The sequence below is a fragment of the Cupressus sempervirens genome, chromosome 11 (assembly GCF_028749045.1).
Source record: "Cupressus sempervirens isolate cs-2001-9-10 chromosome 11, ASM2874904v1, whole genome shotgun sequence".
Taxonomy (NCBI): Eukaryota; Viridiplantae; Streptophyta; class Pinopsida; order Cupressales; family Cupressaceae; genus Cupressus; species Cupressus sempervirens.
The window spans coordinates 583,346,704-583,412,987 of NC_143128.1; the positions used below are offsets into that span (position 1 = coordinate 583,346,704).

General features: G+C 36.0%; 1 protein-coding gene across 1 annotated transcript; it reads left to right on the plus strand.

The window, feature by feature from the left end:
- The first annotated feature begins 5,618 nt into the window (after nt 1–5,618).
- On the plus strand, nt 5,619–57,448 carry LOC149530996 (3-oxo-5-alpha-steroid 4-dehydrogenase (DUF1295)). Its single transcript, XM_089810455.1, has 3 exons — nt 5,619–5,949; nt 6,053–6,316; nt 56,622–57,448. Exons 1-3 carry the CDS (start codon nt 5,728–5,730, stop codon nt 57,102–57,104), a joined length of 969 nt encoding a protein of 322 aa, XP_089666581.1. The 5' UTR covers nt 5,619–5,727; the 3' UTR covers nt 57,105–57,448.
- The last annotated feature ends 8,836 nt before the right edge of the window (nt 57,449–66,284 follow it).

Sequence of the window (66,284 nt, forward strand, 5' to 3'; positions counted from 1 at the left end):
AAATGTTCCCCCTACATTGGAGGATGTAGGAGTTTCTAGAGACTCCTTACCGTACTTCAATGTTCATGGTGTGAGAGCAATATTCCTAGATGACCACCCTATAGGTGATCAAGATCCATACCACAGAGTATTACAAGGAGAGGATGGAGATGAAGATGAGGATGAGGATGATGATGATAATAATGGTGAGCCTCCACTAGAGGGAGAGACAATGGAGGTTGAGGGTGAGGAGGATACACCAATAGTAGGTGGGAGAGCATAAGAGAGGATGCCCTCTCTTGTAGTAGCTAGACCACTATGGTTGCACACATCGCAGGATCATACTAAGACTCCTCCTCCTAGGACTAGGTAGGTAGAGTGTGGAGATTCCAGTCATCCACCACTAGCTACCCACCTTTAGGATATAGATCCCAAGTTCTAGGATGGAGATCCAAGTACAAAAATGTGATATAGAATGAATGCATAAGCAATGATACTAAATATATGACTAATGAAAAGTTGTATTTGTGAAATGAGTATGGAGGAGTGGAGATCCTTTATGAGAGATATCTAGATGGAGATGGCCATAGAAGCAAGGATTCCTTCCACTTCACAGATCCAGGACATGAGGAGATGAGGTTTTAGACACCATTCATACATCTTTACATGTGGAGCTACGGTTGATGTGAGAATAGTTGGATCAGTAGGGTTGTGAGCTACAGGAGTACCATTATAGATCACATAGTCAGTCAGATAGGAGTACCTCTAGGAGTCATACATTTGTATCCATGACTTAGAAGCAAACCCCTTCATCACATCATAGAGGGGAGAGATCCAGACCTCACCATCTTATGGATGAGATTCTATTGCACCATTTTGATATCATGCACATTTTGTATCTAGTGCCTACTTATGTATACCAAAATAGTTTGATGACATATATAATGAACATGTTTTGCTATTCTTTTTCCTTGACTAATTTTGTATAAATAATTACAAATGAAAAGAAAAGAAAACATGTGTAATGAACGAATGATTACACATAATAACTTTGTAAATGCATAATATTAATATGTTCCTTAAAAGACATGTCATTCATATTAGCAAGTTTATATGCCCCAGATCAACATACTTCTGGGATTATCTAAGGATCTAGCCAGTTAGAACTAACTTCCAATTCTCACTCGATAAGGCATTCATGTTCCTTTGATTCTCATAAAAAAATTAAATCTCCTAGTGAAAAAGAGCATTGAAGCACTCTACTATTATATCTTTTTTTACAGTCTTATGATAAGCCATGATGTGTTTGAGAGAATTGATTTGTTGTTCATCCAATATCTCAAGCTCTTGTAAATATTGTTCTCAAAAAGTGTCTTCGTCAATTATACCTTTGAAAGAAACTCTTAAAGAAGGAATTTCTAATTCTAAAGTTGTTGCCGCATCTGCCCCATAAACTAGGTTATAAGGACATGTCCCAACTGTAGTTTGAACACTTGTCCTATAAGCCTATAAAGTGTAGACTAACTAAGTGTGCTAATCCTTAGCATGCTTATCAACCATCTTCTGAAGGATCTATTCGATAACCCTATTAGAAGCTTCATCTTGTCCATTAGATTAAGGGAAGTAAGGAGAAAAAATGGTGATGAATACGATATTTCTCCAAAAGGCCTTAACTTTCTTGTTTTTAAATTGAGCTCCATTATCTGAGATGATAACCATAGGGATACCAAATCTAGTGATAATGTTTTGAAGAATGAATTCACAAATTAAATTTCCAGTGATAGAGAGGAGAGGTACAACTTCTACCCACTTAGTAAAGTAATCTGTAGCATTGAGGATAAAAGTATGTCCTTGAGAAGGAGGAGAGATCTTACCAATAAGATCAAAACCCCACACACTAAAAGGCCACAGTGGAACTTGATACCATAAAGCATACATAGGAGTATGAATAAGGTTGGTATGATGCTAACACTATGAACACTTTTGACAAAGAAAAATGAGTCTTTGTTCCATATTTTCCCAATAATGTCCCATACGAAGGAACTTGTTAACTAAGGACTTCCCACCAAAATGCCCCCCACAGGATCCAACATGAGATTCTTGCAAAGCTACATGGATTTCATTTTTAGTAAGGCATCTAAGGACAAGAGCATCGTAAGATCTTTTATAAAGAACATGAACAAGAAAGAAATAATGAGTCGCAAGCTTCCAAATTCTACTCCTATAATTTCTAGTTGTTGACTTAGGAAAAGAACCATCTTTAAGATATTGATAAATATATGAATACCAATCATCTAAATGTAAGTTAAGACAAGTTACATCTAGCAAGGTATCGTGTGAAATAACATGCTCAAACAAAGAGTAAATCATGAATTGAAAATCTAACACACCTTCCTCTAAAGTTATAAGGGATGTTGTACTAGCCATAGCATCAACATGTCAATTATCTCTTTGAGGTAGGTTCTATACAAAGAAAGAATAATATTTCCCAAGTATATCCAAAGTGAGATCATGATACTTAACCAATTTATCATGCTTCAAATGAACCAAATGCCCCTGGCAGGCACCAAACTATCTATAGGGTGCTCTCAACCCCGTAGCCCCCCCTAGTGAATCAAAGGACCTTTGGCTATCCTAATCCCTCTCAGCTTGATCAACTGCATCATTTCTCAATTAACTATCTTCTCCACTAATCCTACTGCCCCCCACCCCTAGGGAGGGAAGCTATAGACTTGCAGGGTGGCCCCGACATCAATTAAAAAATTGACCGAATTCAATTCATTGTGATTTTCTATAATTAATCAAATGATGAGTGGTTGACGATACATTTGTGTATGTATGTTATTACATATATATATTTCAAAAAATTTCTCATTACAATTGGGTACCCAAGCTATAAATTTTACTAAATGTCCCTTGTAAAGGAAATATGATTCTGAAATGAAATCATTCCTAATTTCTCTATTTTGACAATGTAAATACAACAAACACTTAGAAAAAGTAGAGATACTTACCTGTTCTTTGCAGAATGTTTTTAACCATTTTACCAAATTTTGAAGTTTATCTTGGGCTCCATTCTAGTATGCAAATACACCCAACTCTTGACATTCACTCCATCTATTCCCACTATATTCATCACTAATGATTTGAATATCTTTAAGCGTGTTTGGATTCAGAACACCTGTACTAGTTTTCTTGATAGGAAACACAAAGTTAGAATCTAAATGGTTATGATTAAGGTGCAAAGGCACCTTAATTTCAAGAATGAGGTTTAGAGTCATTAAATTATATGTTGAATTAATGTGTTCGATTTATGATATATTTGAGTCTTTTGAGTCAAGATGTAAAGGCTAGAGAAGCCATTTGTAATAAGTTGTCAAAATTGTAAAAGGAGGTCTTATTATGATCAATAATGTCAAAATGTTTATTTAATAGGTGAATGGATCTATTGGTATCCATCTAAAGTCATTTGAGTCATAATTCTGGTCTAGGTTGGGTTTGTATGAAAGTTGTAATGCAAAAATGCATAAAGTGCATAAAATGTTGTCAAAATGCACAAGGGTTAAAATAATGTAATGGGTTGCTTTGAAGGGTGGTTTGTAAGTTATAACCAACCAAAAAAGCTATAGAAATGGATGTATGGTTGAACCAAAGCATCAATTAAAGGAAGAGATACATTTTGAAATAAATTTGGTAATATTCTGAGTTGTTATTTTGATTGGTTTTTCAGTTTTAGTGTTGGTTCCAGGTCTTGTACGACCATGTATAGCCTAGAAACCATGTTAAATTTGTCTATGTGGATATGGTAGCGAATAAACTTCCTTTTGGCTTTGGTTTGGATTTATTTCATGTAGAAATGAAGAATTATGCAAGTTTTGGCAAAGCTTGTAAATTGCAGATTTGAGGATGCCCAACTACAGTCGGATTGAAATATTTGGTATAGACACATTTGGATGAAACATGAACTCAATTCATATTCATTGGAAAGATATATGAACTATCTTTCATTTCCAATTGGTTTGAGTTGTTTTTCATTCATATTTGTGCAAGTTATGTATAATTGAGTAAAGACTGGTTTTTAAGGATCTTCGCTGAAGTTGCAGACAAATATTTGATCTTATAAAATTATTTATGTATTGGATAAATTAATGTCTTACAGATTATGAAACTATATTTATATAGGATCAATCTGAAATTGGTTTGGTTTCATTTGGAGTCAATTTGAGCAAGTTATTTGATGCCCTAGGAAGGATTACCTGTTTTGTTTTTGGTTTATGACATAGAAAATGGGTCTTAATACAAAGACCATAACTTGTAATTGGTTTATTGGATGGCTACTAGATTTGGATATGAGTTAAAAATAATAATTTGAAACAAGTCCTCCAAAGGGTTTGGAATGAAGCATTAAGGATTGAAAGTTATGAATAAAGGAATCATAGATAGAAATTAGGATATGTAAATGGAGAAGAATTGATGTTTTTTTGTATTAAAACAGGTTGTGTTTTACCTTGCAAGATGCCTCTATGTAATGCAATTATTGAATTGATGATGAATGGATCAGAAAGATCTTATTGTTTCTTTGGTTTGTAAGATGCTCTGCATCACTATTCTTTGCAAATTTTCTATGGGGTGGAATATAGGCCTTTGGGTTTTTAGCTAGTTGATTAAGATTAAGGGGTTTCTTTTAAGATTTGAAACTACCACGGAACAATTCGAGCCAATAGGTAAACTATTTGCTACGAATTTTTTTGAAGGCTTATTTACCCTAAGGTTTGCACTTTGATCTTCTAATCTAAATTTAGATTTGCTTCAGTTAGTGAGGGGTTTTAGATATTAAGCATACTTAGTACATGAATAATGCTCTAATTATTTCTTGGCTCTTACTTCTGCTATATTTTCCCTATGAGTTTGATCTATTCTTGTTTCTATTGAAGGTTTTAGCCTATTCTTATGCCTACTTACCAAATGCCATCCAATTCCTAATTCTTCTGCTAGTTCCGCTATATTTCTTTGAGCTAATGCTTCCTTGTTTTTAAGGGTTTCTAGATTTATGATATTATGTAATTTGACCAAGGCTAAAAGCCTGCCATTAAGATTCTTCGCTACTGGATTTATTTTCTTTGGAAGAAAATTTTGATTGAAACCCTTTTTCGATCTATCTTCCCCTAATTGCTTTCCTTTCCCTTTTGGGTGACCTTCCTCGATATTGCCATGATTATTCGCCTTCGATTTCTATAAATTGGGGTAAATGCTTCTAATATCGCCATTTTGGGAGCCCTTCTGAGTCGAGTTTACTTGCTTGGATGACTACGATGGAGATAAATTTTGAAGAATTTCGTATCTGTTTACTGTTGGGATAGAACTTAATGCGTATTTCACTTTCAAAAAAATGGGATTTTTCTAGGTTCGATGTTGTGCTCTAAATTCATAGTAGAGCCATTTTTCCTTCCCGATATTATTTCTCAATTTAACACATTTTGATTCTCTTATGAAATAAAAATAAAAATAACTTTAAAATAGCTAATTTGATATATCAAACATCATTATAATACCTTCATTCATTCAGTTAGAAAAATAAAGAAAGATTGTACACTTATTTTGTGCTCCCTTTCTACTCCATTGTGGTAATGTAAATGGCTGTTTGTGATTGCTAATTATAAAATTGTATTATAGTACATCGGGTAGAAAACTATGTAAACGGAGATCTGCAGATTGTTATGTATAGTTCACGTCTAACACTCCAATTCAATGAGCAGGGAGATGGGAAGTGCGAGGAACGCTGCATTGGCTTTCATTGTTCCTTTGCCTTCTGTTTTGTTTCATATAGTATTCCTCAAACTTCACAAGCATTCTACTTCAGAGATCTGGAGATGGTGTTGGGCTCACCCCATTGCTCTTGCCAATGCGTTATTTTTGGTCAACGTGGATATACTCTTTTGGGTCATCAGCTTACTGCAAAACAGCACTTGGGTAACCGTTCTCTCTGATCATTGTCCAGTTCATCCCAGTAATTTGTTTTTACAGTTGGAGAATAGTTTATATTGTTTTAAATAACTCACAATTGGAATTGCAGTTGATAGACTTGTACTGGACTGTGTTGCCTGTGATGATGGCTCACTATTATTCTTCCCATCCCTATTCTCAAACAAATCTATGGAGATCAAGGATTGTTATTATTCTGACATGGGTGTGGAGCATTCGTCTCACACATAATTATTTTAGAAGAGAAGAATGGCAATGGGGCGCTAGAGAGGATTGGAGATTCGCTGACATGCGAAAGAAGTATCCCAACAACTGGTGGTGGATGTCCTTCTTTGTTGTATATGTGTCTCAGCAGGTGCAAATTCCCCTATTTTCTTAATATTTTAGAGATTGTACTAGCAACCATTTAATAGTTTGGAACTTTTTTTTAACACCCAGCTGTTTCACTGTCTCTATTACTACGAAATAGATCGTGCGATTATTGAAGCCGCTTATTATTGGTTTTCCTTTTCTTTTTCTGTTTATATTGGCGAACAAGATTAGACAAATACTAACTCCAGCTTGGGGGTACTAAAGAGTCTCAGAAAGTATCACATATAGAACAGAGTTGAACTGTTCTACCACCACACCTTCTACCTTCCTAATAACAGTCCTATAAATTATACAGCTTTTCAATCAGTAAAGCCATTAGAAGAGGTCCCTATTCCTAATTCAACATTAAAACCTGAACAAACAGAAGAATTAGCGTGTTACCCGTCCAAAACATTTACGGAACTTTTGGCAGCAGATTGAAGATTGATATTAATTCAGGAGTCGAGGCACTGGTGGAAGCCTATGAGAACATGTTGAATACGAAGTGCAGATAAATAATTAACAGGATTAGAAATAAAGAACGCAAGACGAAAACCAAATTGAAAACACGGAACACCAGATTTACGTGATTCACCGAATTGGCTACATCAAACAGTATCCATATTTTAATCTATGGGACTTTGAAAGAGAATGCCAACATTCTTGGGAATGGGGGTAATGAAATAATTTCATTGGACTTAAACTTATCCAAAATCTCCCACTTGAAGTCCAACCACCGCTGCAAGTTGCGAGATGTTCTCCCACTTCAATTTTATTTTCACATTTTGGCAATGCCTAGAGAAATCCTGCAAAAACTCTAGTTTCTCCCTCAAAACTATCTTAGTCGATGCATCAACTGGATTACCGTTTGCATGAATCTTTTCAACTTTCAGTTTGCCTTCTTCAAGAACACTCCTAATGAAGTGGTCTTGCAGGTCAAAATGTGATGCAAGAGGATTCAAGGTGTAAGAGAAATTTCGTATCACCCAAAAATATTGTCTAGTTTTCAGTAGGGACTATCTTTGAGCAGAATTACTATTTTTTGGTAAGTTTACTATTTTTAGTAAGTTGTTCATTTGAGTACGGATTGTTCCAATTGTTTTCGTGGAGGTCCATTTTGGATATATAAGTCTGCCTACAAAATTTCGTGGCCAGATCAAATCTAGTTTTGAAGATATTGAATTTTTTGTTGTAGTGAGATGGTACAAAAGTTTGAACTTAGTTTTGAAGGCTTCAAAGACTCCCAAAAGAGGGCCAAACTTTGATCAGGTGGCACTTTGTGACCTCAAGCTGTATAATGCTTTGAGAGGCTCTGAAAAGTGGTTATAGTAGCCAATCAGGTCCACAGTTAACATTATATGGCCTCCAGAAGTTGCGCTACTTTTGGAGAAAAAGTAAAATCTCTTCGTATCCTCCAATGAGTGCCGAAACCTGTTTGGGATATATTTTCGGAATTATATAAGGATGGTCGACCTCAAATGGGGGCTACAATTTCTAGAACTTTCTAGGGCAGTTCAACATCCCAATATAAAGAAGACAAGTAAGAGTTTCTAGGGGAAAATCTGATAGTGCATATAGTGGCTCTGGCTTACAGATTATTGTAATGAAAATGCTGATATGGCTGTAGCATGTTAATTTTCTGAGTATTATAATGTCTTTTCATTGAGAATAATAGATAGCAAGTGTTTCTATTCTTGCAATTTCCTGTTTATTTCTTTGTTGTGTTGTGTGTGTTTGGGTTGGTAAGAGGAGTACCCTTCATCAATATGCTTGGTTTGACTGTTAGATGTAGCATTCTTGGCCAAGTGAATAGTGTTATTGCTATCACAAAAGAGATTGAAAAAATGTTGTTTGCCTCCCAATTTGCTTTCAAATAATTGCTGCAATTATATCATTTCCATTGTGCCTTCAGTGAGAGCAATGTATTCAGCCTTACAAGTGGAGAGTGCAACCACTTGTTGCAATCTAGAAGCTCAACAGATCACCGCTCCACTAAATGTAAAAACATAATCTGTAGTTGATCATTGTTTGTTTGTTCCAAAACATCAGCCATATCAAAATCAACAAAACCTTGTAGTTGTGCAACTATTCATCCAAAGGTCTATATATATGCGTGTGTGTGTGTAAAATCTGTAGTGTCTTTTATATACCATAAGATCGACCAAACCACTTGCCAATGAGTCTTACCATGATTGCTTTTATATATATATATATAAAATCTGTAGTGTCTTTTAAATACCATAAGATCAACTAAACCACTTGCCAATGAGTGTTACCATGATTGCTTATAGATATGTTCGCCACTCCCATTTCGTGCGCAATGATAGGTTGAATGCATACCATGACATACACAAGACTCACAACAACTGATCAATACAAAATACTTTCATGCAGTCTTGGTCTTGTGTCTTGGGACACATCTTGGATGATAAATAAATGTAATCAGCAAGTGTTGTGCTTACAGCCTTAGCACTCGTCATGTTAAACCTGGTCAAAACCTTGTTAATGTATTTCTCTTGTGATAATTTGATCTCTCCTTTCCATTTATCCCTGATTATAGTCATACTAAGAGTCCTATTCACTAACTTGGAACCCTTCATGAAAAACTTGTGAGCTAATTGTTGCTTCAAATCATAAATAACACTCATGCTAGTGCTGTCCACCAGCATATCATCAACATATAACATCAATAAAACAAACTTGCCATTGTACAACAACTTACAGTAGACACAGATCAGATTCACATCTAGTGAATTGTTGTTTTGTTGGGTGGATATTTTGCAACCAACAATTTTGGGTAAAATCCAATTGCAAAATAGGATAACCAGCCACAACATGTGAGATAGAGTCTCTCCTACTATAAATTGAAGGCTCACCTTTGTCACCGTTCCTTGGATCAACTCAAGTTAAGCAAGAAGTTGAGAGATTTTGTAAGGGGTGTTACTAATATTCTTTCCTCTTAGCTTACAGGAAAGAATCCACTTATCCATGAAGCGAGTAGTAGACAAGAGGAAACCTCAAACGACACTTCTATTTAAAGTTGTAAACGGTGATACTGATAAACTAACACTAACTCAAAGGCTAGCTGAAAGCGTACTAGTTTGGCTCTAAGTCCCATTTTAATCTATTCTATAAGAATAACCTCTACCATTGGGGCACAAAGACTTCCAAAAGTAAGGAATTCTAACTATTTTTCATGAATTTGAGATGGTAATACAAGCTAAAGTGAAAGCTCCTAGTCTATTTATTGCCACAATTGCTCCTAGTCAAAGCTTCGGCTTCGATTGCTTTTTAACTCACTATGCTTTATTATTGAACACATAATAATAACATGAATCAAAGGCAATAGGCACAAAGTACAGTCAAAGCTTCTAATTTGCTCTATCACAATTGCTTCCAGTCAAAGCTTTGAATTCAATTGCTTCTTTTATTCAATTTTCTCCCAAATTCATGCTACATAATCAAAGTTATGCTTGCACAAGTGTGGCAGAGCTTTCTTGCATACAACAAAAGACGATTTTTACAATGAGGGGGCACTCCTTTATATAGTCAAAGGAGTTGAGAAAAAGGAAAAAAAAGTGGGAGCAATTCAACCAACTTTGACCCGGTCTAACTAACAAGAGAAATTATTGGATTACATGTTATTACACATGTAAATCGTATTACATGTAATTACACATGTAAATCATATTACATGTATTTACCCATTTTCATGTAATACATCCTCTTCAATTACAAATATGAAAGAAGAAGAAGAAGAAAGACAAAAGAAAAATGAAACAATCCTAGGGATTATTCTCAAGGACCATGTACTTGGTGATGTTATATGATCATAGGATCAGGAGTTCTTGTATTTTGTATCACTGCATTCACTTTGATAACCACGGTGTTGCGTCTATTGATAGCCTCTGACTCTCTTTGATAAATTTTTTGTTATCATTTGAAATCTTGATGTGATCAAGCTTTTTCTCGTTCAAGTTGTTGTGAATTCTCTTTTGTAGATTGACACATTTTGGAGTCTCCGACACTTTGAAAACCTTTTTGATGGTGTTTGGATGTAAACTTGGAATAACTTTCCATCAACACCTTTTAACTTTTTCTTTTTTTTTGAAACAAAGTGCTTGGTGCATTCCCACACAAACTCAGGTTCTCAGACAACCATTAAGAAAATGGAGACCAGATGAATAACCGCTTCTTTGAGAGCTAAAGCATGTCTTCTTGACAAGATATCTCTTTTTTTTTGTAGAAGTTTTGACATATCTTGAAGAGTGTGCCTCAACATGAACATGATAACATCTTCCAATGAGATTGAGTCCTTGAGAACTTTGGGATTTGAGTTACAATGATGCATCCATGAGGGGTGGGTATTCGAAGTATGGATTAGACACTTATGGGACACATATGATAGCTGGAAATGAACCGGAAAGTATATATATTTGGATGGAAAGGGCCAAAGTCAAACTTGGAAAGATGGATTGCAAGTGGGTAATGATGGGCTTTCATGGGTATGGCCAAGAATGCAAGTTGGGATGCATATTGATGTGTGTAAATGATAACTTTTGACTTTAAAAGTGTGACGTTCAATCAAAAATGGGTTCTCTAGATGTCATTACACATAAAGTGGACTACATGTAAAACGAACATGAATTTAGGTTCGGAAGATGGAAATGTGTTAAATGGGAACAAAGGATGAGATTGCATGTAAATGTGGACGGAGGATGAGATTACATGTAATCGCATGTGGAGAATGTGATGTAGTGTATCATGACATGAAAAGTAGAATTACTTGTAAATGCTCTTGAAGTGTAATTGCATATGAAAGGAATGGATGCAATGTGCCTTGGCATGTAATGGCCAATATGGAATGAATCGATGCACTTGCACGAAGAGTTGGAAGGGGGAGTGAAGTGAAATGTGCTCAAATTCTTGGGAAAAAACTTGCAACTTCTTCCAAATGAAGAAAAACGAAAAGCAAGCAAACAAACAACAAAAACAAGCACAAAAAAAACACGTGCTTTTGGTCTTAAACTCAAACATGCAAAGAGGCAAGTTACTTTAAAGTGCAAATTCAAATTTGGAGTTCGGGAAAAATCCAAAAGTATGGAAATGGGAATTTTCATCATTTTTAAAGCAAAATGCACTTTTCATGGCAATATATAGACAAGTGTGCAACTTCAAGCTAAAATATGCATGGAAATAGCAAGATAAGTAAGAATTGATGAGCAAGTTTGAAAATATCCACTTACTTGGAGATCAAAGAGCCAAAATAGCAAGAATCATAAACTTTGAATACCAATTCTCCTCCAAATCCGTATTCTCAAGCAATAATTTGACTTTTTCCATACTTACGTTCAATGAATATTAATGAGCAATGAAGGGTTGAATTTGTTATGAGAATGCCAAAAACGTGGTCTCCAAAGGCAATAACATGCATTAAAACTCAAAAACAACCCACATTGATCCAAAGGAATGGGCTGGAAATACCTTTTTTTTATGATTTTTTAACAAAAACGTGCCCTTTTCATGCAAAATTCTGGGTCGTTTTTGCAAAAATGTGGCCAAAAAATGCATGTTTTGAGTCATTTTTAAATTTAGGAATGCAAAAATGTCTTCCCCAAATGCAAAAAAATGACTTTAAAACACTTAAAAGTGGATAAAGAACCCAAATTTCTGGCGTTTTTAGCAAAAACATGATTCATATAAGGCATGAAATGAAACTTTTTTGACATCTAAAGGCAAAAATAAGATCTTCAATAGCATATATATGGATCAAAACCTCAAAACGACTTATATTAAAGCCAAAAAGTGATCAAAACTGCCCCAAATCTGGGCACAAGAACATGGCTCAAAAATGCCATGAAATGCACCATTTTTGCCATGAGATTCAATGCCGAGGGCATTATAATGCCAAGAGATGCAAAAACCACCCTCTTCTTGGGGGTTTCAAGCTATATCATGGGCAGATCTGCTCATTTTTAGTGAAAAATGTGTTCTTGGAGAGGAAAAACATGAAGTTTTTTGCCCTTCTTTCTTCAAATTCGGGTTCATCATTTGCAAATGCATGAAACATATGCAAAACACATTCTCCAAGTGTCATTACATGTTTTAAAATGCATGTAATTGATCTTTTCATGCATTTGGCACTCTAGAAGTGTCATTGCATATTTTAAAATCATGTTTCAAGGCAAAAACGGATTCTCCAAGTGCCATTACATATTTTAAAAACATGCAAAACTCACTCTAGGAGGGTCATTGCACACTCTAGGAGGGTGGTTGCATATTTTAAGTCAAAGGCATTTACATGCTTTTAGTTCAAAAGCTCACTCTCTAGATGCATTTGCATATTTATGCGCTAAAGGTTAAATTGCACAACTTAAGTGATTTAAATAAGCACATGTCAATTTAATTTTTGATGAAATATTACTTAAATGGGTCATAAATAACATTTACACTATCATATTTAAAATATAATGTGCAAATGACCCATTTAAGTAATATTTAAAATATAATGTGCAAATATCATCTTAAAAGTAATATTTACTAGAGCATTTGATTTAAAAATAAAAAATTAAATCAAACTATATAGTTAATGTAGTCACTTAAGTGAAAAATCAAAAAGCAACTCCACTTAAAAATATAACATAAAGTGCACTATAGTTACTTTAAGTGAAAAAATAAAATGATAAAGTAACTTAAAAACATAACATAAAGTGAATTTATGTTATATTTTTCAAAAAATGAATGTCAACTTTAAAAGATAACATGATATTTTAATTCGCGGAGTTGCACTTGGAGAGTCCATTTTTTGGGCACTAAAATGGTTATATCTTTTGATTGCCAACTCCTATTAAACCCTACGATAGACCGAATCGAAACAAAAACTGAAAGCAATGACTTGAGCATAACCAAAAGACCAAAAGCCAACAAGCACATGCTCAAAACGAGAAAAGGGACGCTTCAAAAATCAAGCATAGGCTCAACAAACAAAAAAACTAAAAAGACTTGACTAAAGAGCCTTCCGTAAAAGGATTCATTATATCAATTGGAATCGATTTGTTGATCAACATTATCCAATTAAATAACGATCTAAACTTTGAGAAAAACAAAACTAAGTTGAAATTTTTTCGTACTGTTACCTACATTTTGTGGTGACAAAATGCACAACAACATTTTCAACCATGAAAAATTCAAACTTGAGGTACCATCATTGTAGAGCTTGTTTGAACCTATACAAGGTTCTCCTCAATTTGTAATAAAAATTATCTTGCCTTTTTCTCAAAACCTTAAGGTTGCTACATATATAATTCCTCTTCTGTATTGCCATTGAGAAATGCAATTTTAACATCAAGTTGTTCTAACTCAGGATCATACACTACTGCCAATCCCAAAACTGCTTGAATGGTGGTCATCTTCACCATTGTTGAGAAAATCTTATTAAAGTCTATCCCCTTTTGTTGATCATGCCCATTCACCACTAATCCAGCCTAAAATTGTTTCTTCCCTTCCTCTTCTTCTTTCAATCTGTATACCCATACATTCTTCAATGTTCTTTGATTAGGTGGAAGCTTCACCAAATCCCCAATTGTGATTGGGCATCAAATCCATTTCCTCCTTCATGGTGTCCATCCACTTCTCACAATTTATGTTGTGGCAAGCATCTTTAAAGGTAGCTGGCTTCACTTGATCAGAAATTAGCAATTTGTGGATGTTATTATTAGGCTTGGATAAAGATTGACACTCCTTGGTGGAACTCCTTGATTGAGGAGTTGTCTCCTATGATTGGCCCTCTCTATTTGTTTGTACTATCTACAAATTTGTCCCCTTCATATTATTTCCAACATCACAGTACCATCAATATTTTTTTTGTTACATGGGGGTGGCCGTGCGACCTAACCTAGTGATTACCAATGGGCGATGCGAGCTAGGGCAAGACGAGTCCCCCATGGGTGAGATCAGCCGCCTGCAAGATGTCTCACCTCTTAAACCTGATAGAGATTTGAACCTGAGACCATGGGGAACTACTCACAACCTCAAGCCAACTCATTTACTTGTGCAGACTACAATACCATCAATATTACCAATATTATTATTGCAAATATCACCAACATTTCCAACATTACTTTGCTATATACCCTACATCCCTAATTGACCAAGGCAAGAGTTAATGTTTGCAAGTAATTATTCTCTAATCACTAGTAATTGCCTAATTGTGTTGTCAGGTGATTCCGAGTTGTTAGTACTTGTTAGTTAGTGAACAGGGTAAATACATTGCTTGTGTATTACCAATATTGCCTTCACCATTGTTTGGTAACTGAAGAGGGAGAGGAGGCAACTCTTTCATTTGCCACATGAGAGTAGCATTTTCCTCATGTCGTGGCAGAATGAAAATGGTGTCAGAAAGTTTTACACCAATGAGCCAAGGCAAAGATGGATGTGTGGGGACAAAACTAAAGATGGAGGGGACCACGTGACATCCACCTCCCCCACATTGCGTAAGGCATAAGCAGGTGGTGCAGACTGCGAGATAGTAATTTGTAGTGTTGCTAATGAACGTAGCAAGGGGAAAACATTGGAAAATTGTTTGGGATAAACTTTGTCATGCACAACACATTGTGGCCGTGAGGAGTCAAGTGGCTAGTGAGGAAATGATGGAGATGGTAAGGAAATAGATTGTGTGCGAGAATACATAGATAGTGAGATCATTATAATTGTTGGGACCCCCTCATATAAGTGTTGTGATTGATGAAATTCTCTTTTAGTTTTTGTGATAGTGGGAAGGAAAATTACTTGCATTGGATGCAAGTCTCCCACTTGATCTGGTGCTCCTTGGATAGACTGTCCCACCTGATTTGGTGCTCCTATATTCTGTCCTACCATCGGTGGCTGTAGATTTTGACCACCTTTCTTAATGTTTGATAAAGACAGATATTCCATTGCTTGTGTTCCCTACGGCTTGCAGACCTGGAAAATTCTTTTAATTTAATATGACATCCTTGCTGCAAACTAGTTGTTTGGCATTTGGATCCCACAATTCAAAACTATACCACTCCTCTCCATAGGCAACAAAGATACATCATTTTGATTTGGGATCCAGTTTTGTTCTCTTCTCCTTGGAAACATGACTAAATGCTTTGTATCCAAAGACCCATAGATGAGTGTAGGAAATTTTTCCCAACCATTTCTCCTTCAGAATGTCAAAATCAAATCAAGGTGAAGGGCCTCAATTAATCAAATTTAACATTATGTTAACTACCTCTGCCCAAAATTCCCTACCGAAACCTGCATTAGAGAGAATACTACAAGCTCTCTATAAAATATATCAATTCATCCCCTCAATTGCACCATTCTCTTGAGGGGTGAATGGAGCGATCTTAATACATTGGAAACCATCATCTGCACAAAAATTGTCAAACTCCAAAAGAGCCAACTCTCCACCATTATTCATTTGTTTATTCCTAGTTTGATTTTTGACAATGGCTTTGAAAACTTGATATTTGCTAAATATTTTTTATTTCCTAATTAACATAGAAACCCATACTTTGTGAGTGCAACCATCAAGAAAATGACAAAATAATTTGCTCCTGAACAAAGGCTACCTTTGTGGGACCAAACATGTTTGAGTGTACAAGCTCCAAAGGCTTTGTCTTCTTGTCCTCTCCAGTCTTTGGAAAATTGATCCACCTTTTTTCCCATAGGTACAATGCTCACACAACTTGAAATCAACTAACTGGAATTTGATCCCTTTGAGCAAGATTTCAAGTCCCTTGTTGCTCATATGCTTGAGCCTCTTGTGCCAAAGCTTTTTTCTGCTATCAATAAGCTCCATCGCAACTCCCAACTTCAACACAGCTCCCTAACACATATAGAGTTCCCAATTTTCTGCCTCTTGCAATCATTAAGGCTCCTTTGGCCACCTTCCAAATGTTTGAAGAAAAGGTGATGTTACATCCATGAGCATCAAGTTGTCCAATAGAAATCAGAGTCCTTTTGAAATTAGGATCATGTTTCACCACTTAATTATATTAAGAATGTGGGCAGAGAAAAGTGCAAGAATAATTAAACACAAATATTCCATGCTACTTCTTCATTTAACACACTTGCACATTTATAGGACTCTTTAAAGTCCTGTTTTTTAAGGAAAAAACATTCCTAAATACATTGAGGTTTTTTTACAATCTCTAATCAATAACCTCTTAAACAAACTATACGACTAATAATAATATAAAGTTGTTTAACATTTTAGGATTATGGTGACACTTATTTAGTACTCAAATGTACTCTTATTATGTTTTCCTATGTGAACACTAATTCCCAATTCCTCCCCTTAGTGTGAACATAGGGAGATTGTACATCATAATAGTTGATGACCACTCGCTTAGCTCACCAAACACTATAAGATAAGAGTAGGAACACACACATCTACTCATGGAACCACAAAATAGCGGCTAATATACCTATCCAATGTCTTACATCAGATTTGGATAGGGATAGATACATCTACCCAAAAACAAGGTTATGAATATGGACTCACTCTTCTACTCAAAACTATTATGATTGGGGATAAACACTTCCAAGCACATGCATCATCTTGTGAATGTGGAAAAACACATCCACTCACAAACAACCAACAATAGTGAGTGGGGACAAACACATCCAACTAATAAATGGGAATGGAACATTGTTTATTATTAGCCCCTCCACTCCCACAATGTGAAACACTACCAAAGTACACAACCAAGAACACTAAATATTAAATCATATCATGCTGCATATTAGAAAAATAAAATGTCACTAAAGATGATGAGTGGCCCCATCGTTGGTGATTAACAAGAGGTTGTTGAGTTTATTCCAGCCTCCTATGCCTTCAACCTCCAATTAATTTAATTTAGAGAACATATTCCTCCCCACTGTCTTCATGTGGAGGATCTTCGGCAGTGTTGTGACCTATTCACACATTGTCTATCAAAGATGGGACCCCGGTCTTTTGTCCACTTGGCTTGTTTGGTTTTGGCTTTCTTAATGGCTCTAGCAATAGTCTTTTAGGTTCTCTTCGGTTCTGATTAAGAAATGTTAAACTTGGTTGTCTTGATTGAAGTCTGGTTCTCTGTATTTAAGGTTTCAACTTTAGAATATTTTCAGATAGAGAATCATATATTTGAATGGGACGAACTTGTGTGTTATAAGAGGGAAGAATCAAATATGAGGAACCACAATAGAAAAAAGGTAAACCAATATGAAGGTGATCCTAGATGAGGATGATTGGGATCTTGAACTCAAGACAATCGCATTCAAAATATTCCTCGAGTATAAATATGTTTTCTCGTGGATGTACAAGGATTCGAAAAGAACACAATCGGAACTACGTGTCCACAGGATTCCTCTTGTATCGGGTGTATAAGCCAAATAAAAGAGAACATACCACATGATTAAAAACTACACCGCCAAAGTGCTTTAGATAGAAAAGGTATTGGAGGCAAGCATCATTTTCAAGGTACAAACAAGTAACTAGGTTTCTCCTATTGTCATCTCCCTAAAGAAAGAAGCAAAGAAGATTCATATTCATTTAGATTTTAGGTGCCTCAACACGGTTACCATTAAAAACCCCTTCCCGATCCCATTGGTGGAGAATATATTAGAAGAGGTGTGAGGGCATGAGATGTGCTCATTCATGTATGGATTTTCCAAATACAACCAAATCAGCATTGTTGAGGACATATTAAAAATCACATTTGTGGTCAAATGAGTGCACTTGTACAACCAGATGCCTTCTGGATTGTGCAACACCCTTTCCATATTCCAAAGTTAATACAAAACATAGTTGACAAAATGTGCTTTGGCAATTTTAAAGCCTTCTGGGTCAATTGGTCTATCTATAGTGGGAAAGAATCCCGCCTCATGGGACTAAAGGAATGGATAAAAAGATGTCGAAGAGCATGGTTGGCACTTAGTCTAAAGAATTGTCGGTTCATGGTACCGTAGGATAAATTACTTAGCCACTTAATATGGAATGAGGGGTTAAAGGTAGATGCAGACAAAGTGGGGGTCATTATTCAGATGGATACCTCAGAGGACGTGATAGGAGTTAAATCATTCTTGGGGCATGTAGGCTACTATCGAAGATTCATCGAAGGCTTTCAACAAATCTCTTACCCTCTTGATCGATTGATGCGGAAAAGGAAACCGTTTGTATGGGGTGTAGAGCAAGAAGCCTTCAAAGAACTTGAGTCTAGATTGATGTGTGCCCATCTTCGCATACCCCAACTAGAACAAGGAATTCTATGTACATGAAGATGCCTCAAAGTCTCAAACTATGCCATTGGCACCACCTTGGTAGAGGTAATCCTCGAGGAGTTAGATCACCCTGTTAAGAATATTAACCAAGATAAACCTACAGGTCTGACAGTATAGACCGTACTTCCTCTTAATAGTAATATATCTCTAATGTTGGCATTTAATGATATATATATCTCTCCTATAGGTGCCAAGTTAGGAAGGGTTATGTCCCTTGAGGGACATACCCTTTAGAAAGGATATATAATTAGGTTGTAAATGCAGATTATAGGACACACAGTTACGACAATCTGCTCCTATAAGCATTTTATATCCTGCAATTTATATCTGAGATGCTCTATCACAATAAAAGGTTAAATATTCAATATTGTATTTGCATTATAATAAGCACTAATTTCATCAATATTCATACTACTTAGAAGATCATTCTCAGCATATAAGACTGGATTAAAAGTCTAATTGAGAGATAAGGATTTAGTAGAAACTTTACATGGTATCAAAGCTCTAGTAATCAAACCTAGGTTCTGCTAAATTTCAATAATCAGATTTTGTACACGTCAAGCAACAATCTTCTATCTTTCATGGCTTACACAATCAAACTTGAGGACAGGTTTGATGGGAAAGAGCACTTTGAAGCCTGGAAGTTCAGAATCATGATGATTCTTGAAGAGAACAATGTAAAACAATTCATTGATGGAGCATCCAAACAACCCCCAGTTGAACCTCACAAATCTATCTAGAGCAGAGGAAATACCCCCAGTTGAACCTCACAAATCTATCTAGAGCAGAGGAAATAGAAAAGCTATTCAAATCATCTTGGATGGAGTTAAAAATGATATTGTAGCTATGCTTACAAAACATCAAACTGCCTTTGATATGATGAATGCATGACAAAATACCTATGAAGTAAACAATGCAACTAGGGTTCTTGCACTAAAAGGGCAATTGAATTACATTCAGATAAAGAAAGGAGAATCGATAAGTTCTTACTTCTTAAGAGTTGCCGGCATTAGAGATGAACTATCAAGCATAGGAACCATAATTAGTGACACAGAATTAACACTTATGGCTATAGATGGATTGTTGGATTCATGGGAGACATTCACACAAGGAACAAGTGCCAGAGATCAGCTCTCGGACTTCGACAAACTTAAGAATTATTGTCTTCAAGAGGAATCAAGAAAACTAAAGAAAGGAGGGAAACCAAAAGTAGAAGATGAAGAACTTCATGTTCTTAATACAAACTCCTATAAAGGCAAGAAAAAGCATTTCAAGAAGAAAAAGGGAAATCAAAAGAATGGAAAGCCCAAGAAAGATCTATCTAAAATAAAGTGTTTCAAATGTGAAAAATTTGGACACTATAGATCTAATTGTCCTAAAAATTCCAAACAACAGGCAAATTGTATAAATGTCATTAGAGAAGAAGATACTTATGATCCTGAGAACCGTGTTTTGCATTCCTCTCTATCAAATGAAATTTCAAAGAAAGCATGGGTAATTGATAGTGGATCTTCTAGACATATAACAAGATACAAAAAAACTCTAGATTCTTTATCAGAGAAGGTTAATGGTGAAGTTACCATTGGTGATAACTCAGCACACTCCGTTGAAGGAATTGGAAATTCTACTTTGAAACTAAAATCAGGAAATACTCTTTTTCTTAAAAGTGTACTCTATGTACCAAGGATTAAAAGAAACCTAATCTCAATTACAACACTTGAAGATGATGGACACAATGTTGCATTCGTGGATGGAAAAGTATTAACTTGGGTTAAGAACTCTTCCATCAAGAAAGCAAAGTGAATTTGTCAAAGAAAGGGATATTTGTATGAATTGAATACAAAATCTAGTCGATCCATTCAAGCCCTAGTCCACGAAGCTGAAGATTCAAATGAAATATGGCACAGAAGATAAGGGCATCTAAATTTTAAAACTTTATCAGCTATGGAAAAGATGGTTACTGGATTACCCAAATTAAATAAAGACCACCTTAATATTTGCAAAGGGTTTGCTCTAGGTAAAAGCACCAAAAGTCCCTTTCATGATAGTACTAGGAAAACGAATAATGTACTAGAATTAATTCATTCAGATTTATGTGAACCTCTGTCTGTTCCTTCTCTTGGAGGATTCTGGTATTATATTCTGTTCATAGATGACTTCTCTAGGAAAACATGGATTAACTTTTTAAAATGCAAGGAATTAGAAGAAATCCTACAAAGATTTAAAGAATTCAAAGCATTAATTGAAAATTTTTCAGGACATACAATTAAAGCCCTTAGAACTAATAACAGAGGAGAATATACCTCAGACTTGTTTAAAAGGTTTTGTAAAGAATTAGGGATTAAGAGGGAGTACACTGTTCCTTATAACCCAAAGAAAAACGGGGTAGTAGAAGAAAGAATAGGACAATTATAGAAGCTGCTAGGGCTATGATTTTTGACCAAAACCTAGAATATTATCTTTGGGCAGAAGCCTCTTGTACTATTGTATATATTCAAAACAGAAGTCCTCACTCCTATCTTAAAGATAAAACACTTGAAGAAGTATTTACTAAAGTAAAACCCAATATAAGTCATCTTAGAATTTTTGGATGTCCTATATATATCCATGTTCCAAAAGAAAAGAGAACCAAGTTAGAACCCTCTAGGAAGAAAGGTATTTTTGTAGAGTATAGTGAAACTTCTAAAGCATATAGGATTTTCATACTTCGACAAAAAACTATTGAACTTAGCAGAGATGTAATCTTTGAAGAAGATCTTGCATTCAAAAGAGCCATAAGTTCTGATGAACCTTCTCCTTTATCTAGTTCTGAAAGAAATAGTGAATATGGGTCACAGAGGGAGAACTTTGAAGAAATCGAAGATGAAATTCAAAATATAAACCTTGAAGAAAATTCAAAGAAAAGACCACTTTGGGCCATTAAAATAGTTAAGTAGCTCAAGACTTTGTTGCACCTTCCGGAACAATCAGAGAAAGCAAAAGACCTAAAAGATTCTCTGATTATACAACTAACATAATTGGTTTATCCAAAACAGAGCCAACCAATCCATCTGATGCTATTAAACATAAAGCTTGAAAAGAAGCTATGACAGAAGAATACCAATCTATCATGAAAAATGATGTTTGGGAAATTGTTCCAAGACCTAAAGGAAAATCTATTATTTCTTCGAAGTGAATATTTAAAATAAAGCATGCTGCTAATGGTAGTATTGAGAAGTATAAAGCCAGATTTGTAGCCAGAGGATTTTCTCAGAAAGAAGGGATTGATTATGAAGAAATCTTTGCTCCTGTTGCCAGGTATACCTCCATAAGAGTAGTCTTAACAATTGCCGCATCAAAGGGATGGAAGGTACATTAGATCGATGTGAAAACAACATTCCTAAATGGAAAGATTTCAGAAGAAATATATTTGGAGCAACCTGAAGGATTTGAAACTCATGATCCTAACGCTTTTGTTTGCAGGCTCAAGAAAGCTCTCTATGGGCTTAAACAAGCTTCCAGGGCCTGGTATGAAAGAGTTGATAAGTATCTCACTAGCTTAGAATTCTCCAAGAATAAAGCTGATCCAAATTTATATTATAAAAGAGATAAAGATGATATGGTAATTCTGATAATGTATGTTGATGATCTACTAATAATAGGTGATGATCATCTCATAGATCAGTGCAAGAAAGATCTAATTAGAGAATTTGAGATGAAAGATTTGGGACTCCTTCACTACTTCCTAGGACTGGAAGTACGACAGAATTCTGACAGTATCATACTAAATCAAGGAAAGTATACATTAGATATTTTAAAGAAATTTGGAATGTGGAATTGCAAACCTATACCTTCTCCAATGGAGACTAATCTACATAAACTTAAGAAAACAGTTGCAGAATCACCATCCATAGATTCTACTCTCTACGGACAGATGATTGGGTCTCTTATATACTTAGTAAATACAAGACCAGATATTTGTTATGCAGTTAATGCCTTAAGTCGGTTTATGTGTGAACCGAAGGAGATTCACCTAGTTGCAGTTAAACACATTATGAGATACTTACAAGGCACTCTTAATCTCGGACTCAAATATGAGAAAGTTGCTTTAGACTTACATGGATTCATTGATTCAGATTGGGGTGGAAGTGTTAAAGACAGGAAAAGTACTTCAGGATGATGTTTCAGTTTGGGATCAGCAATGATATCTTGGATATGTAGAAAGCAGTCTTCGGTAGCACAAAGTTCCACAGAAGTCAAATACATTGCAGTAGTGATGGCCTCCCGAGAAGTAGTATGGCAGAGGAAGTTACTTGTGGGATGATTTGGGCAAGCTATGAATCCCACGATTATTCATTGTGATATTTAAAGTTCCATCAAGCTCTCAGTGAATCCAGTTTTCCATGATAGGTCCAAGCATATTGAAATTCCTTACCATTATGTAAGAGATATGGTAGACAGAAATTCTATAAAATTGGAATACATTTGCATTGCAGATCAGACAGCAGACATACTCACCAAACCTCTATCTAGAGTGAAGATAGAACACCTCAGGAGGAGACTTGGAATGGTTGAGTTGTAATCCATTTGTACTCTCTTGATTATTAATAAAATAATTTTATTTTGTTAGGCTATTGACTGTTATGGGCTCCACCATTTGTAGTCATTATTTTAAGAGGTGACGATCTCTGAAAATAATGAACACTTGTATAAAACATTATGAGAGGTGACGATCTCTTAGATAATGTGCTAAACAGTAGAGTTCTACTGTAAGATCTAGATGAGTTCAAGATCATATTGTGATGTTGACATTGCTATGTTCATGGGTCACAAATTGGATACAGGAAGAATCTTAGTATTCTCCGGGTTTATCCCGTATTCTGGTAGATCTTAAAACTCAAGATCATGTTGTGATATGGAAATACCAGTTTCTATGAAATCATAACTTGGATAAATGAAGAGATTACTCTTTAGATTTATCCTATATAATATCACTAGTGGCAGTGATGTGTCTTATCATAGGTTTAGTAATATGACTTTGTATCATGTGTTCTATGATACCACTTACTAAGAGGAGACAGATAGATATAGAGTATTAATTCTTGCTTATTCATCTGTATTGGTGTTGCTAGATATAATATCTCTTTGTAGGATTATCGAGTTAAGGAGGAGTGTTAAGAATATTAACCAAGCTAAACCTACAGGTCTGATAGCATAGACCGTACTTCCTCTTAATAGTAATATATCTCTAATGTTGGCATTTAATGATATATATATATATATATCAAGTTAGGAAGGGTTATGTCCCTTGAGGGACATACCCTTTAGAAAGGATATATAAGTAGGTTGTAAATGCAAATTATAGGACACATAGTTACAACAGTTTGCTCCTATAAGCATTTTATATCCTGCAATTTATATTTGAGATTCTCTATCACAATAAAAGGTTAAATATTCAATATTGTATCTACATTATAATAAGCACTAATTTCATCAATATTCATACTATTTAGAAGATCATTCTCAGCATATAAGACTGGATTAAAAGTCTGATTAAGAGATAAGGATTTAGCAGAAACTTTACACACCCCATCTTCTTTGCTAGCCACCTCCTATCAAAAGTTAAACATAACTACAATAGGACTAAGTGGGAGGCACTTGGCATGGTGTACTCTATACAAAAAAAATGGCACTATCTGTTGGCGACACCATCCACATTTTATGTGGACCATCAGGCACTCATATACTAGGTCAACAAGTCGATCATCCAAGGGAGGGTGAGTAGATGACACCTTATATTACAAGAATTCACCTTAAACATTGTGGTATGGTCTAGGAAGAGCCACATCATAGCAACCAACTCTCATAGATCAAATTGTTGGAGCTTCCTGAGGGAGTTAATGAAGATTTCCTTGATGCTTACCTATTTAAAATTGCAGTGTTCCCATCATGATACACAAGTATTAGCGAATACTTATCTACATCCACATTTTCATAAGGCATGCCACCAAGTGAGCAGAGGAAACTCACTTTGAACAGTAAGAGATTCCATCTCATCAACAAACTGCTATACAACATGGGACCAAATAAAGTTCTATGAAGGTGTGTAATGTGAGAGGAAATTCTTAGAGTATTGAAGGAGTCCCATGATAGGTTGACAAAGGGTCATGTAGGGCTGAATGCCCCTCATAGAAAGTGTTGCTAGTTGGATTATGGTTGTCGACTCTTCACATGGATGCTCAAGAATGGGTACTTGGATGAGATACTTACCAAAGGGCGAGCAATGCATTGAAGATGGAGCTCATGCCCCTATTTCCTGCACAACTGCAAGAATTGTTTGAAAGATGGGGTCTTGACTTCATTGAGCCATTGAAGGTGAATAGTACACATATATGCAAATACATTGTTGTGGCCATCAAATATTTGATGAAGTGAGCAGAATCAAGGGAACTCCCAAACAATACTGCACTTAATATAGCTAGATGCTTCTACGAGCATATCGTCACACGATTCGATATACCCATCTCCATCACAAGTGATAAAGTACACTCCTTTGCAATAGTGATGTACGAGTTGATGGAACTCTTGTTCTCAGAAGGACTTGGGCCTCCTTTTGTGATCTTTTCTAATTCTTTTTATCAATAAATCTTTTCTTGCTTTTATATTTTTCAGCAATAATTAGGCTACTATATACTTTACATATCCTTAGTCAAACTGTTCAGAATAAATCATAATCATTGCACAGATAACTCAAATGTTATTAAACACTTCATTTTCAATAATTTTGTGAACAAAAGACTTTAAGGCATTTGTATTCAAGGGGCTTGATCTTTTTTTTTTATCTGCATTCATTGAAGTAATGTGGCATATTCATATTCGGCTGTGTGATTTTGAATTTTAGGATTGATTGCAGGTTGACTCAAGTGCATAAACCTTTGAGGGATATGGAAGGAAACTATTCATCTCAGAAGAATCCTAATACTTACGAATAATATAAATTGTATCCCTTGCTTCTCTGGATTAAATAATCCACAAATGGTACAGATGGTGTCACTATTCAGGTTATTTGTATTGTGTAGATTAAAAAACACTAGAAATTCATATGTTTATCTTCTGACTAGTATATTCATCAATGGAGGTTCACAGAATGTTACAAGGCCAAAATATTATCATTATTACTTGAAAGAAAGAATGTTTTGAATCATTGCTAGTAGGAAATAAGCTACAAACATATCATTCAGATTATGCATGTAGTAAAGGCCCTACAATAATCGTTTGCTATATCCATGGTTGAGGAATGTGTGAAATGCAAAATAGAAATCAGAGAAATAAACGATGATTAATAGTCCATCACAAATTTACATAGGTAGCGCTTAACGAGGCAAAACAAGCAAAGCCTTGAAATCATTATTTCACCATGGTCAAAGTTGGATGATGACATTAGATGATTGTTGGTGTTGTTGACTAGGATGCTACCATCAACGTTTCAATTCTCAGCTCAAACCCTAATACAAAAAGGTCACTTTAAGGGACATGTCAATGAAATGAAATTCAACATTTTTTATCAATAGATTGTGGCTTGAATAGTTTGGGATTGTGTTGTAGAGCACATATGACTACGCATCACCATTCCTATTTCTTGATTTTCAATAACTTATTTTGGAAACCAATTCTTCATCTGGAAGATCATTGGGATTTTTTACAACATTTATTATTATTATTAATTGTCTTATTTGGAAACTAACGTCTGAATGGTGCTATGCCTCTATCACATGTATTGAATATATACAGGGAAATGGAGGATTTCTGCATATATGAAGTATGGATTTTCCAGTATGCTCACACAGTCAATGGTTCTCGAAAGCAGTAGCAAGTTGCTATGTAGGGAGAGTCAAAACTATGTTTCAAATTTGATGATTGATGAGTATGTGCGAATGAGATGCTCTTTAATAATGGCTGACATAGAAAATATCGATGAAAATGAATGAACCTGTCACAAGTCATTTGTTGTGTATATAGACTTTAGGATATTTAGTGCCAAGTTGTATGCAATTCCATTTACAATATCGAAAACCATATTCTCAGATATCCAAATGAAGGAGCACACGCAGGATAGGGAGGCTTTGCGCGCTTGAGAGATGTACACTGATGCAGCGGGGATGTACTTGATCATTTAAGGATATCATGGAAATATTCGAGCCATAGAGATCTTTGAACACACACAATTGTGCATATGAAAGCGTCAATAACTACGACCATCTTGTATCTTTCTCTGATAACGATATATATTTGTGCTCCAATCATCGTGATTTTTGTTTGTTTGTAGATAAACATAATCATCGTACTAGCTTTCTGTTATCGGGGGCTAAATATATACATACACACACACATATAAAAGAATTTGAAGGGCCTATTAACAAAGACATCATAATGAAGTCATCTTGGATGGAGAATTGCCATGGAAGCCCGAAGGATGTGGCAAAGAAGCAATGATGACAGGGATCTTGACGCCCAGTTTGTTTTTTCTAAGTATAAAAGTTTCAAGTGCCCTCGGTGGTTTCAAATATACAAAATAACACATACTCAATCTATGCATTAAAATGTTGTCCTAAAAGGACCATACAAATTATATATTCGAACTATCTAATTAGTTAGTGGGCGGATGATGTTTCTCGCTTCTCTCAAATTAGAGTGATCTGCCCACTACTAGATGCTCAAATCGGACCCATGCCTTTCTTGGGTGTTCATGCATGAGGGCCTTTGAAAATCCAATGATTACAGATGGGCTTTCTCAGGAACTAAGTAGAGCCCCAGTAGAATAGTAGGGGCCCGATCCCTAGCAACTCCCTTAGAATAGAAGGGGCTTTTGACACCCTTATCCCCCTAAACTAAGCCCAAAGGAAATTATAAAAGGCACGCAAAAAATACAAATAAAGGAGGGGAAAAAGAGAAGAGAGGAGGAAAATAAAATTCAATTTAAATTAAAGTAATAATCTTTCATCATAAAGGGAACCCTAATTGTGGGAAAATGAAAGCATAAAATATGAAGGAGAGCTAGTGTTGCAAAAAACACAAATGAGAATTGTAGGAAGGAGAAATAGTTGAACACTAGAAGGCTGCAAAAAATTTATGGATCTTACAATTGCAGCCATACAAGGAGAGAGAAACTAGATTCTATTAAGGAACAATGGCCATATGATAGTCATGGTACGAAGGGAGTCATATACAACAAGCCATATGGATATCACCATATGAGTGGAGTTGCACAAAGAAGATTGTATGGGTATTATTATACAAATGGAGTTGCATACAAAGGGTTGCACGGAAGCTACCACACAAACATGACTTGTGATCACCACCAACATACGAGCAAGGAGGCTTTTGTATAGATGAACACCATACATATAAGGCGAAGGAAGCACCATACTTTACACTTCCTTACGAAAGAGGTACCATAATACAAGATAGGCGAACACTATATGATGTAAACCCATACAAAAAAGTTGATTGTATGCCGCAGAAAGGACTTGGGAACATGCCACACAAGTCAAGAAGATACACCACATGCTGTTGTACAAAAATTTGAGCAGAATATGTACAAGCATAAGGGCCTAATGAATGGGCAAGAATGAACAAGTGCAAGGAAAAACAAAATACCATATGATTAAAGTATTGAGAGTGGACCATACAACTGAGGAGGATAAAGAGACAATGGTGAAGAGCAGTTTTGAAAACCCTAGTATAGGAAGTAATGACATAAAGTAGGAAATGACAAAAAGAAGGCATCACAAGAAGACATGGCCACATCAAGCAACAAAAAAGAAAGTAAGGGAAAAAGTGCAAAGAAACGAACCGGTAACTGCAGCCTCTCACATTTAAAAGTGTAGGACTTGGTGGGAAAACACCCTAGATAATCACAAAGTGAACAAATCCCTGCTGAAGGTTGAGGTAGACAAAATACTTTTAATGCATTTATTAAGCCTTTGATAATTCAAACCAGTATTGCGTATGATAATTATAGGATATGATGGCCATGCACACAAGTACATAATACAATACTTTGGGCTCATAATGGTGGTATCCTTCACACCGAAGGAGTTCAGAAAGGTATTTGGTGTCACCTACAAGGGTTGTTTGGCGATGAGACCATCATCCAAAATTTTCTACTCAACAAAAAAAGTTATTTCTTAAGTTTGTATGCAGACCCAACCTTACTACACAAGAATGGTACAATTTGTAGAGCAGGAACAACAATAGGGGATTGAAGAAATCCATCATCATTTTAGTAGTATGGAAATTTATTCTTAATTTGGTAAAATGAAAGCTTACAGGATTGAGAAGGGCCTCTAATATAGCCATGTGGATGGTGAGATTGATGAAGTCTCATGAATGGAAGGGTGTACAATTGGGCATAAGTACTTTCATAGCCCATTAGGGTTTTTTTGAGCCTCAAACATAAAACTTTCTACATCATGTCATAGAATTGTTTTTAGAAGCACTAAAAACCTAAGTACCGCCAGATTAATGGAGGAAGTTTGTGCCAATGAGTAGGGTTAAATCATATAAGCCAGCCATGTGTTACTTGATGCATTTAGACACCCTCGCAGCTGGAGGGGGGGAACCCCTTTCAAAGACATGACAACAAGAAACTCGTACACATACATAAGTGCTTTCATAGCCCATTAGGGTTTTTTTGAGCCTCAAACATAAAACTTTCTACATGCAGGTCATGACATAGAATTGTTTCTAGAAGCATTGAAAACCTAATTACCACCAGATCAATGGAGAAAGTTTGTGCCAACGAGTAGGGTTAAGCCATACAAACCAGCCATGTGTTACTTGATGCATTTAGATACCCTCACAGCTAGAGGAGGGTTACCCCTTTGGACCCCATTAGAAGATGTAACAACAAGAAACTCCAGCACATACAAAAGAGGAAAGGGACGAGTACAGTAAGGGGGAAGAAGAGACTGTCAGTTTCTTCCTTAGAAAGTGGGAGCAGAACAGAGGAAGGGTTATGTATGGTGCTACATGAAGGGGATTGTGTAGAGGTAGAGGAAATAACCAAGGGAGTCAAAGTGGCATGCAGCTGAAGGTGTCACAGTGAAAGAAAAGACAAGAACAATGGCCAAACGTGGAGTGAAAAAATCTGTAATAACAAAGATCATATTCACTCTAGCAAAGCTCACACCAGTATGTACAATAAGGTAACACTCATTTACAACCTGTCAAAGATTACCTTATAGTTCCTCTTGGTTGTTTCCAAAGATGTCTCCCATGACTTCTGTAAATGGCTCAGAGAAATAATCTGCTCATGCAATCTAGTAGTTGTCTCATCCATATTGTCTATGGAAACAGTGTCTCACAATTTAAGTGTTTCTTCTGCCTTCTTCATGTTTTGTTGCATAACCTCCATGCTAGGGAATAGAATGGATTGCATCTCAAGTAGATTCATCATTCTACTATCTTGTTCGTGTTGCAGTTGCCTTATCTTGTGTAAAATCTTCTCTCTCCAGTGAATGAAGTAACTGAGCTTGAAATAGGATCAAGCTTACTGCTTAGGTTCTCCAACTCTTTTTGTGCTTCACCTTTCTGTTGTTCCAGATCCTTGACAAATTCTGAGTAATGCGATACGGTAGTGAACAATTTTCTGGCCTCATTCAATATTGATTTGGTGTCCTTCACTAGATCTTCTTGCTTCTCCCGATCTGCAGTGACCTTATCCATTGGCTTGCCTATCATTTTCTTATTCAAGTTTTCTTCAACAATATTCATTGCTACGGTCTGCAAATAGGGACCTTGATCAGAAATTGCTTTGATCAAAGTGTCCATTTGATTGATTATTAAATCTCCTTCATTGTAGGTTGTATCAGGAACTAATTCAGCTACGATGTTTCTAGCTTACTTAGGACTCTCTTTTATGGCCTTCCTCTTTAACTTTTCTGAGTACTCAAATAATTCCGTAGGCTTCATCTTGGTAATGTCCACGGATGTAGGAATGACATCTTCTTCTCCTAAATCCTCTTCTTCTTCCTCTGCAAGGATCTGCGCCAGTTTGTGCCTTTTCTGTGTACTTACCTCAAGACTCAATTTTCTTTTTACATTATATTCTTCTTCAACCTTTTTCTAATGTTCTTCTTGTTGGCTTCCTGCAATCTTTTCTTCCTTCTTCTCTGGGATAGCTTCTTCTATCTGTACCTTAGGGGATTCTTGTTGGCCATTTATGTCAACAACTTCAGCTTCAGTTCAACTGGTTGGTGGGATCTCCACACTTTGACCGTTAATAGATTGTACCTATTCTGGAACATCTTGAATAACATCACTAATTATCTGGTTAATGGTAAATGTGTCATCTATCTAAATAGGTGTGGACTAAATCCTTTTGTGATGCAACTTCCTTGGTCTTTAGAATACTTTTCCACATTCAGCTGTCTCATTATGCAAGCTTTGAATATCCTCAATTAGGATTCTTGTAGTTTCACTCCAAACTACTTGTGAGCTTCGAATGTTGCTTTAGCGTCTTCAGGGCTCATCTCAGTCTCCATTAGTGCTTTCCCAATGATTTCCTTATCTATTTGCAATGTTGAGGTCCACCATACGTCAATCAATTGGTACAATTCGTCAGCAACAAATGAATGTATCTCCAAGGGTGTTCTACTAAACTTGTGAAGCTGATACACAATTGCATCTTCAAGCTTCTTCTTATCTTCATCACTCCCAATGGTATATTTTCTCTGGACTGTTGCAAGTCCACCAGTTTCCAAAATACCTTTAGCTATTTCATCAATATTAGGGGCATTCCTTGTTACACCTTTCTTCTTCAGTTTTGAGGCTTCCTTGTCTGATTAAGTTATTTCTGCTTCTTCTTCTTAAGACTGTATCTGCTCTTTCTTTTCTTCCCAGGAGTTTCCTTCTTAGAAGTTCCTTGACCTCTCTTCCTTCTTGTTTCACTCTTTCTTTCTTTGGATACTATTTTGGTTTGCGTGCTCTTTACTCTTATGTATCATGCAAGGATGTTAGCAGATGGGTCTTCAATCACTACAGTAGCAGGAAATGATGTGCCTGCTTGGTCGCCACCATTTTTTTGTTCCTGGCTTGTTGACATTCTTCTAGTCTTTCTTTCAGTCACCAGTGTCTTAACTCCTTCTGGACATCTGCACAGGTTTCATCTTATGCCCCAAATGTTTTTGCCTTCTTCTTCACAGGCTTGGACAACAATTCATCCACATGTTGACTTACAAAGTCATCTTCTACCTCATAGCCCATAGGTGGAAGCCAATGGGTTCTGGGCTCTCTAGTCTGCATTATACATGAATCTGTATCTACTAGGAAACAAATATCATCTTTACACTTTCTACAATGTTAGTAAGGATTCTTTCACATTTATGTATTTTAGATTGAAAATCTGTAAAATAACCCCATATAATAGAATTTAAGTTTTCACCTAACTCCTTTATGAATTCACCTATTTGTGTAACCATCGGTCTGTCTTTAGTGAGTAAATGGAAATCAGTCAACTAAGCACCAATTACAATGGTGACTAAGAAAAAATTGTTTACTAAGCAGCAATTACAATGACTCCCATGTGCCACTCGGGATGGGCCCCTTGTGCCCTAGGCATGACCAAGAGCTTTTTACCCCGAGTGATTGGGGCCTAGAAATATCGTATCCCAATTTTTTTTTATAATTAAAATATCTGAGATCATACCTATTGACAAGTAATTACACAAGCTGACAACAGTGACTATTCTACTAATGAAACTAACAACGAAGCCAACTGTATGATACAAAACCATACTAAATAGAATTTTTCTGCTATATTTTTCAAACCCTCCAAAACTGGCCAAAATTTTTCCAACTCAACAACCTTGGTGTTTAAAATTTTCATATGAAAATATAAGCTTTGAAGCCTTACAAAGTCATTGGTGAGATCCATTTTTCCCAAGAATGCACCCAGCAAAAGTCCCTTCTGAAATCACCCCTAGAGTGAGAAGGGGCTTGCAGATTTGAAGCTCTTATACCAAATAAGAGACACAAAAGACTCAAGCAACCAAGATCACTCTAAAGCCAAAAACAACCTTCCGCAAGAGAGTAGCAAGAAATAAATTGCTAGATTGTATACTGCATTAGGATACATAAAGTAAAAGAGGAGCTCTGCTTGTATAGTCAAGGTTGAGAGATGGGACAACGTAGGATTATGACAAGTGTCATAATCTTATGGCATGAGAGCCAAGAAGTAAATAATATAAAGTTGCCTTAAGTAAATTAAATATGAATAGGACCTGGATGTTCCTACTTCTGAAATATTGTCCCCTTCAGCTTTTAGAGACCTTGACTCAGTTCCTTTTTATTGTCCCTATTACATCATTCAAATGCTCTACTCTATACTCTGCCTCTAAAACAAGACACCTCCTTGGGATATTGTAACCCCTCCTGTCACCTAATCCAGTGCATTAATCTACTAAAGTAGGGATAAACGCAAGTGCCAATCCAATTCAAAAAGATGAAAGAGGGAAGTTTTCTTTTAAATAAATTGCAATAGAGAAGATAAAGCTTTTTCAAGAAATCCCAGTACAATATTTTTTAACTTTTTATATTGAATCTGAAACGTGGCATCTATCTATATTTCTCCAATTTTAGTAACAATTTCCAATTCTGCCCACCTACTGCCACCTCTAAAACCTGATATACAAATTACACATAAACCAACAAAACATACAAGTAACAATCAACCTTAGGAGCTGTTGATGTGTGTTTTATGACCCACCAAACAGTAGAACAAAATACCAAAATATCTTATCCTCTCTTGAATAAAGTCTCGTGTATGCTAAGATTGCTAGAAGATCATATGATGACTTCAAGGTTCCTTTAATGTCAAGTCTTGACTATGGATAAGATCGGTGGTTGATGTGATTTGTTGATGATCACAAGGGGCCTTACGTGTTTATTTAGATTCATTTCAAGCCATACTAGATGTGGGAGCTATCTTAAGGTTTTGCAATGAAGTACTTTTTTGGAGCTTTCACAAAATATGCAGAAATTAAATAGGATAGGGTTCAAGAATTCTATTCTAATCCTAAGGGTAGCGATGACAATAAATAGTACTCTGGTGGACAAATTCCTCAATTTACTGAGCTCCGCTTCGCCAAGTTATACTACAACTAGGCGTGAACTGGTGCAATCTTCAAGGGTTATGCCAAAGATTTTCATACCACCACATACACCATCATAGAGAACAATGCATATGAAATGATAGAAGTTAAACATGTGCATGAAAGGGGTTTAGGCTAACTTTGCACGAGTTAAAATCACTAAAACATCAAAAGTATAAACCAAAGGAATTCATCAATACACCATCATGTTCTTCATTGTAATCACTACACATTAATTAGGCTAAACTTAATCTAATTGAAGGAATTTAAGAGAACAAGCAAGCACTAAGACACATCAAGTATTCACCAAGCTTCAATGAAAACTTTATTATCTTAATATCTCATAGCAACAATCTCATAAAAATCCCTCCTTACAAATGAGAAATGAGGCCTTTATATAGGTCCTCAATTACAATGGACAGCCCGAATGATTACAATAATTGATGGCCAAGATCATGCGACATCAGCCCTAATTATGGTTAGGGCAAAGAAAAGGAATCTACATAAATGCAACAAGGAGTCCATTATTCTAGTGGGTAATAAATGCCCACTATGCATTAAATGCATCTATCCTTGATTCCCCCGCTTGAAGTCACGAAATCGATCCAACATTGTTTCCAACTCCGCTGTACTGATGCTTGGTGTAGATTCTTGCTTGAATTCTACAATTGCAATTGCTCTTTTTGCTTTTTCCAAGCTTTCATCCCAATTTGGTAGCAAGTGCTGAGTAGTGTGCATTGTATTCGAGAAGATGAAGTTCTCAAAATCATCTCTTTCATAAACATTTAGTCGAAAGAATTCCTCTAACTCAACTTTCAGATTATCAGTTGTCATTTCTTCTTCCACCAATCTTTGTGATAACAAGGATGCAACTGCGTTGGATATCCCTTGCTTGATGTTGTCAACAATCTTCTTCTATCGAGTGGATTCCTTGGTGAAGCTCTCAAACATTTCCTTAGCTATGATCACTGCATTGTACCATCAAATAAAATCATAGACATCCCCCTTGTTGATAACTTGACCATCGATCAATTCTTCCTTTGGGGTCTCCATCAGATTTTGAATGTCGGCAATCACCTCATCTTGGTAAATATGTTCATCCACCCATGATTCCTCCATGCACTAGATCCTAGAGAGTGCAGCTAATGCCCTACTATGCACTTGCACTAATTCTTCTGCATAGTTGAAGGCTTCCTCCTGAATTCCTTCGACCCAAATCTTTGCACCTTGAGTAGTCTGCTTGATCCTGTCAATGTCACGTACTACTTCAGTGGAAACACCTATTGGAGGGACAAATGACGAACAACCTTCTTCTCTTATTGGATGAGGCAATTCGTTGATGTACTGACATAAGGCCCTAATTTCTCTTTTTTGTTTCTCGTACCCTTCTTCCACCTTCTTTAGCTTATCCTTCAAAGCTTGTGTAGAGTCATCAAATTCTTCTAATATTTGCTCTCAGGAGGCCCGACCAAGATTTATTTCCGTAAGATGGTATTCATCTGGAGCAATTTGATTTTTTCTCTTGTCGACTGTGGTAGTTGCAATCTACAAGATTTTGGACCCCGATTCTCCTCTGATGAATTTAGTATATCTTCTTGCTTTCCCTTGCTCTTCTAATCGGTTTGCTCGGTCCAAAATTTCTTGTAATTCAATTGTTGGATCAACCGCCTTTTGTTGACTCAATTGAATTCGTTGACTCAACCATTCTGGAATGGGTATACTTTGGTCCCCTAGAATCACCAATTGCTCTTTCTTTTGGACTGCTCAAATGTCAATCTCCTCTTCACCCCCTGGACTATCCACCATTACTTCAGGCACCATAGTTTCAACATTTGGAAGATGTATTGCTACTGCAGGAGCCTCTTCCTCTAGTGGACCATCTCCAATGTACATCATTTCTCGCTCTAATATTGTAGCAAGACTTTCCTCTATAGTGATATCTCGATCTCTCCCTCTTTCTTGCATGGATTTTTCATAGGTATTTATGCATAGTCTATTATGTACTGGCCTATCCAAATTTTCTTCTCGCTCAAATCTCCTTATGCTTGTCTCTACCTCCTGCCTTTCAAATGTTTCTATCTCTTGAACACTTGGAGTGCGACTCGAATAAGAGGGAGCATGTGCATGTTTTCGTTTCTTATTTTGAGGCTCTTGGATGACTTCCTCAATCCTAGGATGCTTCTCTCAAGATACCTCTTTCCCTTTCTTGGTTCCTACATCCTCCAATGGAGTTACTCTTTCTTCAACAGTCCCTTCAGATATTTCCCATTCTTTCATCCCTAAATGGTCGGTGACCAAGCAATCTATATGTGAATCCATTAGCTGGTGCAACTAATTTTTCAAGCTTACGCTCAATCTACCACTTTGTAAAATCCAAGACTGGCTTTGAAAGAGCCTCTAGATCTATAACGTCTTTCCTTTTCCAATCATATGGCTGAGCTATCATTTCTGAACTGAATCCCTTTTGCATCACGTTTGGATCCTCCTCCATTTGATCAGGAACCTTGAATATGTTGCATGTTCTGATAATGTTCAACGGTAATCCTGAATGCATCTTCTTTCTAATCTCATTCTCATCTGCCACATTTGCCCAAAAGTCCTCAAGGTGAACTTTGTGTTGGTACTTTGATCCTACTATTGATGTGATTTTGTTGTAGGGATCAAAATCATTCCTTTTTGGATAAAGCAAAAGACAGAAGAAGTGGAGCTCATCAAATGATCTCTCTGTAGCCTTTAGACATGGGCATACCTCATTTTTTCCTCCTATGGAAATTGGGAACTATAATCCCAATTTCTTCCCTTTCTAAATCTTGTCATAGGCTGTAAGTTGTTGAGTAAGCTCTAACAATACCATCTTGTCCGTTGGGTACTTGGGAAGTTTGTATGGCTCCATGGAGAATCCCTGAACTCGGATGTATGGAAAGGTTGGAAACTAAATGAACCAGGCGCCATAATCTTTGACCAACTTCATCGCGCCCACTGACAATCTCATATGTAGCCTCTTTTGTAGTGTTCTCACTATGCACATGGCAAAGGTATTATTAACCCTTATGTAATCATCCTTTGAATACAAATGCAACTACGGGTAGCATTCATGAACTTTGAGGTGTTGGGTTCCACTTCCAATCGGTCCTTTGCATCGTAGTCCATCATAATTCATTCTCCGTGCTAACATGTAGATGAGATAAGAGCTCATGTAAAATTTCCTTGTATGCTCTAGATTCATAACTGTTCATTTATATTGTCACTTATGAGCCCAACCCAATCTATTCTGTCACCTTCCTCCATCACTTGCTCAACAAAATACCATATCCAAGATTCAAATCTATAAGAATGAGGCATGCCAAATATGCGACTCAACATCATGATCATGTCGCTTTATTCCCTCTACAAGTCGAGCCATACTATTTCCTTAGGAATCTTGGAATGATGCGATCTATTCTTTTTTAACCATCTTTTGTTGATTATTTCTTCACAGAAATGGACTCCAAAGGTGTAGATTCTAAGTGCTTACTCCTGTGTTTTTGTGACCATCCTTGGGTGAGAAGGAATTCCAAACATTTCAAAAATGGATGCCGGAGAAAAATTTGCCAGAATATTTTGTTCAGAATCCCTGATGGTTTAGTCCCTAAGACTGTAGTGTTTGGTACATTCCACAATTAACTCTGGATGTTGGAAAGGAGGGAAACCAGCTGCAGCAACAATTCCACTTCTCACAATTCTTGTGGCTCGGTGTGTTAGATGATGGTCATTGTATCTGTTAGTGAACAGATTGTCTTCCAAGAAAATATGTACAAATTAACTCTGAACGCCCAGATAAGAAGACTAATTCAGCACTAACAATTGGATAGGTTATCATTGGATTGATAACCGTCCTTTGAATTCTACTGGGTACAGCTCCCCGTCTAGGATATACAATGAATCAACTACACTACAAATGATAATACTTTTAACCTGAAAGCAAGAACGGTTTACAAACATCTATACGTAAACATGAAATAGATGCGGAAAGACTAAGTAACTGAAAGAAAATGAACAGCAAATGACACAAAGTTCATTTGCCTGCATGCTACATTATGAAGAGAATGACAACAAAGAATGTATCTTCCATCCTCCTGAGAAAATGAAGGATCAAAGCTTCAAAGATATCTTGAAATCAAATGTATTCAGGAAACCACAGCATTTAAATGCATTTAAAGAAAACTAAAAGTCATACAAAGATCACAATTAGTGGGAAGAAAACTGTCCAAACCCCAAGTTTTGATGTACAGTTATCTTCCATATCCCCCTTCTCTAAAACGTAAAAGATAACAAAGATCTTACTACACATTGCATCAAAATCTCAATCTAAAGAAACATAAATCCCTCCCTTGCATTAAATTTAAAAATCAAAATTTCTCTTCTTTTTCCAACACACAATTCAGAAAAATGAAAGCTCTGGCCTACTACAGCCCCAAAGTCTGCTTTCTCAGAAAAGAACTGAAAATTTGGAAAAACTCTACCCTCCTACTGTAGCACACAGTCTCTCCTTGAGAAAGAAAAGTGGAACCCTCCTTTGCTAGATGCTTTTACAATAAATAAGTATGAATGAATGATATTCAGTTTTCATAACTGAATCTTGAAACAGAAACCTTTGCATGCCCATCAGCAATCTTTATTACCTCTTACAAATATCCCTTTGAATTTTATCATATGAGGGAATAGAAAAAACTGACTTTATCTTATGCCAATAGGTAGAAGGTTCCTCTATCCACATGTCCCTTAAGATTAGTCACCATTATTTAAGAATGTCACTTGTACAACTATGGGAATTGGCTCAAGTTCTTTCATATTTCCAAGAAGTTTCTCATTATTCCCCCATCGGTTTACCTTTATTCATTTCTTTATTATAACATAAATAGTTTATAAACATTATAACTAATAGTTTACAAATACCTTTTTATAATGTTTATAAGCAGATTTGAACAAGTGGCATTTGCTAGTGACAGAGTGTTGATCTGATAGTGGTGCAAACAGTCACATGTATCTCATGAACCTGGAAACATTTTGAAGATCGCTCCAGTGAGAATTCAGAAAATTAGGTTATGTCCAACATACCTGAAATTGAGCTCGATCCAACAGTTGAATTGTGAGATATGACCCCCGAAATATGACTGTTTTACTGTGCTCTGCATTTTGTGATTGTTCTGGATAATTTTGATAGACCTACACATAGTCATCTATATCTCGCAAACTAAATATAATTTGGAAAATCGCTCTGGTTAGGATTTAGATAACCAGGATATGCCCAACATATTTCAATTTTAGGAAGATCCAATGGTGGAGCTAAGAGTTATGGCACCTGCACCAAGATTGATTTTCCTGTCATCCACATTTGTGACTGTCATTACTGATCCAACAATGATGCAAACAGTCATATGTATTTCGTGCACTCGGAAAATTTTTCAAGATCACTCCAGTCAGGAGATAGAAAATTAGGATTACTCACACATATCCGAAATTGAGCTTGATCCAACGGTTGAATTGTGAGATACAACCCATGAAACATGATTGTTTTTCTGTCATCAGAGAATCTGTGCCTGCAAGTTGTATTAAATGTTATCCATATCAAGATGAAGCCATGACTTTTCCAGATGAACACCCCTGCCTTCAATGTGTGTTTCATTAAGAATACCATTGATCACCTTGTATGGTGTATGTCCATTTCTTAAATACATGATCTAATGACACTTGTAATTTATATTAAACTTCCTCCATGAAGTGCAGAATGTACTAGCTTTGTAGATAATGAAATGTAATATCTTTAAAAGTGTTCATGAAGTTTATGAATATCATTAGTTCATGTAGGTATCTCATCATTAAGACAACATTATCCCATAAACTGCTTCTTCCCCCTGATGTTGGAGACCAAGCATTGTGATACCTTCATATATACCTTCAAGCATTAATAGAAATGGAAATTCTGACTTTGGGGTGTTGTGGATTTTCAACTGTTTAAAGTATCCAAAATAATGAACTCAACACACTAAATTTGATTATTTGGGCTGAGTCTGCATCACTGAACCTGTCGAGCCTTTGAACTGAATTCCAAATCTTTGAAACTCTGAACTTGAACCATTGAGTTTTGAACTTTTATGAATCTATGAATCTGCATTTAGAGCCATGAATGTGAAATTTGCTTGATCTGAACCTGCAAGATGCCCATTTGAACTATTGAACCATTTCAAACTACTTTGAACCTTGGTTCAAAGTGGTTTAAGATCTCACACTTAAATTTTTAAATACCCAGTCCATATTGGGTACCAACAAGGGCTCTAATTGCGGGACTGATTTTGATTCAAAAATAGAGAACTCCAGCAATCTCTGGCAAAAGACGAGTGCCTTAACCATTGGGCAATAGGGTCCTCCAAGAAAAGAAAACCAAAAGTTGCTTGCAGAGAGAGTGGAGGGGAGCAGGGCAAAACCAACCAACCTAAACGCCTAAACTACCAGCAAGCACAAAGCTTGCACATTATTCAAGCTAACACTAAGCACACCCAAAAACATATTTACAACATATACAATAGGTAGGGAAAACACCTACCATGGAGGAAAAAGGGAAGAAAAACTCACACATGACCATTAACCGGTAAAGAGAAGTATGAGCCATCCCTAAAAAATAGATTGTGCTTGCATGAACGAAACTGATACAACCTCTGCATGGCGAACTCTCAATTATTGCATATCAAACCAATTGTTTGCAAGGACTTCATAAACCAAGTATCATCCCCAAATAGCCAAGATTCATCGTAGACTTCACATTCTTTGTGAGCTTTTGGCATGAAACTTTTCAATTCATTATAAATTGTTTGCTGAAAGAAAGAGTGCCCAAATGTTTCCAAAGTACACATCACATTATTGACGTCATTTTTTGTTATTCCATTATCTATCAAAGGATTTGTAGCACTTAGATTATCACCAAAATAATCCTCACTTTGCATTGGGTCAATATCAATTGAGACAATTTCTTCATATTTTGCTGCAATTAAATCTGGAAAGTCTTTGTCTAAGATCAATGCATTAGAAAAAGTAATACCTGGATCTTTCCCTCTCAAATCTTGCCTGGCAAGTATCAAAAGCTCTCCAATGGTATTTTCATCAATATTTCTTACCATTTCTATGTCTTCGAGAGGCTGCAACTTTTCTTGTTGATATGATATACAATCAAATGAACAATTCTCAATTTTTACTTGTTCATCAAGATGAGGGATGCCTTGTATTTCTTCACCATGAATTCTATGTTGATGTTGTTGATCTATCAAGTTTACCGGATCAACGTCGATGGCTGAAAAGGCATTAAAAACTCCAAATGCAAAGGAATCAAATGCTTGAAATGAAGGAGCCATTGGTAGATTTTTATTAATCTTATCATCACCAAGCTCTTCTTTAGCAGGGAATGGCCCCTACTATTACATTTCATTCCACATAATAGCATAGCATCATCTATTTTAATTGCTTCTTTTTGAGCATCTCTTAGATTTTGCACATTTTGATACTTTAACTGGAATTTAATTTTAGTTTCCATTGCAACAACAAAAATGCATAACTGATTATTTTCAGTTGGTTGGCATGCTAGGGGGATCTTTCCAACACATCTATTAAATCTATCAATAAAATCTCTTATAGATTTATCTTCCATTATTCAGATTTGCAAGAAATTTGATAACATCTTACCAACATCAACTACAGGCTTGAATCTTTCAATAAACTTCACCTTCAAGTCATCCTAACAAGTGATACAACCATCCTGCAAGTTTTGAAACCAATCAGCAGCATTTTCAATGAGGTTTCTAGCAAACAATTTGACAAAGACATCCTCTTCTTGCACCCCAAGAATCCCACAGGTGACTGTAACTGCTTTGATGTGGTCATCTAGATCTTTTGTTTTATCTGCAAGAAACTTGGGAAGGTATTCCCATGATCTTATAGGTAAGGCTGAATATTGGGCCAAGGCAAATGGTCTGATCCAAGCCCCTCATGGCTGAGTTGCAACCATAGCCATAAAACACACTGAAACTCCAAAATCAAAATTCAACAAGTTTGTAACACAAAGTTGCCAATCTCCTGCACATGAAGATAATCATAAAACTGAGGAAACAAATATTAACACTAATCTTCATTTTCGAGAGTCCCCAGCAGAGTCGCCAAAAATCTGTTAGTGAACAGATTGTCTTCCAAGAAAATATGTACAAATTAACTCTAAATGCCCAAATAAGAAGACTAAATCAGCGCTAACAATTGGCTAGGTTATCATTGGATTGATAACCTTCCTCTGAATTCTATTGGGTACAGCTCCCCATGTAGGATATACAATGAATCAACTACACTACAACTGATAATGCTTTTAACTAAAAGCAAGAAAGGTTTACAAACATCTATTCGTAAACATGAAATGGATGCGGAAAGACTAAGTAACTAAAAGAAAATGAACAACAAATGACACAAAGTTCATTTGCCCGAATGCTACATTATGAAGAGAATGACAACAAAGAATGTATCTTCCATCCTCCTGAGAAAATGAAGGATCGGAGCTTTAAAGAGATCTTGAAATCAAATGTATTCAGGAAACCGCAACATTTAAATGCATTTAGAGAAAACTGAAAGTCATACAAAGATCACAATCAATGGAAAGAAAACTGTCCAAACCCCAAGGTTTGATGTATGGTTATCTTCCAAATCTCCCTTCTCTAAAGCGTAAAAGATAACAAAGATCTTACTACACATTGCATCAAAATCACAATCTAAAGAAACATAAATCCCTCCCTTGCATTAAATTTAAAAATCAAAATTTCCCTTCCTTATTCCAACACACAGTTCAGAAAAATGAAAGCTCTAGTCTTCGACAGTCCCAAAGTCTGCTTTCTCAGAAAAGAAGAACTGAAAAACTGGAAAAACTCTTCCCTCCTACTGTAGCACACAGTCTCTCCTTGAGAAAGAAAAGTGGAACCCCCCTTTGCTAGATGCTTTTACAATAAATAAGTATGAATGAATGATATTTAGTTTTCATAACTAAATCTTGAAACAGAAACCTCTGCATGCCCATCAGCAATCTTTATTACCTCTTACGATTATCCCTTTGAATTTTATCATATGAGGGAATAGAACAGACTGACTTTATCTAATGCCAATAGGTAGAAGCTTCCTTTGTCCATATATCCCTTAAGATTAGTCACCATTACTTAAGAATGTCACTTGTACAACTATGGGAATTGGCTCAAGTTCTTTCATATTCCAAGAAGTTTCTCATTATTTCCCCATTGGTTTACCTTTATTCTTTTTTTTATTATAACATAAATAGTTTATAAACATTATAACTAATAGTTTACAAATATCTTTTTATAATGTTTATAAGCAGATTTGGACAAGTGGCATTTGCTGGTGACAGAGTGTTGATCTGATAGTGGTGTGAACAGTCACATGTATCTTATGAACCTAAAAACATTTTGAAGATCGCTCTAGTGAGAATTTAGAAAATTAGGTTATGTCCAACATACCCGAAATTGAGCTCGATCCAATGGTTGAATTGTGAGATATGACCCCCAAAATATGACTGTTTTACTGTGCTCTGCATTTTGTGATTGTTCTGGATAATTTTGATAGACCTGCACAGAGTCATCTATATCTCGCAAACTAAATATATTTTGGAAGATCGCTCCAATTAGGATTTAGATAACCAGGATACACCTAACATATTTCAATTTTAGGAAGATCCAATGTTGGAGCTAAGAGTTATGGCACCTGCACCAAGACTGATTTTCCTGTCATCCACATTTGTAACTGTCATTGCTGATCCGACAATCGTGCAAACAGTCATATGTATCTCACGCACTCGAAAATTTTTTGAAGATCGCTCCGTTTAGAAGCTAGAAAATTAGGATTACTCACACATATCCGAAATTGAGCTTGATCCAACAATTGAATTGTGAGATACAACCCATGAAACATGACTATTTTTCTGCCATCAGAGAATCTGTTCTTGCAAGTTGTATTAAATGTTATCCATATCAAGATGAAGACATGACTTTTCCAGATGAACATCCCTACCTTCAATGTGTGTTTCATTAAGAATATCATTGATCACCTTGTATGGTGTATGTTCATTCCTTAAATACATGATCTAATGACACTTGTAATTTATATTAAACTTCCTCCATGAAGTGCAGAATGTACTAGCTTTGTAGATAATGAAATGCAATATCTTTAAAAGTGTTCACGGAGTTTATGAATATCATTAGTTCATGTAGGTATCTCATCATTAAGACAACATTATCCCATAAACTGCTTCTTCCCCCTGATGCTGGAGACCAAGCATTGTGATGCCTTCATATATACCTTCAAGCATTGATAGAAATGGAAATTCTGACTTTGGGGTGTTGTGGATTTTCAACTGTTTAAAGTATCCAAAATAATGAACTCAACACACTAAATTTGATTATTTGGGCTGAGTCTGCATCACTGAACCTGTCGAGCCTTTGAACTGAATTCCAGATCTTTGAAACTCTGAACTCGAACCATTGAATTCTGAACTTTTATGAACCAATGAATTTGCATTTAGAGCCATGAATGTGAAATTTGCTTGAACTAAACCTGCAAGATGCCCATTTGAGCCATCAAACCATTTCGAACAACTTTGAACCTTGGTTCAAAGTGGTTCAAGATCTCACACTTAAATTTTTAAATACCGAGTCCATAGTGGGTACCAACAGTATCCAAGCATTCTCCGATTAAAATCTTTCAAATCAAGGCCACCGAGGCTTGTATCTCCGATTTCTGCCCACTTTGACATAATTTTGGATTCAAGATAGAATTCTCTCCTTTTATTCTTTATCAATTGTCCATGTGTTTCTCCTATTCCGCTGGGTTCTATCATTCATCTTTCCTACAATATAGAAAATGTTTGCACGTAAGAATATGCAGAGAAAGCATTAAAAGCAGATACAATTTGTCCAAAAGACAAAGATTTTGGATTTTTGTCAAAATTTTCATATTCCTCTTGGGATTCACTTTTCAATATTTCCACAAGAAACGTGGCAATTTTCCACAAGTCATTGAAAAGGCTCCTTTCTAATAAAATTCAAGATCCTTGTCGCAAATTCCTAGAAAACTCCTCAACAATATCATAAATTTTCCCAAAAATCTTCTTTTTAAACTCTTTGAACTTCACTCCTATTCTCAATTTGCTCTTCAAATTTTTGTGTCAGAAGGAATGAATGAAAGGGTTTCTTATATAAATCATCGCTCAAAAAAGCTGCCTTTAAAGCTTTAGGCTAAAATTAGGTAGTTGTTTTACTTAGCCACCAATGTTTCCATTTTTTTGTGCCACTTGTCGCTTTTTCTGTTAGTTTTCAAAAAGTTGCTATTATTGATGTTTTTAGCTTCAGGATGAAGCTAAGTCTTCATTTATCCCATTTTGATTTCTTGAATCTTTTGATTTATTGAATATCAATTGAAATCATTATTTAATTAATTTTCATGTTTTAATGCAAAAATCAAATTTCTTTCCAACTTTTCTCCAATATTTCTTTTTTGGATTATTCTTTGAAATAACCAAATTAAATATTAATAAAAGTAATATTTAATTTTCCATGTAAATCCAAAAAATCTCCTTGAAAGAAAATCATTTTTTTTTGTTTTTTAAATCCAACTTTTCCATTTATGAAGAATTTTCTGTTTTTTTGCTTTTTTCGATGTCAATTGATTTAAATTTGGGATTTTTCTTGAGTTTCCCAAATATTTCAACTTTTCATGATTTTTAACACTTTTGGGATTTTTCGCGTGACTTTGGATTTTCATCCTCGAGAATTTTTGAGTTTTAAAACTTTCCCAAACCTTTATCATTTGGATTCCAAATTTCTTTTTTCTTCCCTTCGAAATTTTTAAGACGTCTTGGATTTTCATGTTTTCCAAGTTTCACGATTTTTTTAAATTTCAAATTTTTCAACTTTTCGGAAACTTGGGTGATTTTTGTAATTTTAGAAATTTTCAAGTTTTCCAAATTTTCCTTTGGATTTTTCTAAGTTTTTGAACTTTTCAAAAAAATTGTCATTTGGACTCCACAATTTTCACAATTCTAGACACTTTCCATGATGCATATCACAAAATTTATTTCGCGAGGAACATTACATGCAAGGGTTAAATGTATTCTAAGCGCATAAAAGAGAGGGGGGCGGGGTGGAAGATTTTAATACATTGAAGATTTTATCCCTAGTGAGTATTATCCTTGGCATGAGTGAAAATGCACTCTGTAAATATCGAAAGTGCAATTTTGAGAGTGTGGAGGATTTCATCCCATTGAATGGAATCCACGAGGGCAAAAGTGCGCTCCTCACAAACCGGTGAGTGCATTTTGAAGGGGGTCACGGATTTTGGTTGCTTGGAAGAATTCATTGGTGGACGGTGAAGTGCGATCCTCATCCAACAGAGAGCACAGTTTTGCACATGTCAAGGAATTTTGACCCTCCATCATTGTTGACATGCACTCCGCAAAGTTTCGAGAATACACAACAAATAAAGTTCACGCTCCATAATATGCCGAGAGCGCATGTTTGAAGGTGTGCAAGATTTTATCTGTGGCAAGTAAATTCCTCTGTCACGGCAAAGTTGCACTCCAAGCACTTGGGAGAGCGGGGTTTCAAGGCAGTCCTGAATAAAGAAATACGTTTGACCATCCAAGCCATGCGTTGAATTGCGCTCCTTGCATGGCAGACTACACTTCACACTTGTCATAAATGAAAATGCAGAAACATCCGGAAAAATCACAGTGGATTCATCGTTTGAGACTTGCCAAGGCTGCAAACAGGGGTCCCATACATGGGCAGCGGGTGACATTTAGTCACAATAGGAGCCTTACACTAATTCGATTTCTAATTTGATTTCCAAGTGACCACCTATTTAGAATGACCTTGAAATTACAAAATATCCTTGTATGCCTTTTGGCCTTTTCTATATTTAGTGTTTTTCTTATACGTAGTCCTTGGCATCAGAAAAAAGCTTTGCATCAGCACCTGCATCCAATCACCCCAAAATCGGGTCAACTTTGTGTCCATAGGGGATGTGTGCCCTACATTTTCAGACCCTGTGCCCTATAGGGGACATTACATATGCAGAAATAAGTTAGAAGCATCCCCTAGCTGTCCCTAGATTGCAAAAATTTTAGGAAATATCCCCAATGGCTCTTTTTATCAAGGAACTTGACATCTTGGTTGTCGGAGATGTTGGAGATCATAGTGAACCCCATCAGTCCCAAAAATTACCTGCAACCAAAACACTTGTCACAAATAGAGGATAGACAGGGATGTTCAAGTTGGTAGTGAACCTCACAGGTCCCAGAAATCACCTGCAACCAGAACACTTGTCACAAATAGAAAGCAAAAACAACAGATCTGCTATGGAAGCTGAAAATTATATTGATGTAAAAAGCTTCTTGAATGAAAGATTGCAAAAAGGGAATCCTTATGAAGAGGAAAAAGAAAACCCTAGATCAAACCTTAGGTGAAGATTAACGAAATTGTGACAAGTGTCCTCAGCCTATGCTTTGAGACAAAAATGTATATAACTAACAGTAAAAAAGAACCCCTAAGTTTAGCTTAAGTGTAGTAAAGGAAAAGGGATCTAATTATTAATTAGTTATTGAGAGATCACCTATTTACTCTAACATCTCTGCTTAAGTACATCTTAGAGAGAAACCTAATGATGGATGTATGAATGGGTCCTAGTTACAAGGCCAAATAATGTACCTTTGTACAAACAAACAAATCTCTCATAATTGGAGAGGGAAAAACTTCTTGGGAATAAACCCCCCTCAAGAAGAGAGAAAAAATCAATAAAATGAACATGTAACAAAATATTGTAGGGCCCAACATGTTCCTCCAAGTACTTCTTTAGTCACCTAAGTACAATCTAGGTCCCTTAATTGGAGAGGAAAGAAGAGAGGATGTGTCCTACCACAAGGATGGACCTCTTGCACTCAAAGTGAATGCCAAAAGAATATTGATGATGATTCAAGATTAGCAAAGTTGCAAACAATGTTCCTCCTTTCAGGAAGAAACAAATCCAATGGAAAATAGAGAAACAAGTCCCTGAAATCAGATGGGAGAAAATGTCTCACAAAGTGTGCCTCAGAAAACTCTTCAAGCCTCCACATGTTTGAATCAAAAGATGCCAAATCAGATGAAGCAAATCCAAGCATTTGTGAAGATCCTTATAAAAATGATGGTGTGACAACAGGTGTGTTGTAACCGTCATCAAAGAGCAAGTGAATATTCTCAATTATGTCACCAATATTTGTGATGTGTGACACAACGAATAATGTTGCAATATCTGGTGAAAACTGATCCTACAAAGCTGAAGTTTAAAGGCTAGTAATATCCTTCTGAACTGAATTGATCTCTAAATTTGAGGAGGTGGAAGCTCAGTACAAGCCTTATGAACTGATGGAAGTATGTATAGGTTAAGATGATCAAAGTTCTCATCAGATATCTGATTCACTATAGAATGCATGAGTGTAAACCGGCCAATTCTCCTATAGGATCATTTAGAGAAAAATGTGAGAATGCATACAACCAAGATGTATAATCAACTGTCCCAAATATAATTATCTGTTTACCCTGTAAGCCTTAAATAGCATTGAATCAGGTGAAGTCAACATTATTCTTTGCCCCACTATGTGCTATCTAATAGAAGGAACACAAAGTTTGTCAAGAAATGTGGCATCATCAATGTCAATAGATAATTTCCAGCAACAACTCATATAAATATTGTTCCTCATCAGCACGTGTGGTAATGTATAGGCTTATATAAAGAGGACATACCCAAAGATGAAGCCATGTGATGTGAGGCTTTTGAATCAAGAGCCATTGGCTTGACTGAGGATTGGTGGAGAGTGCATGGCCTTTCATCTTGTCTACTCTACTCGTTATGCCTGCTGAACCTGTTTGATTTAGCCACCCTTTGTGGTCTAGTTAAAAAAAGGACACTTAAAAGGAAAAAACACAAAATTGAAAAAAATTGATATGTTATTGGATTTGTTTTGACCCTACCATCTAAGGATAAAATAGTAATGTCACCTTTATTATGGAAGTAGTTGGTAAAATACTTGCTTGTTATTAACAGAGACCGAAAGGTCATTATATACAAAAGAATAAAATGATGTTTCCTTAAGAAATAATCGTAAAAAATAGAAACGTTCTATTCTAACAGAGAAAGCTAAAAAAGTGAAAGCAAACTAAAGCTAACTAGATATTTACAATAGATTACCATTAACTAATAATAGACGACTATCTATTATCATAATACCCTCCCTTAATGGTTAATCTATTTAGAACACCAAGCTATCCTCTGAATTTGACAAACTTATTAGGACCAAGAAGCTTGGTGAGAATGTTTGCAGTCTAATCTGTGGTAGGAACATACTGCAAATCTATAGTCCCATCTTCAACCAGCTGTTGTATGTAATTACAGTGAACATCCACATGCTTGGTTCGTTCATGGAAGACTGGATTTTGTGCTAACTTGATAGCACCTTTGTTATCAACAAACAGAGTAGTCAGTCCTGCTGGTGACATCTGCATATCCCTAAGCATCTGACAAAGTCAAACAACTGCAGATCCTACCTTAACAATCCCTTTGTATTTGGCCTCTGTAGAGGAGAGAGAAACTGCTTGCTGCTTTTTACTAGTCCATGTGACTGCATTGGATCCCAAACTGAACACATATCCAGACATTGACTTTTCGTCATCAACAGAGCCTACCCAATCTGAATCTATGAACTGATTGAGTTTAGGATTAGAACTTCAAGAGTACAGAAGTCCATAATCTGAAGTGCTCTTCACATAACGAAGCACATGTTTTGCTGCCATCCAATGATTAGCCTTAGGAGCTCTCATAAAGCGTGAAATATAGCTAACTGTGAAGCTGATATCAGGCCTAGTAGTAAAGAGGTAGATGAGGTTGCCTACTAATTGTCTGTATGTAGTATCATCAACAGAAGGAGAATTAGACTTTGTGGATAATTTGAGACCTTTCTCCATAGGTGTAGATGCAGGCTTGCAATCTTGCATACAAAATTTGTCTAACAGGGCCCTGGCATATTTGGACCGAGAGATGAATACACTACAAGACTGTTGCCAAACTTCAACACCTAGGAAATAATGCACAAGCCTAAGGTCAGTCATATCAAAGGACTGGCATAAGTTCTGCTTGATTCCCTGAATCAAGGATGTCGAGTTGCTAGTGATGATCAAATCAACCACATAAATAACTAGAAGGATAGTGTGACTATCAGTAGTCTTGATATACAGATTTGAATTTGAAGAACTCCTCTTGAAGCCTTGATCACTAAGGTACTTATCAATTTTTATGTACCATGCCCGAGGGGCCTGCTTCAAGTCGTAGAGGGCTTTTACTAATCTGAGAATCTGATGGTCATTATCAGCAACCTTGAAACCAGGGGGCTACATCATGTAGACCTCTTCATGGAGATCACCATTCAAGAAAGCACTCTTGACATCCATCTAATGGACCTTCCAGCCAAATTGTGCTGCCATGACTGGGACTAATCTGATGGTGCTCATCTTTGCAGTAGGAGCAAAGGTCTCCTCATAATCAATGCCCTGACGCTGAGAAGAGCCCTTCGCCACTAAATGAGCTTTGTACTTATCCAAAGTACCATCCAATTTGTATTTGATTTTGTAGACCCATTTGTAGCCAATGGGTATTTTCCCTAGTGGAAGATCAAAAAGGATCCAAGTATTGTTCTTCAGTAGGCTCTAGTGTTCAGATATCATGGCCTGTTCCCACTCTGGAATTCCTTTAGCTTGGAGTATGTTTGAGGTTCAAACACACTGTGAATGCTAGCCATGAGAGCAAAGTTAACAGAATCTTTAGTTTTGCTCTTTTTCCGAGCTATTCTCCCATCAATGAGCTCGTTATCACGAAGATCAGCAAGTGTCTTAGCCCACCACTTAGGCCTAATAGGAGAATGACCAACATTATTATTAGGAGATGCATGATGATCATGTTCCTCATCAGAAGAATCTGGATCAAACTCAAGTGAAGCATCGACAAAGCAAGGTGATCCTGTAGGAGAAGCCAAAAGTGTGTGTACAAGGATCACTGGTATAACTGGAGCTGCAGGAGCTACTTGAGCCCTCCCATCAGGTGGACCTAATGGAAGTCGACCTCCCAAATCATGAGCTTTCATAGGCTGGTTTGCTGGATCAGAAATAGGAGAAATAAGCATGAATGGTCCTCGTTGCTCATCAAAGACTACATCACGACTGTAGATGAGACGATATGTTTCAACATTGATCAAGCAGTAGGCTTTGTGAAGACTGTTGTATCCAGCAAGCACGAGTTTCTGACTCTTGGCATCCAACTTGGTGTGTGACGCATCAAGGATCTAAACAAAAGCAAGGGAGCCAAAAACCTTCAGGTGAGTGATTCTAGGCTTGCGACCTGATCAGGCCTCTTCCAGAGTTTTACCTTTGACTACCACTGTGGGTGACCGGTTCAATAGATAAACTATAGTGTTAACTGCTTCTATCCAAAACTTCTTCGAAACATGTCTGTGTTCGAACATGGATTGATCCATCTCGGTGATTGTCCTGTTCCGATGTTCAACTACATTGTTTTGTTGTGGTGTGTGGGGTTTGGTTAATTAATATTTGATGCCATGTTTATCCAAGAAGCTGGAGAAAACATTAGAACAAAATTCCCTCCCATTGTCTGCTCTAAGAGCAATAATAGATTTCCCAAACTCTTTTTCAACTAAAGGTTTAAACTTCTAAAATACAGGAAGCGCATCTGATTTCTTTTTAAGGAAAGACACCCACATTTTTCTACTAAAATCATCAACAAACAACAGAAAATACCTAGACCCAAGAACAAAAGGAGTGGCCATAGGGCTGCAGATATTGACATGTACAAGCTGAAGTACCTGAGAAGTTCACCATGAGTTGCCACTGGTGAAAGGTGTGCGATGTTGCTTCCCAGCCTGGTATGCATCACAAACTCCAAGCTATGGAGTCTGAATCTCTGGCAATCCAAGAACAAGCTTATCTCGAGCAAGCTGTTAGAGATAATGCACATTTAAGTATCCATATTGTTGATGCCAAAGTTGGCTGATAGAAGACCGCCGAGCAGCCATAGCTAAGTCCTGAGAATCATCAAAATCAGTAAGTCTGAAAAGACCATGATCCTCAAGACTCACTGCAATAGTAGACTTAGTCGTCCGATCAATGATGGTGCACTGATGTGAACTAAAGGTGACATCCAAGTGTGGAGAATGTCGCAGTAATTGACTGACTAAGAGTAGATTTAATTCCATCCCTAGAACGTAGTACACATCAAGGAATATGAGATTCCTCCCAACAGATTAAATCTGAATGTTGCCTTTACCGACAACCATGTACTCTTCTCTGCCACCAAAAATAACAGAGTCTGAATAAGGTTGGTAGTCAGTAAACTAGTCTCTGCGGTGAGTGAAATGATGAGAAGCGCCTAAATCAATGTACTAGGCAGACGACTTCACATGATCTACAGGTCTTTTAGCCATGAAGGCATAAAAGGCAGATTTTGCCTGCTCAGTATGCTCTGCACTGTTTTCTTTGGGCTGCGAACCTAATTGCTTAGACTGTACAGCTATGCGTTTCCAAAATTCAACCTTCATATGTCCAAACTTGGGGCAGTAGTTGCATTGAATGTTCTTCTTTCAAGAACCATCTAATGCTAGAGTAGAAGACTTCTGTTGAGATGGCTATTGAAACTGGCTTTTATCCTTCTGAAAGGATTTCGTAGCAAAGGCTTGCTCTGTGGAGGTAGAACTGGAGCTGCTACCAAATTGTTGTTTCCACCGATCTTGCTGAAGCAGCAGGATGCAAAGATCAATGAACTTCAAATCAACACCAGAAGATGTGATGTTGAGAGTCTCAATAAAATGCTCATAGGATTTTGGTAAACTCCAAAGAGTAATAACCACAATATCCTCTTCCTCCATCTTGCGACCGATGGCAAGTGATGATCATGGATTTTCTGAATCTGATTTAGGTGTGCCTGGAATGAGGTGTGCTCATCCATGACAAAAGAAAATAGTGTTTTTCATAAAGAAAGCTTTGCTTTTGTCAGAAGTCTCATGAAGACCTTTGAGATGTGTCTAGATCTTGGCAGCTATCTTGCCAGATGGAATCTGAGAAAGCTGATCATCAGCCACGGATAATTTGAGAAGCATCACTACCTCTTGATTATTCAGATCCCATGTATCTTGATCAGGACCAGAAGAAGTCAGACGCTTCGTAACGCCCAGAACAAGTTGATCGGTGTTCCGATATTCAAAAATTGCGATGATCCGCTACTTCCAAGTGCCATAATTTCGTCCATTGAATTTGGAGTTGTGCTCAAGAAGAATGTTTTTCAGAGATGCCATGGCACATTTTTTTCAATGAAAATCTGTGAAAGCATGTTCTTCGAGGCAAGAAAACGGAAGACCTAGAAAAATTGGAGAGTGACCAAGAAAAGAGCTCGAAAAAACCAGAAGGAATATGGTTGTCATTTTCTGGATCCACTGACTCGAAAATTGAGGCACCCAAAAAAATGGACAACCTAGTTGAGCTCTCGAAAAACCCACCAAGAATCTGTAATCAATTTTTTTTTCAAGATAAAAAATTAAGGTTTTGAAAAAAACTGCAGTCGGCAGCCATAAAAGCTCATAACTGTAGAAATTTGGTAGAATGCTGTAAAAAATGCCCGAAAATGGACGACGTTGATGCTGGAAGAGGCATTTTTTTCAGGGACAGCACAAAATGAACAGATTCTTCACCCTAAAATCGCAGAAATGCAGAATTGCGAGCTGCCTTATATCAGCAAAAAATGGCACCAAAGTTCGGCACACACAAGAACATACACTAGTTGGCACACATGAACAGTCATGACGTGGAGATTTTCAAACAAATTCGATGATTTATTTCACTGAAAAACCCTAACTGAGTGTAATATTGGTTCGATTTTTTATGATTGTAATTCTCCAAAAAAACAAATGGAAACCTTAGCCGGGTTTATGTGAAAAAATCTCAGAAATAATTTCAAAATTTTTTAACAAACAATTTCAAAAGAAATTATAATTTTTTGAAAAAAATTGAAGTATTGGCTCTAATATCATATTACAGAAGTAATTGGTAAAATACTTGTTTGTTATTAATAGAGACCGAAAGGTCATTTTATACAAAAGAATAAAACGATGTTTCCTTAGGGAACGATCGTAAAGAATAAATGAAATATTCTATTCTAACAAAGAAAGCTAAAAAAGCGAAGCAAACTAAAGCTAACTAGATATTTACAACAGAATACCATTAACTAATAATAGACGACTATCTATTATCATAATAACCTTACTGCTAGGTTATGAATAGATGACAGTCATGCCACTAAAATTTTACTTTTCTATCAATGTGTCCAATGCTCATTAGTTGGCAACCATAAACCACACCAACTATTTCTATGTAAGATTTTTTGTAAACTATATTGTCAACTAGCTTGCCACAATTGTTTGTTTCAGTAAGATTGCCAGTTGCTTCATCCAAAGAGAGTTATAAGAAATGTAAGGGAAACTCTTATCTTAGTGTACCATTTATTTTCTAATTATTAGATGTGCACTCTATAGTTGGGAAATTGCAGTACTCTATTTAAATACAATTCATATGCTTGACATTTATGGATTGCTTATGATAGCATGTAAATCATTTTGAAGTACCAGTTATATAAGCTTGAAAATCCAAGCTCAATATGGTGGACAAAAGTTTTCCAGTTCAATTGTTTTTTGGAATTGAATTTGACTGAACTCTAGGTGAAGTCAAATAAAATGATTGCAACAGCAGAAAGCATCCAATCAAACTATTATATCAGCTGTGTAAAATTTTAAGCTACAAGAGCACTGTCAGACCTTGAGGTATTTATAGAATATTATAAAGTTACTATTTAAATATGATTGAGCAGACATTTAACCATTCCAAGCGATTCACAGTAATTCTGTGCTGCTCTAGGGCTGTACTCACTGTATTTGATTCTATTTTCTTTTATGCAATTATGATTAATAATTAGACCCTAAATATGTGTGCAGAAACTGTAACAATAGTAATTTCTATTTGAATTCCACATAAACAACAGATTGGTTCTGTAGAACTGAGACACAGGTACCATCAGGCCCTGTAAACAACAGAAAGTATTTTACATCTGAATCGAAAGAGATATATGTATATATATCTCAATTCAGTTTACAGTAGGAGAGGCATATATGATATCCTGACATAGGTTCCACCAAGCTGCTCGAATATATGCACAGATACACCTCCAAATCACAATTTTTCGGTAAGGTTGCATCTGACCTGGTTCGCTCACATCCGCTGATCTTAAGCTTAAAGTATCAAAAATGTGGTGGTGGCTATAGGTGTGGATGCTGCCCTAATATTTCCAACTGTGCCCATGGAATGTAAATGATTGTGTCCTGTATACATCGGATCTCCTGCAATCATTGGGGTTTGTGGTGGCAAGGCTCAACACACAGCTTCAACATGCTCCCAAAGATAGTCTGATGAAAAGGGTTTATGCACAGGATCTAAGGCAGTCCACAACTGGGTAGATATCTCTAAGGTAGCCCATATTTCCTTCAATCAAGTATCTCGAGTTAAGCTCACATGCAATTTGAAAAGAGGAAATAACTGAAGAGGCGTTGGGTTTTAACTTTTTTCCTCACCTCTGCCAGTTGGAAATAAAGGGTTTCCATCCTTGACTGATTGTCCAGGTTTTCAATAAGAAGGCAAAACCTATCACAACTTGCATGCCCCAAATGGAAGGACGTAACTTGTAAATGACCTCTCCAAGGATATCATTGTGGGAAAAGGGGCCATGATAATATGAAATCTCAATTCAGCTCTCAACTTATGTGTGAAGGTACTATGATGTATATGATGAATACCTTATCAATGCTATCATGTGAATATTTCAGAATTCCTATATTATTTAAATTTTCCTACTTTTTTATAGCAATCCCCTGCTGTCCCCTAAAAATGGCCCACAGAATATTCTGTCATGGGAATGCTCCCCTCCATCCTCTGTTATCTCTGTCTTGGTGTAATGAGTGTCAACATCTTCTTTCTTCACATAGCTCTCATCCCAACCATCAAGATGCTCTAAAGACTCCTCATTACTCTCCCATCACCAATACCCAGAATTTTAACATAGCTATTATCACGAGACACCTTAAAATTTGCAAGCTTCATACTACCAAATCTGTTGTTTTACTGGTTCTAGTATTTATGCATTAATTTAATGTTCTACAGTATTCCTATGTTAAATTTGACTATATCTTTAAGATTTTCAGCTGTCAATAGTTCGAGAAGTTGTTTGAAAATTTTAAATTTTAAATTGCCCTATTTGCATCTTGGGTTGCTCAAAATTGGATATTATTGAAGTAGAAACTTCTAATGCTTTGAATCCATATCCATTTCTTAATGTGCTTACGTTTTTTCTAGAAAATTCTGCGAGAAGTCAGAAGCTGATCAATTTTCTCTCCTATGTAGATGACTAAAAGGTCCTAATACACCATTATTTTGTGGAAAGAATAGGATGAATCTTGTTGTAAATTATGTAGGAAATCTTGAAACAAATTATTTATCCAAGGGTCCTAAAAGCGCAACCCTGGTTATAGCTGACTAGTAGGGCAGTTGGGGGCAGTGTGCATTGTGAAGGTGTGGGAAGACAAGTCTGTTGTAATATTTTTAATTCTAAATAATGATAAAAAAGGATTCAGTGTGCATCCCATAAGAAAGCTAACATGATGTCATTGTGGAATTCATGCAGATTTTTCTTGTTGGGGTTTGCCTTCCAATCTATGCCGTGCATAATAGCCAGCATCCTTGGACTGCTTTGGATTACTTGGCTACTTTGATCTGCACTGTAGGCATTGTTTTCGCCTACTTTGCAGATACCCAGCTGTATAATTTTGTCCAAAACAAAAAGTTACTAAGGGAACTTGGTGCACCAACGAAACCCAACCTTGAAGAGGGCTTGTGGGCGATTTCTCGCCACCCAAATTATTTTGGAGAACAGCTATGGTGGTGGGGATTAGCTATCTATGCGTGGAATGTTGGCCAAGGATGGACATTTTTGGGAGCTGCTGTTAATACATGTTGTCTGGCATGGGTTACGGTGCTAGTGGAAAGGAAGATGACAGCTGAGAAATACAGAGAAAAAGAATACAAAAAGTATCAAGAGACAACTTCTGTGTGGATACCTTGGTTCAAGTTTAGAGCCCAAACCAAAAAGAACCTGAAGAAAACCTGAATCCATAAATATTGACTTTGTCAAAATCTAATTCTTCTCTTTTATAGCCCTTCCAACATTCATTAGTTATAGATTTAAGTTTGAGGCTCTTTGTGGACCAAGAAGAGGATGCAGTAACTAGGGGAAGCAAGTTAATCTATATGTTAAGAGCTTTAAGGATATGTACATTCTCTAAACACTTATGAGTCATATTGCTTTGATGAGTAATATTTTATGTATAAATGTATCTTAGAAAAGTTACAATATTGTTTTCTATGAAACAAGTCAATCTATTGTATAAATGTATCTTTTATGCAGTAACTGGGGGAAGCAAGTTAATCTATATGTTAAGAGCTTTAAGGATATGTACATTCTCTAAACACTTATCTCCTGAGTGAGTCACATTGCTTTGATGAGTGATCTTTTACGTGTAAATGTATCTTAGAAAAGTTAAACGATATTGTTTTCTATGAAATTCTTTCTTGAGCCATGTGGCTTTTGTTCCACTCCATCACCAAAATTATTTTAGTTTCCCCTCTTTTTGTCTATGAACAGACACTAACTGCAGTTAAAATGGATCTGTGAAAGAGTTAGACTGTTAGTAAACTAAAATTATTCTTGACAGTATTTCATGTGTTTACTCCTTTAAGATCTGGTTATTTGTGTCCTGCTAATCAGACTCACTACAATATAAACAAGAATAAGATGCTCAGTTTTGTCTCTTGCATTTTTAAAAATCAAAGAAAATTACTATATATACTATTGGAATACCATAGAAATTGATGCTATATTTTGTCTATACTCTTCTTTTGGAATAATTAAGCAAAGATGTCAAAAATGTGATGCATTATTTGTTGCTCTTCAGAGGCTTGTATTATTCTTGTTATTAGTTAAGAGCAAATAGCATTGGCTGTAAAGTTGCATGTTGATGATCAGCAAATGAATCTTCTCTGATGTTTGGGACATTGTTTTTTTGCAGAAGGTATCCTTCTTGAGGTTCACAATGTGCCTTCTTCTCAGTTTCAATATTAATGGATTTTCACACTGCATAGTTCTTTTTTCTCAATCTCAACCTATTTACACTCTCTCTATCACTTAGGCATATATATCCCTGACTTACCTGCCTATGGATTGTCAACATATGGAAAGCATTTTACAATCCAAGCTCTGAACTTTATCAATAAAGTTTTTTATTATTTAACATTGAAACCCGGACACCACTTCATCTTCATCTCTGTAATCAACATACTAAAGCGTCACTTACACACCACACAAAATATTCTTGATGTCAAAAGAACTAGTTCAGACAAGAGGAAGCAGAGAGAGAAAAAAATAATGACGATATGGTGTCCATGAAATCCATGAAGAAACAGTTAAACAAATTATTTGGGACAAGCCCCTTGTATATATATATTTTTTAGTCTCAACTCTCTGTTATGTAGTTACAATGTGAAACTACCAAACTAAATCTAATTAGTTTTGTAACACATGAATTGGGTACACACTACAAACTTGTGAAATGGATTTGCAGTCAACTACGTAGATGTATTTGTTTCCAACCTCACTTATGGGCTTGCCATCATGGACAAAGTCATTGCTTGAGAGGAGAAAGAGAGATAGAATGCTTAGCATTAAATATGAGAAAGGTGGGGAAAAGGAAAAAAAAAATACTGATTCGGCTAGAAAGGGTTGAATGGTACAGAAACATGGGGATTATCAAATAGTTACAAGATATATTGGCTAGAAAGGGTTGAATGGTACAGAAACATGGGAATTATCAAATAGTTACAAGATATATGCTTAACAAAAAGTTGAGCTGGGAAAAAGCAAGAAAAGATCAACAATGGAGTTGTGCAAACCACAAGCAGACAGAAAGAAATCTAAAGACTAAAAGTGCTGTAAATAAGGAAAAAGAAGAAAGTACAGACAGGTTTGTGTAAACTGATGATGGGTAAATTTATGATAGATGGGTTTCTATAAGAGAATAAATATACACTTCTCATCTCTATTGAAGTACCTATGGCATTAATCATTTTCGATGGCTTTCTTACTATTTTTAGTGACCAATTGCTTGCCAAATATAAAATATTTCTCTTCCCTTCTTTCCCACATCCATAAAAGTTCTTTCATGTACTGAAAGGTCTGATTTGATACCCTTCCATGTTCTATATCTGCATGTTGTTCTTTTATTCTGTTTTGCAGTGATGATTTTGTTTCACCAATATAAGGACTGCCATAAGAGGAAAGGAATTAATATAAACTTTCAATGCTCAGCGAATGCATCACATCTTTGTGGTTCCTAAGATTAGCCCTCTAAGTGTTTATGGGAGAGGACTCAATTAGTTGAGCACCCTGACTTAACGCTTCGCAAAATCGTATATAGAAATTGTTGAACATGCTGAATAACCGAGAAGGGGCTGGGCGCTGGGCGGGGTGGGGAATGAATCAGTTATTCCAAACACAAAAACTTTTCCAACTGTCAGTATATCAGTAATTACTTAACATACTAACATACATCCACAGCTACTTAAGATCTTTTGTGGTAAAGCACAATAATGCAAAATATCAATTGTTACATTTAACTACAATCATCATACCTAAATCTAGGAAATACATCCCCACATCATGTTATCACAAAATAGGTCATACATAAGGTATAGTGAGATCTAGCACAACCACCATCACTGCAGGAATGCCACAACCAAGTCCAAAAGATGTAGACCTATGATCATTGGATAAATCGATGATCCCAGGTATCGCACTAATGAAGTTGGGAACCAGGAACAATTGCGGATAAACACCAAGACAAAACTGTTGATCAATACTGATCCCAAACATGAGAGTCTGATCAACCATTCAAGAACCAGTAAGTGTACCGATAGGCAGAACCAAAAGAACAAGGTACACATGTTCATCAACAATAGGAAATGAAAGATGTTCTTTGTCACAGACACTCCTATCGATGACCAAAAAGTGTTGTATCACAAATCTGCACCAAGGGAACCAATACACGAAACCAAATACACATTTATCAATTGAACAAAAGATGTAGGATGTCTTCATTCTAAGTAGTGATTCTGTCAAGTTGTCCAAAACATTGTCACTCAACCAAGTGACAAACACCAAAACATGTCACACAATAACCGATACCAACAACAGGATGGATGTTTTGACATCAATGACAATCAATGCCAACACCAATATGCCTAGTCTAACAGAAATTTCAAATCACTCATATTTTTTACAACTTGTTTGGCAAGTCCCCTTCTTATATCTAAGGCTTTAGGGCCACACCATCAGTTATGATGCCTTATGAGCATGTTTTTTGCTAAGGTGTCAAAAACAGCCCTAAAAAAGTGAGACCAATACATGTGCACTAGTCATGTTTTACTAGTATCTTGATGTGACATCACATGATTCATTTCTTTTTTAGAACTAAGTGCTACATTTCATTCAATTTTAGGTAGTTGTCATCAACAATAACAACTTTAAAGTTGCAACTATTGAACAATATTGTCCAAAATATTGAGCATTAAATCAGCAAGCATTATCATAGCTATTAGAATGCACTCAACTACATGAGTCCTCCCCCCTATAAGATTCAAAATAAGTTTGTCTTTTTATGTTGAATAGCCTAGAAATTTCTCAATATAATCTGCAATGGCCTACATTTGAGAGCCAAATATACATGTCAAGTCAAGATTTTGTGATGATTATTTCTTCAGAGTTGGTTTTCATGTGTAAAATCAATTTATTTTTGAAGTACATCATAGGTTGGATATATATTATACTATGATCTTATATATAATTTGATGGCCTACCTATTTGTACCCCTTATATTTGATGGAGTCCTCCCCAATTTTCAATTATAATTTACTACAAAAATCATTAAATACAACCTTACGACCTTCAAAATTATTTTAAAACTTTGTAGATCCTAATCTTGGACATAATATTTCCCCTTTTGTGCATTTGATTCCATAAAGTCTAGAACCATGAACAAGCCCTCTATAACCTCCTTGTCAAAATTGAAACTCAAAAGGAATTAGAAGGTTGAGTTAAGAACAATGATAAGTATTAAGTCAAATATGAAGCTCATTTTTATTGTTTTGGTTGATCATATTTAAAATGAGCATTTTCTTAGCCTCCATATTGCCATAGAATTTTTTAATATGTGCATTAGTTTGGTCATTGCCCTCATAAATATAGGACATTTGTTGATTTTCCTTTTTAATTGTACAAAACGGAGAAATCAATGGCTCAATGACCTATAAAATGTTTGAATTTAAAATTAAAATGTGAATTAAAAAGGTGGATAGTTATTGTTACACTAAAGGAAATGTTGCAAAAGCATTTGGAGTCACCACTTGCACTCCTTGCCATTTGTTTGTTTTAGTCTGAACTAATACTGTCCAACAATGTTGAATTAGAAATGGGATTTAAGGAAATCAATAACAATTATTTGTTGATACGAAAGTATCATAAATACAGAAGGCATTTTTATTAACATTCCACCCAACCTCAACCGCTGCTAACCAATATAAACACTCCATGAAACAATAATAACATATACCTTTAAGGTAGGGAGATATAGAAACATCAAACAAGCTATCATCTTGACATTTCAACTCCTAAGATTGATTAAGAAAAAGATGGAGCAACTAAGCAGGAAAGGGAGCCAGGGTGAAAATTCAAATGAGGATAGAGAGGGGGATGCACACAAGGATGATGATGGATTTGTCGGATGTCTAATTGGGAAGATTGTTGGAAGTGTGTTGAGCATGTCAAAGATTGATATGTGTGCTAACATTAATGTGTTGTCATTGATGTTAACACACTTTTACTATTGCAAACAATGAGTTTTGCATAATCAATACAGATTATTAGTGATGATGGGATGATTCATTGAAGATCTTGTGTTGTAATTCTAGATGAAGTTTTTGATATGTCTACAGTTGATTCTTGTCAACTTACAAAGGATACATCATTACTTAAAGAGTTGTGATTGATTTTCTTGTTGTTGATGTTACAGTGTTCATGTATTCAATAGATGAGTATTTGCTTTGGTATGGATTAGATCATTTGTTTTAGAGGTTACAATGATAGTACTTATATTGGGACTTATCATTGTGTCCTTAACTAGTGTTGTTCATAATTCAAAGAAAATGAGATATCTTTTGGTATGATAGAGTTGGTATTTTGATATTCTTATTAATCAATAAAGAGAAGAGTTTAGATTTTGAGTTAGAGATGGTGCGAAGGTTCTAGATGGTATTCATGTTTCTTGTTGGTGTTCTTGGATTGTGTGATGATCGTGTTGTTGGTTTGCATTGATTAAAGGGATCAAATTTGTTGATTTGGTAGCGTATTGGTATTTCTTCATTTAGGTCCTAGCCGACTTGATGGAAAAATGTGTTGCAATTCCTAGTAATTCATTGGCGATGTTATTGTGTGTTCATGTTTGATGATTTGGGTCCTAGCTATCTAAGTCTTTATCAACTTGATTTAGGTCGTATTGGAGTTTGAGCATAACAATGATATCTTTTATTATACTAGGTGGACTCTTACACCTAGTTGATGTAATGTATATAAATTAGACATGACTTTGTAATTGTAAGTGTGTGAGTGAGAATGTAAGGGATTAAGAAAGGGATGTTGGTATTATGCATTTGAGGTAGAAAGTTGTACTTCATTGGAAGTATATTGGCATTAGAGATGTTTTTTGTTAGTTTAGTCGTAATGCATTATATGTCCGCTATGTTTTAATCAAAGATTAGATTGACCAACCTGACTGAGGGTCAAATCTGTGATGTTGATGCAGGAGCATCGAGTGACCAAATTCAAAATCCGAAAAATATCTACTTATGGGCAATTGATATATGTAATAGGACCATGAAAGTTACTATAGGGGATTATGGGAATCAAATTTACCATTTTTAATGGTCGCATGTGGGCATGGGAAAACAAAATAGTAATCGGCTGGCAACTTTATTAAAGTTGATCCATGTAATGGACTGATTATAGGGAGTTGAAATCAGTTTTAGAGTTAGTTGTAGTTCAGCTTTTGAATAGTTATCGAGCCTTCTTGTCTATAAAAGGCATGAAGCCTGATATGCATGGGCAACCACATAGTGGAATAGAAGGGTAGTAGCATAGTGGAAGGAGGAGAACCCGATAATGGAAGGATGTAAATTGGGTTCTTAATATAGAGGAAGCTCGATTTGAAAGGGAGGATATAGTGGTAAGTAAAAGGCCCGATAATAGGGGAGTGCTCAGGTTTAGTTAGAGTAGGAGTTATACACATTATGGAAAAATCGAAAGTGAATGGAAGCGGTTTGGGTATTTTGTTTGCATGGGTTTCAGACTTGATGGATTTTCTTGATTGATTGTGTACCTCTGAAAATCTTGCTATGAATAAAAATACTATAGTTTATGCATTCGAATGCTACCCATTTTCTTAATGATACATGGAAATCGATGGTTAAACTAGAACAGAAATTAGAATTTGAGCTTAGTGTTTGGAATGAATGGTGTGAGAATGGAGAAATCAGTAATGATATGTCTTAAGGAACTTGTAGGTTGTCACCACACTATATGTGTTGGTTAATCCTCTTTTTCTACGAGTTGGGAGTTGGTGGCATTCCATTTTATGTGTTTCTTTTCAAAATTTGGAATCTAAAGGTCAAGTTAGGTGAAAGAGCCGAAATCGAGCTATGTAACGTTATGAAGCTCGATCATTGGGAGAGGGAAAAGGTTCAATATGAATCCAGATTCCACTTATTATGTTTCAATGGGAATGAGAATAGTGTTGTGGTGATTGAAGCATTATATCAAACCTTGCCATCAATTGATAGCTTTGGGGTTCCATTATGCTCCGCATTAGATGTATTATGAGCAATGAGCTATTGGCAGTGAACTTGCAGATTGGGTTGTAACCTTGTGGTTACAAGAGCATTCTTTTGTTCTATGTTTGCTCCTAATCGAGCAATAGTTTTAGCAAAGTATATTTGTCTTGTAGGTTTGACTCCTACTGGGGTTTTCCCTTAACAAGGTTGCCTTGAGAACATACTTGGTGTTATGTGTTATGTGTTGTGATCATACTTTAATGTCTATCATTTAGAATTAAGATTGGTTTAATTGGTTAAAGTTTTAATTAGCTAAGTCATTTTGAAGGAGATCTAACATGACAACTCTAAGAAAAGATAGTTTGAAGTTTGATGGAAGAAACTACTTGATTTGGAAGGGACATATGACTACTTATCTAATATGCATGGGAGAATGATATTGGGAGATATTGAGAAGCCTTATGCTATACCAAATGGCATAAAAATAAAGCTATTACATATGAGAAGAAGAAATTCAAGGAGAATACTTTAGCAAGAGAAGCATTGATCAACACCTCATTTGATACAGAATATTCACACATATATGGCTTAAGGACAAGACATGAACAATGGAAAAAAATTTAAACTATTTTATGAAGGTGACAAGTGTGTTAAGTAAGATAAGTTGCGGGATCTTAAAGGAAAATACAAAGATATGAGGATGAGTGAAAGTGAAATTGTATCATCCTTTATGTAAAGAGTAAATGATTTGGTTTGTTCAATTAGATGCGTTGATGGTACTTCAAATGAAGAAGAATTTGTAGACAAGATTTTGAGATCTTTACCAGTGTGTTACGATGAGATTGTTGTAGCTATTGAAGAATTGAGAACTATAAGAGACATTTCAAGAGAAGCTTTGGCTAGAAGACTTTGTGCCTATGAGATTACTACTCTTGGTAAGGAACTAGCAAAAGTTGAAACTTCATTCAAAGCTGGTGTATCTAAGCATGATAATGGAGAGAAATTCTAGATTTATGAAAGATAGCAGTTGTACCAAGCAATGGGAAGAGATCATGGAAGAAGAAAGTAAGATTGATGAGCTTGAAGCTTTGATTGCAAGACCATGTAAGGGCTCTAATAAGTATGAAGTAAAGTTACCTTTGAAATGTTTTAACTATAATAAGATTGGTCATGTTGCACCTAGATGTCATAATAAAGTTTCCAAGGAACTTGAGTTCAAATCTAAGAAACTCCATCCTAAGGGACATAAAAGTTAGTATGTTGTTGAAGAAGGTGTAACTATTGAAGAGGCTTGTGCTAGTGATGATGAAATTGTATTTATTGATATTAAAGAAGATCTTCCTAATGAAGAGAGAGATTTGGTTTGATAAGAGAAATTAATGGGTCATTGATAGCAGATGTTCACATCATATGATTTGTGATAAAAATAAGTTTGTGAAGCTTGATGATTATGATGGAGGTGTTGTTAGATTCAGTGGCAATTATCCTTTCTTGATTAAAGGAAAAAGATCTATTAATCCTAATGGTAAGACTAATATTGATGATGTTCTATATATGGAAGGATTAAATCATAACTTGTTGAGTTTTAGAGAACAATTTGATAAAGGTTGCATCTTGGAGTTCATAGAAGGAATAAGAGAAATTCTTGGAAGCATTGAAGAACTGATTGCATCTAGTAAACAAATTGAAGGTAATCTATTTCACCTGAGAACTGTAGAAAACTAATGCTTGATTGCTAGGATTGATGAGGGTTATGGCACAAAAGATTTCTTTTTCTTAAAAACTTCAATAATATGTTGAAGGTTATCACTACTAATGCCACAAGAGATTTGTCAAAACTGATGAACCCTAATAACATGTGTAAAGAATGTTAATTGGGAAAGATGATTGGATCTACTTTTAAGAATGAGACATATAGTTCAAATGGATTGTTAGATTTGGCACATATTGATTTGTGTGGTCCTACTAGAAAAAGAAGTTATTATTGTGATATATATTTTGTGATATTCATTGATGACTATTCAAGGATGATGTGGGTTATATTTTTTAGAGAGAACAAAATCCTTTTCAAATATTCAGATATCCAAGATGATGGCAGAGACAAAGCTGTTGGAAAGAGAGTTTATCGGAGCATGGTATGTTATCATTGATGGAAACTACTACATTCATAGTCAATTTTGATTACCAAAGGATTTACACTTAGTTGCATTTTAGCTTACCAAGAATTATTGTCAGATAGTCATACAATTTGGTTCAGTGCGTTGTCTTGCATTTTGTCACCACAAAATGTACATAACAATAGGAAACTTTTTCAACTTAGTTTTGCATTTCTCTGAGATTAGTTCATTATTTAACT

Excerpts from the sequence above, each read along its gene's own strand:
- LOC149530996 (XM_089810455.1), top strand. The coding sequence starts at position 5,728 with ATGAGCAGGGAGATGGGAAGTGCGAGGAACGCTGCATTGGCTTTCATT. Across the intron at positions 5,950-6,052 it reads TACTGCAAAACAGCACTTGG|TTGATAGACTTGTACTGGAC; the intron begins GTAACCGTTCTC and ends TTGGAATTGCAG. Across the intron at positions 6,317-56,621 it reads TTGTATATGTGTCTCAGCAG|ATTTTTCTTGTTGGGGTTTG; the intron begins GTGCAAATTCCC and ends GAATTCATGCAG.